General features: G+C 47.1%; 1 protein-coding gene across 2 annotated transcripts; it reads right to left on the bottom strand.

Annotated features, from left to right (window-relative positions):
• Positions 1-21,294: 21,294 nt before the first annotated feature.
• GPR20 (G protein-coupled receptor 20) lies at positions 21,295-56,364 on the bottom strand. Of its 2 annotated transcripts, none has more exons than XM_043507278.1 (2): positions 56,252-56,364; positions 21,295-23,795 (listed from the first exon to the last, which is right to left on the bottom strand). In XM_043507278.1, the coding sequence occupies exon 2, from the start codon at positions 23,775-23,777 to the stop codon at positions 22,698-22,700; it is 1,080 nt and encodes a 359-aa protein (XP_043363213.1). In that variant the 5' UTR covers positions 23,778-23,795; positions 56,252-56,364; the 3' UTR covers positions 21,295-22,697. The 2 variants fall into 2 exon arrangements, with proteins under 2 accessions (XP_043363213.1, XP_038247526.1); XM_038391598.2 differs by lacking the exon at positions 56,252-56,364 and adding an exon at positions 39,998-40,366.
• Between the last annotated feature and the right edge of the window lie 15,546 nt (positions 56,365-71,910).

Genomic DNA, 71,910 nt, shown 5'->3' with positions numbered 1-71,910 from the left:
TAGAGCCTACGAGTCCACTCAGTCCTATTTCTCGTTCAGCCAATCACTCAGACAAACAAGTCTGGTTACAATTTGCAGGAATTAATGCTGCCCGCTTCTTGTTTGCAATGTCACCTGAAAGTGAGAACAGGTGTTCGCTTGGCAATATTGTAGCCGGCGTAATGAGATATTTACGTGCCAAATGCTCTCAAGATTCATATGTCCCTTCATATTTCAACACCATTCGAGAATTCATACATCCATGTTGATGATGGGTTCAGTTCAATAATGATCCAAAGCAGTTCAGACCAACACATGTTCATTTTCATCATCTGAGTCAGATGCCACCAGCAGAAGGTTGATTTTTCTTTTTTGGTGGTTCAGGTTCTGTAGTTTCCGCATCTGAGTGCTGTTCTTTTAAGACTTCTGAAACCATGCTCCACACCTTGTCCCTCTCAGATTTTGGAAGGCACTTCAGATTCTGAAACCTTGGGTTGAGTGCTGTAGGTATTTTTAGAAATCTCACATTGGTACCTTCTTTGCGTTTATGACAAATCTGCAGTGAAAGTGTTCTTAAAATGAACATGTGCTGAATCATCATCCGAGACTGCTATAACACAAAATATATGTCAGAATGCGGGTAAAAACAAAGCAGGGGACATACAATTCTCCCCCAAGGACTCACAAATTTAATTACCGGTTTCAGAGTAGCAGCCGTGTTAGTCTGCATCTGCAAAAAGAAAAGGAGGACTTGTGGCACCTTAGAGACTCAATATAAATTTGTTAGTCTCTAAAGTGCCACAAGTCCTCCTTTTCTTTTTACAAATTTAATTAACGCATTATTTTTTTAAGGAGTATCATCAGCATGGAAGCATGTCCTCTGCAATGGTGATCAAAGCATGAAGGGGCATGTGAATGTTTAGCATAGCTGGCACATAAATACCTTGCAATGCTGGCTACAAAAGTTTTTGGTAACCTTAGCAAAGAAATCCCATGTTCTTTCCTGGGAAACTGTGAGTGTGTATGGGACCCCATCAAGGGCCATGCACTCCAGACCCTAGTACTTGCAATGCCTATAGTGCCTGCTCTTCTTTAGGTCTGGGAAACATACTCAGCATGTCACAGCTAAATACGAGGTGGAACAGATCATTTAGCACAAGTAGTTAACACATATTTCAAGGGACCATTCATTCACCTTGTCTCTCTAATATCCTGCGATTAACATTGCATACAAAAAAACCAGGAGTACTTGTGGCACTTTAGAGACTAACAAATTTATTTGAGCATAAGCTTAAGTACTCCTGTTTTTTTTGTAGATACAGACTAACACGGCTGCTACTCTGAAAACTGCATACAAAGATATCCAATCGTTTAAAGACTTCAAGTGATGGAGAATCCACTGATGCCTAGGCAGTTATTCCAATGGTTAATTCCCTCCATTGTTAAATATATGTGCCTTGGTCCAGTCTCCATCTCCTCCCCCCGCTGGAATGTAGTAATAGGGGCATGTTTATTTGAATGCAATCTAGGGGTAGTTTGGATTATACTTTGTACAGGAAATTACCTTTTGTAGTATGGTAGCCAGAACCCCTAACAGAGATTGATGTGCAAGTGAATATAAAGCCTGGCTGGTTGTTAGCAGCAAACCTCAAAGGCTGTCTCTCTCTTTGTTAAAAAAAATCCCTCCGGCCTATACTATAGTATAACATCCATTCCCTCAGCAGGGCTAGAACTCAGAAACTCTTGCTCCAGGAACACAGGACACTAATGCTTACACTGAAGGGGAGAATTATCAGCGATATCACTCCACCTACTCAGAAATAACAAGTTTTAAAGTCTGGGGATGTCCCCCCCCCGCAAGCACAGTTTAGTGTTAGCGGAAATTTTCTGACCGCTTATCCGGTGACACAAAGTTGGGCATTACTGATTCTAATTCTGTCCAGCAGGGGGAGATGGGAGATCAATATGCCTGACTCAAACCTACTGCACCTCCATTTTCTCCGAGCCTTTGAGTTATTTCCTTTCTCATAAAAATTTTGCCTTAAAGCTTTCTCTTTATTTTTAGCATAGGCTGAAATCTCTACAGTGTGTTATGCTAGTGGGCGTTAGGAGGAGACAACACAAATCTCAATTATAGTCTCATTCTCTGCAGTGGTTCAACACAGCTGCTATCCTGGGACAGCAAAGCCTCTAAAAAAATCCAACAAATGTTTCCCAAATGGCTTCTTAAATAAAAATTGCCAACGTCTGGAACAAATTATGATTGGCTGATATGGTGTAAAATGGGTGATTTACTACTGGATTTTAATAGCCCGGGTGTTTAGGTAACTGCAAGTGTTTAAATGAAGAGAAATTGAGAAACGTTAGCTGTGTTTATAAAACTGCACCAAACAATATATTTAACAAACTCTGCTCGTGTGTGTAAGCAATACTGAAGGGCATTCCATCTTCTGGGCAACCCATTACCCAGGGAAGGGAAAAGATGCTGGAAAAAAGAACCTCTAAAGGGATGAAGTGAGCTTTAGCTCACGAAAGCTTATGCTCAAATAAATTTGTTAGTCTCTAAGGTGCCACAAGTCCTCCTTTTCTAAAGGGATACTGGCTAGTCGTGTTCTTCCTGGCCTTGCATCCTGGCAGCTTTGCGCCATTCCATAAAGGTAGCATCATCAACCATACGAGGAGCACCCCAGAGTAAGGGGAGTTTGAGTTGGCTGAGAGCTGTCATGGCAGCTTCTCTGGCAATTTCCCCTCTGGCTACTGGAATTGGGAGTGTAGCCATGAGAAGCAGGGCACGGCAGGGTCTTGCCTATGTCGAACCAGACCCTGGCTGCCATATTGGCCTCTTGGGCCGATGGCACTTGGCATAACTTCTAATTACTTTAAGTACAGCTAGGGTGTGGGCCCACCCAGAGCAGCCTGAGGACTTTGAGGGGAGCCAAAATCTTTTGCAGAGGCCAAGTCTGGAGCCTCCCTCCTGAGCTGTGCTCTCCCCCAGCCCGATACTCATCTTGGGGGACACCAAGAGAACTCCGCTGACTTGAGTAGAGGCCTGTGTAAAATCAGGAGGCGAGGAGATGCTGGTCCTCCGAGGATCTGGGCCAGGGACTGCAAAATGGAGGAGCGGGGGAGGAGGCTGCTGTTCAGATGTGGTTGCCACTTACACTTAGTTTTCACCCATTTGGCCCATGTTTTAGGGCTGGATTAATATACCCTTATTCAGCTTGCCAAGTAATCTCTCTGAAGTCAAAGGGGCTACTCCTGAAGTAAGACTCTACTCAGCTTGCCCTAAATGAGTACCTAGGGTGCAAGACAGTGGAGAATCAGGCCCTTCTATCTCTGAAATAAGACTGGTAATGGGAGGAAAAAAGCAGGGGAATACAGGAGCACAGTATAGGGGCCACATGGAAGCGGAGGAGCTCCATCATGCTGTATGGAAGGTCTGCGCTGGGGAGCAGAGCACAGTGGGAGATGGGACAGGAGAAGTCAGAGCAGCTCCTTAAATGTACTCTCGTCTCTCCTTTTCCTTAAACTTGCTAATTCATTCTCCCAAGCTTTGTATAACGTCCCCCAGTGCAAGCGAAAGAGCTAGGCTGTTTTTTGTTTTAGGGTTAAAACGGCCTCCTCTGACCATGGCTTGAAAACTTATAGGCAGCTCCAGCTGCAGCTTGTGAATCTGCAGTCACAGAAATCACCCCTTGTTGCTGAGTTGTTCAGCAGATCCTGAGCATTAGAGACATGGTTTCCAGCTACCATGGTTATGAAGAACACCTTCAAATGTCACCAACACTGTCATCATGGCCTCAGGCGGTGATCTGAACTGCAGTAAATGGTGCTAGGAAAAGGGAAGGGTGGGTTGGCGGGTTGCTAGGATGTTCAAGCCCATCCCAAAGGTTTTTTTTTGAGTTAGAAATTCCCTCTTAAAAATGTGAAGAGAAGCTCAGTGTTTCTCAAACTGGGGGGTCCTGACCCAGAAGGGGGTCACAAGACTATTGTAGGGGGGTTTTGAGAGCAGCCTCTGCTGGCAGGATGCCCAGCTCTGAAGGCAGTGCCGCTGCCAGCAGCAGTACAGAAGTAAGGGTGGCCTGGTATGGGAAAGGGTGAGTCATCACAGCTTGAAATATTTTCAAAGGGAGTCCCAGCAAAAAAAGTTTGAGGACCCCTAACCTACATTGACATACCTAGCTATGCACCCCGTGCAACTCTGCTCAGTTCTGCCAGTGCACCACAGTATGGATCTGAATATGCACAGTTTCCCTCCACACCTAGCCTCTGAGCACAGGTTGCCAATCATGCTAAGCTGTAGGGTGACCAGGTATCTGGTTGTCAACCAGAACACCTGGTTGAAACGAGATCCTGGCAGCTTTGGTCAGCACCGCTGACTGGATCATTGACTGTCCGGTTGGCAGTGCCGCGCAGCATGGCTGGCAGGCTCTCTGCTAGCCTCCATGCTGCGTGGCTCCCAGGAAGCAGCTGGTATGTCCCCACTCTGGCTCCTACATGTAGGGGTAGCTAGGGGGCTCCGTACACTGCCTCTGCCCCAAGTGCTGCCCCCGCAGCTCCCATTGGCCAGAAACAGATGTCAATGGGAGCAACAGGAGCAGCGTCTGTGAACAGGGCAGCGTGTAGAGCAGCCTGGCTGTGCCTCCGTACAGGAGCCGGAGAGGGGACATGCCACTGCTTCCGGGAGCTGCTTGAGGTAAGCGCTGCCCAGAGCCTGCACCCCTGACCCCCTCCTGGGCCTCAACCCCTGACCCAGCCCTGATCCTCCTCCCACCCTCTGAAGCCCTCAGTCCCAGCCCGGAACCCCCTCCTGCACTCTGCACTCCCAAGCCCCTTAGCCCCACTCCAGAGCTCACACCACCAGCCGGAGCCCTCACCCCCTCTTGAATCCCAACCCACTGCCTCAGCCTAGAGTCCCCTCCTGTACTCTGAACTCATTTCTGGCCCCACCCCAAAGCCTGCACCCTAACCCTCTGAGCCAGCCCGGTGAAAATGAGTGAGGGTGGGGAGAGTGAGCAACAGAGGCAAGGGGATGGAGTGAGTGGGGGGCAGGGCCTCAAGAATGGGTGGGGCAGGGGATGGGGCAAGGGGGCGGTTTTGTGTGAGTAGAAAGATAGCAACCCTACTAAACTGTGGGGAGTCTGGAGCCATACGGGACATGCACTTTTTCGGCTTGTGACCCAAGGCATGATTTGAAGCTTGGGTACAAATCCAGACCTGGTGCAAGCTGAGTGCCACTGTACTCTTTGGAACTGGACCTATTCCTGGCCTGGAGAAGTCGGCCCTAGGGTCACAGAGCTGACAGCTTGATGCACTAAAATCACAGATAACTCAACTTAGCTTAGTTTTGACTGACTGTGAGAGCCGAGCCATAAAATGATAACTGTTTGAGCTATTTCTGACTCACCCAGTCCTGCCAATTGCACCAATATCGGGGGAAGAAATGTGTCTGGGCTGACAAGCTGTGTAGACAACGCTTCACTCGGGTTCAATTTGAAACAGTGGTAGCGCTCTGCAAACCGAGCCTGCTAGCCCATGGAAAGTGCCTGCCGTGGTGGGACACCATAAAACAGCAAGGGCCTGATTCCATAAGGTGCTGAGCCTTCTCAGCTCCTACTGCACTCAATGGGTGCTCAGCACCTTGCAGGATTGGGCCCTCTGTCTAAAAACAGCTGATAGGAATACTTATGCTTTCTTTATACAAGCTTCCTCTTCTCCATTTGCTCTTAGGCAGACAGTTTTCTGTGAATGTTTGCTGTAGTGGCTGGGTGGAGAGGGTTCCCGAGAGGGTCATTGAAAACAGATTTCAGCCTTTCACTGTTTGTGGAAGACAAATTGTGCCTTGCGCTGGAAGAGAGGGAAATCGCCCCACTGAGGGTGCTTGCTAGAATGGGATGATTGTTTTCTTTTAAAGGCAGCAAACACTGGTGCCATGCTTCTGATCGGCTTTGTAAATACTCTTTGCACCCAGCTGGCTTAAGCCTGTAACCACCAGCTGCCTCCTGAAGAAAGCAGACACCCCGTGGGACGCTTTGGGACAGAACCTAAATAGAGGTGTGGCATTTCTGTGCTCCTTCCTGTAGGGAACAAGGGGCCAGATTCTGACTTACAGCTAGAGAGTGTCAGCTCCTGCCTTCAGTTACATCCTGTAGCTACCTGCCATTGGGAATCAGATGTGTTGGCCTCCCATTACCATGATATCTCAGCACCCTACATGCCTCAGTGGATTTATCCTCTCCACCCCCTTGTGAGTACTATTATCCCCATTTTGCAGCTGGGGAAACTGAGGAACAGAGTGGCTAAGTGATTTAGCCATGGCCACACCAGAAGTCTGTAGTGGAGTGGATCCTGGATCTCCTGGTCCCATGTGAGTGCCCAAGCCCTGGGCCAGCCTTTTCCCAATTGTCATCCAAACCCATGTAGAATGAGTGCAAAGTGCACGTACAGCATTACCACTGGTATAAGCAGAGAGTTCTGGGTTTGCTATGCAATGTGTACAGGTGTTAAATGGTCACCCACAATGCAAGGGAGTAGAGACTCAACCCATGTGGGTCTCAGTTACACCATGATAAATCCAGGGGAGGGGCCATATTCTGATCTCAGTTATACCTGGGTAAATCTAGAGCAGCTCTATTGCCATCAGTTCTCCATGGCATATGATCTTGGTTACCGAGCGACAGCAAGCACAACACTACCAATGTGCCAGGAGTTTGCAACTGATACACCAGTATGACCAAGCTGTGCTGGGCCCAGGCAAAACTCCACGTCCATTCAGAGATACCCATTGTAAGCTGCGCAGAACAACTTGCGACCAGTTTGGCCCTTGGGAAATGGAGGTTCACAATAGTTCAAGCTAGAGGGCAGCACAGAATGCTCACAGGTGCTTGGGTAAAGCTGAGGCCTGTGATAGTGTAGAGGGCAGAGATCAATTTGTACAGCTTTGTTCTTCCCTTCCCGTAAACTGTTTAAATGATTTTAACGCTGTTTAGATTTGTGTTACTGCTCCCGGCTAATTTTTAAGCCCAGATTGTTTTGCGGGGATGGTAGCAGAGGAATGCCAGTTCAGAAACTGTGAATAGCATTACTTCAGGAGTCACTGGGGGATTTTTAAAAGAATGAGCTGGAGAGGACCATGCTTGGGAATGATCCAAGAGGCAGCACCACCTATGGGAAATTGCATAACCCAGCCTGGCACTGGTGACCCACAAGAAAATGAGAGGTTGACACAGGCAGCCCTGGAGCTGTGCCTAGGGTGTTGAAAATAATAGCCGGTACATGGTGCAAAACGTATCAGGTGCTGCCTCACTGACCTGCTACTTCAGGCTGAAACACTAGGGAAGTGTGGCCTAGTGCTTGGGACTCCAGCTGGGGAGTCAGAAAACCTGGGTTCTATTCCTGGCTCTGCTGCTGGATAACCTTGGGCAAGTCACTTCACCTCAGTTTCCTCCTCTCTAGGAAAATGCTTTGAGATCTACTGCTGAAAAGTGTTGCAGAAGAGCTAGGTATTCTTCTTCTTCTTCTTCAATTTCCATAGAGAAACTCACAAGTAACCCTCTTCCCTGGGCACACTGATGTATCAATTTTCTTCATGCAGATAGAGAAACTGAACTGACTCATTCTGGCCCCGCTCTGGAACCCAAGGATCAACCTTTAAAGTTCTCCAGTGGTTTCTTCATCCTAGATATTAAAGGTTTCCAATGAGGGAGACTATCCCCCCAGAGTAGAGGATCCCATTGCTAGGAACTTTCTCCTGATACCCAACTTGTGATGGGGTGCATCCTCGTGGAGTGCCTCCTGTCAGCTGGGTGCAAACCTGCACTCTCTCTGCTCATGGTGCCTCCTGACAGCTATTGCCCTCATCAGGCAGGACTTCAGGGGCTCAGCCCTCTGGCTGAGTCACACACACTGTCTAAACATGTGAAAGAACCCCTTCCGGGGTAAAAAGGTCCAACAAGACCTGTCCCTGTGCCCTTGTTACTATCTACAACCCTGTCTCTTGGCTTAGTCCTGAGCCTCTTCTGGGCTAGCATTAAGTCTGGGTATGCCTTGGTATAGCGCAGTGCCCCCAAGGGCTTTCTCCCTGGGGACTCATTACATTCTGCCTGTCACTTGGGCCTCTAAATAAGCCATATCCCCTTCTCGGAGCTTTGGCCACACTGCCAATGGTGGGGCCAAGCTCACCCACCACTGCAGATCCCAACCCAGGTACCCTACAAATAGCAGCCATGTGGTGCTTCCTGAAATTGCTGCTGCTGTTCCCTGGGTCACTTCCCATGTAACCCCTTGCACGTCACCCTTCCCTCGGGGCGGAAGATCTCAACTTTCCTCCTTCCTCACCTTTCTGGTCCCAGCCAGCAACTGACCTGGCCAGGCCCTGCAGCTCCTTTTAACTAGCCCAGTTGCAATCTGATTGGCTGCTTCCTTGCAGCCCTTCTAGGCAGGCCGGGAAGACCCACCTTTGCTGCTCCTTTTCTGTGGCGGGGTGTGGTAGGACTGAGGCCTCCAGCAGGGGGCCTCAGAGGGCCTGGTACACCTCATCACACAGCTCAAATTTTCCTGTACACTTACTTTCATCCTATGTCTCCTAGTAACAAGAGTCACTCTAAGGATACGTCTACACAGCAGCTGGGATATGGGATTCCCAGCGTGGATAGATGTACACACGCTAGCTCTGATTGAGCTAGCATGCTCGAAATGTAGCGCAGGTTGGCTCAGTCCTAGAGCCTTGGATAGGTTTGTATTCAGGTATCTAGCCTGAGCCAGCATCCATGCTGCTGCAGCCACATGGCTAATTTTAGCATGCTAGCTCAATCAGCAGTAGTGTGCGTATGTCTGCTCAAGCTGGGAATCACACCTCCACTCCCTCTTTGGTGTTTACACCCCTAAGATAGTTGTGTGGGGTTGTCAGATCCCCCTCTTTGGCCATTGCTAAATCATGAATAAGGCACCTGCCCAGTTGTCCCTTTGGATTCTGATTACAATTTATCCCGGTGATTATACAAATGTTTCACTTCCTTGTTTTAAGTACAGCCATTTACGTCTTCATTGCTCTGCAGGACGTGGCAGTGGCTTCCCTTTGAAGGGCTGATGTTCACACAACACTGGAATTTCTGAGGGACACAGAGTATCCAGCATGGGCCTGATGCCAAGCCCTCAGTGGAAAGACTCCCATTCACTTAATGCCTTAGATGCAAGCACACCCCATCTGCAATTTCCTTCATGTAGCAGGTTTCAGAGTAGCAGCCGTGTTAGTCTGTATTCGCAAAAAGAAAAGGATTACTTGTGGCACCTTAGAGACTAACAAATTTATTTGAGCATAAGCTTTCATGAGCTACAGCTCACTTCATCGGATGCATTCAGTGGAAAATACAATGGGGAGATTTATATACACAGAGAACATGAAACAATGGGTGTTACCATACACACTGTAAGGAGAGTGATCACTTAAGATGAACTATTACCAGCAGGAGAGCGGGGTGTGGGGGGAGGAGAAAAACCTTTTGTAGTGATAATCAAGGTGGGCCATTTCCAGCAGTTGACAAGAATGGCTGAGGAACAGTGGGGGGAGGGGGAACAAACATGGGGAAATAGTTTTACTTTGTGTAATGACCCATCCACTCCCAGTCTCTATTCAAGCCTAAGTTAATTGTATCCAGTTTGCAAATTAATTCGAATTCAGCAGTCTCTCGTTGGAGTCTGTTTTTGAAGTTTTTTTTGTTGAAGAATAGCTACTTTTAGGTCTGTAATTGAGTGATCAGAGAGATTGAAGTGTTCTGACTGGTTTTTGAATGTTTTAATTCTTGACATCTGATTTGTGTCCATTTATTCTTTTACATAGAGACTGTCCAGTTTGACCAATGTACATGGCAGAAGGGCATTGCTGGCACATGATGGCATATATCACATTGGTAGATGTGTAGGTGAATGAGCCTCTGATATTGTGGCTGATATGATTAGGCCCTATGATAGTGTCCCCTGAATAGATATGTGGGCAGAGTTGGCAACGGGCTTTGTTGCAAGGATGGGTTTCTGGGTTAGTGGTTCTGTTGTGTGGTTGCTGGTGAGTATTTGCTTCAGGTTGGAGGGCTGTCTGTAAGCAAGGACTGACCTGTCTCCCAACATCTGTGAGAGTGATGGGTCGTCCTTCAGGATAGGTTGTAGATCCTTGATGCGTTGGAGAGGTTTTAGTTGGGGGCTGAAGGTGATGGCTAGTGGCGTTCTGTTATGTTCTTTGTTGGGCCTGTCCTGTAGTAGGTGACTTCTGGGTACTCTTCTGGCTCTGTCAGTCTGTTTCTTCACTACATCAGGTGGGTATTGTAGTTTAAGAACGCACGATAGAGATCTTGTAGGTGTTTGTCTCTGTCTGAGGGGTTGGAGCAAATGCAGTTGTATCGTAGAGCTTGGCTGTAGACAATGGATCATGTGGTGTGGTCTGGATGAAAGCTGGAGGCATGTAGGTAAGCATAGCGGTCAGTAGGTTTCCGGTATAGGGTGGTGTTTATGTGACCATCGCTTATTAGCACCGTAGTGTCCAGGAAGTGGATCTCTTGTGTGGACTGGTCCAGGCTGAGGTTGATGGTGGGATGGAAATTGTTGAAATCATGGTGGAATTCCTCAAGGGCTTCTTTTCCATGAGTCCAGATGATGAAGATGTCATCAGTGTAGCACAAGTAGAGTAGGGGCATTAGGAGACGAGAGCTGAGGAAGCGTTGTTCTAAGTCAGCCATAAAAATGTTGGCATACTGTGAGGCCATGCGGGTACCCATCGCAGTGCCGCTGGTTTGAAGGTATACATTGTCCCCAAATGTGAAATAGTTATGGGTGAGGACAAAGTCACAAAGTTGAGCTACCAAGTTTGCCATGACATTATCAGGGATACTGTTCCTGACGGCTTGTAGCCCATCTTTGTGTGGAATGTTGGTGTAGAGGCTTCTACATCCATAGTGGCCAGGATGGTGTTTTCAGGAAGATCACGGATGGATTGTAGTTTTCTCAGGAAGTCAGTGGTGTCTCGAAGATAGCTGGGGGTGCTGGTAGCGTAGGGCCTGAGGAGGGAGTTTACATAGCCAGACAATCCTGCTGTAAGGGTACCAATGTCTGAGATGATGGGGCGTCCAGGATTTCCAGGTTTATGGATCTTGGGTAGCAGATAGAATACCCCTGGTTGGGGTTCCAGGGGTGTGTCTGTGCAGATTTGTTCTTGTGCTTTTTTCAGGGAGTTTGAACAAATGCTGTAGTTTCTTTTGGTATATAAATCTCCCCACTGTATTTTCCACTGAATGCATCCGATGAAATGAGCTGTAGCTCACGAAAGCTTATGCTCAAATAAATTTGTTAGTCTAAGGTGCCACAAGTATTCCTTTTCTTTTTGCGGATACAGACTAACACGGCCACTACTCTGAAATCTGTCATTTTGATGTCAGGCACTTGAACCTTGCAGATGTATTTTTGCTGATGTGATTGATTAATTTCAATCTAGGAGTGCAAGAGAGGGAGTGTCTGTGAGAGAGGGAATGAGGGGCAGAGATGGAGAGGTCTTCCCAGGAACTACCCCAGAAACAAGCAAGCTTGGGGTGAAAGCTCAGGCTGATTAATTTAAATAGTAACAAAACTATATCAACAACAAAGACAAAATCCAAGATGGAGATAAATTTGGATCATATCCAGTGTGAATATCCTTTCAGCTGAGCAGGGTGGAAATGTCACCTGCTTACAGATTTGTGAAGCATTATATATTTCAAAGGGCTGTTAAGCGATTAAAAAAAAATAATCGCAATTAACTGCATGATTAAAAAAAATTGTGATGAATTGCACTGTTAAACAATAACAGAATACTATTTAAACATTTTGGATGTTTTCTACATTCTCAAATATATTGATTTCAACTACAACACAGAATACAAAGTCTACAGTGCTCACTTTATATTTATTTTTGATTACAAATATTTGCACTGTAAAAAAAAGAAATAGTATTTTTCAAGTACTATTGTGCAATCTCTTTATCATGAAAGTTGAACTTACAAATGTAGAATTATGTACAAAAAATAACTGCATTCAAGAATAAAACAATGTAAAAACTTTAGAGCCTACACATCCACTCAGTCCTACTTCTTGTTCAGCCAATCGCTCAGATAAACAAGTTTGGTTACATTTGCAGAATATAATGCGCCCTTTTCTTGTTTACAGTGTCACCTGAAAGTGAGAATAGGTATTTGCTGGCTACAAAAGTGCTATGCATCGCAAGATATGCCAGGTGCACTAAAGATTCATATGTCCCTTTATGCTTCAACCATCATTCCAGAGGACATGCGTCCATGCTGATGACGGGTTCTGCTCAATAACCATTCAAAGCAGTGTGGACCAATGCATGTTCACTCTCATCATCTGTGTCAGATGCCACCAGCAGAAGGTTGATTTTCCTTTTTGGTGGTTCGGATTCTGTAGTTTCTGCATCGGAGTGTTGCTCTCTTAAGACTTCTGAAAGCATGCTCCACACCTCATCCCTCTCAGATTTTGGATGGCACTTCAGATTCTTAAAGCTTGGGTGCTGTAGCTATTTTTAGAAATCTCACATTGGTATCTTCTTTGCATTTTGTCAATTCTGCTGTGAAAGTGTTTTTAAAACGAACATGTGCTGGATCATCCGAGACTGCTATAACATGAAATACATGGCAGAATGCGGGTAAAACAAAACAGGAGCCATACAATGCTCCCTGGAGGAGTTCAGTCACAAATTTAATTAACACATTATTTTTTTAAGGAGTATCATCAGCATGTTGCATGTCCTCTGGAATGGCGATTGAAGCATGAAGGGGCATATGAATGTTCATCATATCTGGCATGTAAATACCTTGCAACGCCAGCTACAAAAGTGCCATGTGAACACCTGTTCTCACTTTCAGATGAGATTGTAAATAAGCAGGCAGCAGTATCTCCCGTAAATGTAAACAAGCTTGTTTGTCTTAGTGATTGGTTGAACAAGAAGTAAGACTGAGTGGACTTGTAGGCTCTAAAGCAGCGGTTCTCAAACTGAGTCTGGACTCCAAAGTGGGTCCCAACCCCATTTTAATGGGATTGCCAGGGCCGGCGTTAGACTTGTTGGGACCTGGGGCTTTGGCTTTGGGTCCCCCTGTGTGGGGTGGCAGGGCTCAGGCAGGTTCAGGCTTTGGTCCCCCTCCTGGGGTCATGTAATAATTTTTGTTTTCAGAAGGGGGTCACGGTGCAACAAAGTTTGAGAACTGCTGCTGTAAAGTTTACATTGTTTTGTTTTTGAGTGCAATTATGTAACAAAATCTACCTTTGTAAATTACACTTTCATGCTAGAGAGATTTCACTACAGTACTTGTATGAGGTGAATTGAAAAATACTATTTCTTTTATCTATCATTTTTACTGTGCAAATATTTGTAATAAAAATAATATAAATGGAGCACTGTACACTTTGTATTCTATGTTATAGAAATCAATATATTTTAAAATGTAGAAAAACATCCAAAATATTTAATAAATTTTAATTGGTAATCTATTGTTTAACAATGTGGTGAATTGTGAATAATTTTTTTGAATTAATCATGTGAGTTAACTGCGATTAATGACCAGCCCTAATATTTCTATAGTGCTGTATAAATCTCAGTTGTTACTATACACATTCCCACCCATGATCCATAGGAGGACCTAACTCTTCTTTATCATGTCCCCCTCCCCTCCAACACACAGACGCAGATACATTCAGTTCTTGGTTACAGTCACTATTGTCTTTCAAGGATCAGCTTTAAGCCGGATCCCCACAAACCTCTATTGAAACAACTCAACCTTTGTATCTTTTTTTTTTGGTTTTCATTAAAGGTTCTTAAAAGATGATTGAAATCCATCCCACCGACAAATTGCTCTGGGGTGACACGGTCCAAGGCAACAGGTTAATAGTCTTTTGGGGCCAGAATGCACCAAGCTAAGGAAAAGCTGGAGGCTGTAGCAGGCACACTGAAATCTCTTATGGCAACTCCAAGTCAGACATGTGTTAGCCTTGGTGGATGCTGCTTTTGGGGGCAGCAGGTAGAGACGCTGGGTTCTTCATTCAATTTGGATTGAAACAGAAGAATACAATGAAGAGTCTGATGTGGAAAATGTTTCCCTCACTTGGTCCCTTTGTTTCATCTCTCCTTGATGTTTTAAATGTGTTACATTTTCTGCTGGGCTGTCGCCAAGCTGGTCTTAGATTGTCAAGACAATGAAGAAAGCAGGAGACCAGAACACGCTGCCAGTTGTTTAATTTCCTGCTATTAATGGAGCATAATCTAAACAGCAATGGCAAATATTTACCTTCACATTCCTCTGGTTCAGTGTCTTGATGGGTGATAGACAGCATTCTGCCCTTCTCATTCTTGATGCTTATTAAGGCAAATCCAAAAGGAGCAACGGAGACTGAAAGAAGGATGCTTATCTTTTGTTTGCAACAGCCTGAGTCTGTATCTATCTGTCAAAGTCATTGTTAGATTAACCCTGGATTTCTCTTGGGCGTTTTCTGAGCCTGAGTTCATCTGGGTGCTTTACTTCTTGCAGAGGGTGGCGCTCAGATCTGTGTTGAGCAGCACATTTCATCGTGGCCATGGTGAATGAGAACGAGGACTGAGCCAGGAAGAAAAGGCTAAGGGAGAGGAAGACACTCGGACCCTGCTTCAAGGCAGCACTTAAGCACATGCTTAAAGTTAAGTAAAACCCCATGGGACTTAAGTTAAGCACATGTTTAAGTGCTGTCTTGAAGAGGGCTGTTTTCCTAAATTAGAACCTAGATCAGTGGTGGGCAACCCGCATAGCGCTTGCAGCCCATCAGGGTAATCTGATTGTGGGCCGCGAGACATTTTGCTGATGTTGACCGTCTGCAGGCACAGCCCCCCGTAGCTCCCAGTGGCCACGGTTTACCGTTCCCGGAAAATGGGAGCTGTGGTCTCCGGAGGAAATTAATAAATAGCAGGTTTAAAGCAAACATAAGAAAGCACCAGAAAGTACAATGCACAGTCAACCTGTGGAACTCATTGCCAGGGGTTGTTGTGAAGGCCAAAAGTATAAAATGGTTCAAAAAAGAATTAGGTGAGTTCATGGAGGATAGGTCCATCAATGGCCATTAGCCAAGATGGTCAGGGACACAACCCCATGCTGTGGGTGTCCCTATATTTCTGACTGCTAGAAGATGGGACTGGACAGTAGGGGAGGATCACTCAACAACATGCCCTGTTCTGTTCACTCCCTCTGAAGCATCTGGTGCCAGCACTGCCAGAAGGCAGGATACTGGGCTAAATGGACCATTGGTCTGACCCTGTATGGCCGTTCTTATGATCTATTACTACTAAGCAGCTACGGGAGCTCTCCTTTGGTTCTCGTGGTAAAGAGCTGCAGTATTACCAACCCCAAACTTTGAAAAAACCATAAATCAGGCCTCGCAAAATCCTGGGATTAAAAAAAACAGAATACGTTGTAGATGCTTTTTATTTACCTTCTGGTTTCTGAGGCCAGGTCTACACTAAAAAATTAGGTCGACCCTGCTACATTGCTCAGGGATTTTTCATACACCTGAGCAACGTAGTTAAGCCAGCCTAGCCCTGGTGTTGATGGAAGCACTAGGTTGATGGAAGAATTCTTATGTCAACCTAGCTACCATCTGTTAGGGAGGTGCTTAACTACAGCAATGGGAGAGCCCCTCCCATCCCACCCTGCCTGCCCTGCCAGCACATTTGGCCCCTGTCCCTGGCAGCTGGGCCCAGGCAGGGAGCGGAAGGAGCATGACCAGCCACTTCTCACGCCAGCCGCTCTGGCTGCCTGTGAGAGCCTGGCTGGGGAGGTGGCAGCAGCTGGGTTCTCTCTTAGGCAGCTGCTGAGCAGCCACGGTCAGCCAGTGTGAGAAATCGTTCTGCCACTTCCACTCCCCACCTGGGCCCGGCTCCCAGAGAGAGTGGCAGAACATGCCAGTGGGGGAGACACAGTGGGAGAAGGACAGAGCCCTCTCTGCAGATACCTCTGGTGGGGTGGGGAGAGCTCAGCAGCCCCAGGCTGGGCACATGGCCATGTGTGTGTGTGTGTGTGTGTGTGTGTGTGTGTGTGTGTGTCTCTCTCCCTGGGCAGAGGAGACACATGGGGCAGTCATGTGTCCTCCCCTGTAGATTGTTCTCCCCAGTATTAGGAGGCACAAGTCATCTATGGATCTGGAGGTCTGTGATGCAGTGGGGGGGACCCCATACAATGTGGGGTGAGCTCACTCCATCCTTCAAGCCACCCCATCTCCAGGCAGTGAGGCCTAAAAGGCTCAAGTCTGCAGAGTGACCCTTTTCCTCAGGGCTGTAAGACTTAGAGGCCATAGTCAATAGAGATATCGTGATTCACACAGCAGTGAGGCTTAGTGGCCAGAGTCAATAAGGCGCCCCTGGTTCACCAGGCAGCAAGGCCTAGTGGCAAGAGTCAATAGAGTTGCCCTGCTGGATGGCCTTGCAGCCAGTTGCAGGTATGGGCCACCACCTGGGTGGTGGCCTGGGTAGGGGGAACCTGGGCCCTCTGTACTCCACCAGGGCCCTGTCAGTGGCAAGTAAGTCCACCACTGAGTCAATAGGGGTCCATCTACAACACGCTGACTACCATCAGGACAGCAGCTAGTCCCCCCCCAGGCCATGGATACTCATGGCAGCGATCTGTGAGTCTTCTGGATTCCTTGGCAGGCACAGCTCAGGGTAGCTCAGACCTCCCTGGGACATCCACAGATAGCTGGGCATCTGCCTGTCTCAGAGCCTCGGGCTTCCATGGTCTGGGGCTTTGGCTGTTCCCAGGCTGGCACCAGCAACATGCAGCCTTCCTCTCTAGTAGTCCACCCAGACTGAGCTGGGCTGCTCCCTTTTATACAAGTACTGCATTTGGTGCATGCCCGGTAGGATAAAGGGGCGTGGCTTCCTCAGCCCACAATGAGGAGTTAACCCTTTCCCTTCCAGTGCGGGGTGAGTGTGCCCCATCACAGGATCACAGTGGGTCACAAGCTAAATATGGATCAACACTAGCCAAAAAAAAAAAAAGCTGCAAACATTTTGGGTTGAATTAGCAGGAATGTTGTAAGCAAGACATAAGACATAATTCTTCCGCTGCACTCCGCACTGATTAGGCCTCAGCTAGAGTATTGTGTTCAATTATGGGTGCTACATTTCAGGAAAGATGTGGACAAATTGGAGAAAGTCCAGAGGAGAGCAACAGTAAAAATGAAAGTTCGAAAAAACATGACCTATGAGGGAAGATTGTAAAAATTGTTTGTTTAGTTTGGAGAAGAGAAGACTGAGAAGGGACATGATAACAGTTTTCAAGTACATAAAAGTTGTTAAAAGGAGGAGGGTGAAAAATTGTTCTCCTTAACCTCTGAGGATAGGACAAGAAGCAATGGGCTTAAATTGCAGCAAGGGAGATTTAGGTTGGACATTAGGAAAAACTTCCTAGCACTGGAATAAATTGCCTATGGAATCTCCATCATCAGAGATTTTTCAGAGCAAGTTCAACAAACACCTGTCAGGGGTGGTCTAGATAAAACTTAGTCCTGCCATGACTGCAGGGGATTGGACTAGATCGGTGGTTTTCAAACTTTTTTTCTGGGGACCCAGTTGAAGAAAATTGCTGATGCTCGTGACCCAATGGAACTGGGGATGAGGGGTTTGGGGTGTGGGAGGTGCTCAGGGCTGGGACAGAGGGTTGGGGTGCGGGAGTAAGGGCTGCAGAGTGGGGCCGGGAATGAATGGCTCAGGGTGTGGGGAGGGGTCTCTGGGCTGGGGCAGGAGATTGGCGTGCAGGAGAGGGTCCGGGCTCTGGGCTGGGGGTGCAGGATCTGGGATGGGGCTGGGGATGAAAGCTTTGAGGTGCAAGAAGGTGTTCCGGGTTTGGGAGGCCTCAGGGCTGGGGCAGGGGATTGGGGCATGGGGCTGGGGTGCAGACTTACCTTCAGTGGCTCCCGGTCAGCTGTGCAGCAAGGGGGCAGAGGCAGGCTTCCCGTGTGTCCTGGCACGGTGGACCGCGCTGCACCTGAAGTGGCTGGCAGCAGTCCGGTTCCTAGACAGAGGTGCGCAAGCGGCTCTGCACAGCTCTCACCTGCAGGCTCCGCCCCCCCCAGCTCCCATTGGCCGGAGCCGGTGCTTGGGGCGGGGGCTGTGTGTGGAGCCCTGTGGGTCCCCGTGCCTAGAAGCCAGACCTGCTGCTGGCCACTTCCAGGGCACAGTGCGGTGTCAAACAGGTAGGCACTAGCCTGCCTTAGCTGAGTAGTATCACTGATGGGACTTTTAATGTCCCGGTCGATGGTGCTGACTAGAGCGACCCAGTGCCTGACATGCCACGACCCAATACTAGGTTGTAACCCGAATTTTGAAAAACACTGGACTAGATGACCTCTCGAGGTCCCTTCCAGTCCTACAATTCTATCACTCTATGATTCTATAATAATCAAATGATGTTACTAATAATATATTATTGCATGCTCCAATATAGAGGGTATGTGTGAAGATCTTCAAGTCCCATCAAAGTCCATCACATCTAAAAATCAGGCCCAGATCTGCCTTTATGTGCTAATGGGATGTCTGTGCATAAACTCTCCACATCTGAAGGGTGGCGGAGGCCAAAGAATTAAACAGCACGGAAGAAATGTCCGTTGACTATGTGGAATGGATCATTGTTCCATTTCCTTTTTGAATGAACAGGATTTAAATGCACAGAAGGAGAGGGAGTATATCTCGTTAAATGTCCAAAAGGAAGTTGGTAAGTTGGGGGAACAAATGTTTGGAGTCAAGGGGTCTCATGCTGGACATACATCTGGCATTCGACTGAAGCATTTTAACCCTGTCAGTTGGAGTGTATTTGCAAGCAAGTTAAACGCTGGTCATTATTACACGCTGTAGCTCCGCCATGCCCCAAACTGAAACATGTCTCTGTAAAGAAACATGTGGAGCCCTGGTCCATGACTAATGCTCCCAAACACGACACCAAGGCCCCTTTAACTAGTGAACATTCTTCATGAAATCAAGGTGGCCCACACAGGCATGGTAGTAAAAGACAGCTTTATTTCCTGGCCTGCATCACCTGACATATGTCAAGGTTACAAAAGGTTATACACCTCTGCCACATGACAGAAGTCAGCACCCACTGACTCCCGCAGCTACTATTACACTGAATACAGAGCTTCTTGCAATACAAATTGTTTACATCAGATATAAATACACATGACATTTTGAAGATATTCTCTTTGTTAGCCATCGACAACCAGTGGAGGAGGAGATTTCAGCAACAGTACTTGTCTTTCAGAGATTATGGATACAGTCAAAGAAACCCCAGAAACCAAAGGAAAATGGACACCATGGCGACACTGAAATGTATAGCCTTTTCACAAAGCTCTTTCTATTGAGCTTTTATTGACCTTTAGAGAATGTCTTCTGCTTTAAATTCCAGGCTTGATTATGTGGAATTTCCAGATGTCCCTATTATTATTATTTGTACTTTGGGGCTGAGATCCTGACCCTGCAAGCTGTCCATGTGCATAGCTCCCATTGACTTCACCAGAAGAATCGCGTGCAGAAGGCTTTAAGGAGCCAGCCCTACATTTTCAAACCTAGATGTCTGCAAAATATGTGCACTGTGAGGAATGCTGGAAAAGACCAATTCATGATGAAGGAAATAAAGTCCAGGCAAGCCTGACAGAAGAAATACACACATACTGCATCTACAAAAGAAGTGTTTAACCTCAGGCCAGGCCAGTGCATGCACGGGTACTGGTTTGTGTGTGAAATCTGAATGTGTACAATTACCCACTTTTCATGTGCATGCTTTCCTTAGGCACAATTCTCTGTGCTGTGCAGGTGCATTGTGGGAAGGGAGTTGGTGTAGGCAGCCATTCATCCCTGTTGCAGAAGTGTAACAGCTGGGGGGGAAACCTACCTAATGCTCAAGAGACTTTTAAGAGTGGGGCCTGGCTGGTGGTTCTCCACTACCCAATGGGGTGGGATCTGCTAGTTTGGGGGTTTGGTTAGGTGGTTAGGGAGTGTGGTTAGGTGCAGTCTGTAGTTTGCAGTGTGTGTTAGCAAGGGGTGCTGCACTGCTCCTTTTCACAGAAGTGGCAGTGTGCCCAGCACCACGCTCACCCTGCCCTGCGCCAGCAGGAGTCCTCCGGGAACAGCTGTATGGACAGCACCCAGGATGGCCAAATGTCATGCCTCGAGTGGGGCATGCACACATCTGGCAGACGGCGCACACCTTCATGCATTCATTCCCCTGGCAGTAAGTTGCAGTTCCTGTTGGCAGCTATAGGGTGGTGCAGGTTTCTTGCAGCGAGGCGGTTCTCTGCCACGACCTGCTGGCAGCAGATCCATACCCAGCCCCCCAGGAGGAAGTGGTGGTGGCAGCTGGGCGAGGGGAGGAGTGTGTATGCGTGTGTGTGTGTGTGAGCGCACAATGAAGGACGGGGCTGTAGAGGGCAGAATGGGGGGAGGCTAATGGAGTGCCACAGGTTCCCCCCAACAGTCTCCCCAGGCTCCAAACCCCTAATGCCCAGTCCCCCTTATTCCCCAACAGCCCCAATGATAGACTGCCACAGGCCCTCCCCCACCTCCTGCCAGACCCTCATTGTCCCCCAATAGCCCCAACCCCAGGTTGCCACAGGCACCCTGTTCCCACCCCTTGATATTCCATCACCTGTTGCTTAACAATCCCTCTTCCAGACTCTTCCCCCACTGCAACCCCCTGACTCCTTCCCGGACCTTGGCCTTCACTAAATCCCGCCAACCCCCCTTGCTCCTGAGGCATGCCAAGCATAGGCTCCTACCTCCCCCAGGCCTACCGCCACTTGACTGAGGTGGGGGAGCACCTTGAGGGGGAAATCCCTGACTTCTCCCCACAAGCAAGAAATGGGACACATAAAGCTGCACAAACTCCACTGCCCCATTCCTTTGCTTGGCTCCCTGTAGCAAGAGCAGGTTTTGACCCTAATTTGTAAATTTTGGCATGCAGTTCTCCTTTGTTGGCTCCTGTGCAGTTTGCTAGTGGAAATTCCAGTGGGTTCCATTAGAATCCTTTAACTAGTCTCAATTGGTTTCTACTGGTTTAAATTGCAGGACCAGTAATCCCAGAAACCAACAGACCAACAGATCCATTGCTCTGTTCCTCAAACCTAATTAGCCAGGTGGAACCCGTTGAAAATATTTCAAGTGACATTTCCACTAGGAGAATAATCACAGCAATGATCGTTTTCATTCGTGCTCTGGGACTTGCTGTTTCTCTGGGATGCTTTTTCATGCTTATGCTTTTTAAATGGTGCAACATAGAATGCAAATGATACAGCCACCAGCCAGCACTGTAATATTGAAATTGGGACTCTCATTTGCGCCGATGTTGTGAGTCAAACATTGCGATGGAATTTTTACAAAGGGTTGACTCGTTTTATGACACTGCACAATGAAAAAGGTAATTCATGCTCCAAGAAGGGTGTAAACCTACCCGCCTGCTGTGGGGTATAAACTGATTGCTGCAGGGGATCAGGAGTGAATTCAGCCCTTCCCAGGAACAGCATGACAGAATTTGAAAGAGGTAAAGTTCATCCCTGGGAAAAGGCCCTCAACATAATTTAAATCCTAAACATAGGTCTTAAATCATGCCTAGGGTTCTGCCCTGGGATGGATTTCAATCTAGATGCTTTATGGGGTTGTGGAGTTAGTTGTGGGGTTTGTTGTTGTTGTTGTTTCTTTCCTCTGAAGCCTTAAAGGAAAGGCAGATACAGATTAGTTGGACCAATGGTAGGATCTGCTATAACAAACCCTAATTTAATGCTGCATCATAAAATAAACTTAAACAAGGCTGACACATCTTCATATTTCAGTTCTGCTTTTCATCACCACTGATTTGCTGGAAGAGGGAGCAAATGTGGGAAACAGAGTTTCCAAGAAATCACATACACTTGGACAGCTTCTTTCCATGCCTGTCTGAAAGATAAGGAAACTGGTGATCCAACTGAATAATCTGAACTAAGCAATACAAATCCTTGCATGTTTATATATTATATAAAGTCATACAAATCCTCTCCTTATAGCTGAAATATTAAGGGTGTGTGTGTTGGGGGAGTTGGGGGGGGAGGATATTGTTTTGCTTTAGAGTGCCTTCCCTGAGGAAGTTCAGATATGTTTCAGAAACATCTGAATAGCTGCTAGTGACAAGTGGGTTAGATTTATTTTGTCCGGCTTCAGTTCGGTCACCTCAAACTGACAACTCTGCTTGGTGTCTTAAATCTTTGCTGTCTCTAGTAACGTGGAAAGGTCAGCAGAATCCGTGTTACTCAACAACAATATTCCTTCCCGAGACTGGAAGGCTTTCACCAACAAGAAGAGTGTTTATGGCCTTCTAAGTCCTCCTGCAGTTTGGTATCTTAATGTCACATTGCAGTGTGAAACAGTGAAAGAAAGACCACAACAGTAAGGGATTTGCTGCTAGTAAAACATCTATATTAAAATGCAAACAGAGTATTCCTGTTGTGAACTGTAATTAATGGACTTTCTTTTGTATTGGTACTAATGGCACTTTTCCAAAAAGAGCATAATGTTCTCGTGGAATAAATTCTAACACAATCGCTCCAAAGCTCGTATTAGAAAACAAGAGGCCAAGGGCAATAGTACCAGACAGCCCAGCAATATTCCACACTGGCTTACTGTAGCATGTCCCTCTAGTAGCTGGTTATATCTGTGTACTGTTTGTCGAAGGTAAGCTCAAAGGGCTGCCTATTGTGTTTGAGAAGGCAATGATCGCATTTGTACCTGAGCCCTTGGAGCTCTTGTTCATACTGATGATGTCCCCACTTGTCTGCTCAGGCTCTGACTTCCTGAAGATATTTTTCATGGTCAGCTGGAAGTTGTTGGTGACAAAGCAGTAGACAATGGGGTCCATGCAGCTGTTGAGGCTACTCAGAGTCACGGTCACATGGTAGACAATTAAGCTGACGTCACGGGGCATGTCTGGGTTGATGGAAATGGCCACCTGGCGCACATGGAAAGGTGTAAAGCAGATCATGAAGATGATGAGAACGGTGGTGAGGAGCTGAACGGCCCTCATTCGCCTCTCACGGCTCTGGTGCATGAGGCTGGGCTTGGACAGCGCACACATTATCCTGGTGGTGAAGAAGGTGATGATGATGAGCGGGAAGAAATACTCACAGACCATCACGGCAAAGATCTTGGCAAGGCAGCAGGATGCGAAGGTTATCGCCGTGGTCAGGATGGAGAAAGTGACCACAGTTGCAAAGACCCAGATGAAGACACAGATCCCCTTGGCACAGCTGGGGTTCCTCCACTTACGTGAGGCTTCTACCTGCACGATGGCCAGGTACCGGTCGATGCAGATGCATGTCAAGAAGAGAATGCTGCAGTACATGTTGACGAAGTAGCTGAAGATGTGAACAAAGGAACATTTCAGGCAATCCCCTGCAGTGTAGTACATGATGATTCGGGTGGGCAAGGAGAAGCCCACCAGTAGATCAGTAACTATCAGGTTGATGGTGTAGATGACAGAGGTGGTTTTTGTCTTGGTGCGGAAGCAGAATACGTAGAGAGCTAAGCTGTTCAGTACAACGCCCACCAGGAAAATGATGGCATTTACTGCCATCAGGGCTATCCACAGGCTGTAAAAATCTTGGTAAAGTTCTTGGTCCAGATGGATGAACTTGTTGAACAAGTTGTCCTCATCTGAGATGCTAGAGTTGGGCGCTCTCGTGGAGTTGAGAGGGTTAAGGGCCGGTACTCGTGTGGAGGAGGCGTGCATACTCAGTGCTCTGGGGACCTGGAAGAAGGAAGCAACAACAAAGAGACATTTACAGGCATGTGCAGGGGTTCACAGGATAGAACACTTGCAGCCACGTTATGAGGCATTTTGAACGCATTTACCAAGGGTTGTGGTGGATTCTCTATTAATCGCAATTTTAAAATCGAGATTGGGTGTGTTGCTAAAAGATCTGCTCTGGGAATTATCTGGGGGAAGTTCCATGGCCTGTGTTACACAGGAGGTCAGACTAGATGATCACAATGGTCCCTTCTGGCTTGGGAATCTATGGATAATTATATCTTCCCAGTGGCCTGCAGCCAGACCATCTCAGTCTGTGATCACATCACATCTCACAAGCTAAGCAGAGTCATGCTACTGCCCTGAACAGCTTATTTTAGATATGGCCCAACATGATGGGATAACAAACCACAAGGAGGAAAGATCTGTGGATGGACAAGAGGTACAGCAATAGGCAAAGCAAATGTAAGGTATGTCTACATTTGGAGCTGGGGGGAGTGGTGAATTCCAACTTGAGGAGACATACCCGGACTAAAAGAAAAGGAGTACTTGTGGCACCTTAGAGACTAACAAATTTATTAGAGCATAAGCTTTCGTGAGCTACAGCTCACTTCATCCGATGAAGTGAGCTGTAGCTCACGAAAGCTTATGCTCTAATAAATTTGTTAGTCTCTAAGGTGCCACAAGTACTCCTTTTCTTTTTGCAAATACAGACTAACACAACTGCTACTCTGATACCCGGACTAGTTGTCCTTGAGCTAGCAGACCCAAATACATGCCCATCAGAGACCCTAGGCATGTACTTGGGGCAACTATCTCCTCCTGCTGCTTGCACTGCCGGAGCTATGCTCTATTTTTAGCACACTGGCAGGATGAGAGCTAGTGCAGTTATGTCTCCTGGAGCTGGGAATCGTACCCCCAGCACCAAGTTCAGATGTACCTTTAGGCATGCACACATCTGTTCAGTTTTTAAAGAAGAGAAGATACAGATCTGTTGACTCACTTATTGCTGGGAGTCGATGAGAGGCACTACCTTTCAGCAGAGTTTCACAGGAATCATGAATAAGGACTGGGCAGACCAGAGCAGGGTGGCTTTGTTCCTTGCATACAGGTGGTATGATTGATGCCACTGGGCACAGAGATGAGCCAACCATGGTGGATAAATGGTCTCCAAATTCTTCATTCTCATTTAAAAATCTTCACTTAGCGGGCTGGAGAAAATCCTATTGCTCAGAAGCTTGGGACATGTAGAAATGCTATCTAGGCAAGAATTAGGCAGCTGGTGTGCTGACATCACAGCCTGTCATGCTGAGCAGTAGTGTCTGATTGTTTCCTTGTGCTTCCACTATTCATCTGTCTGTATTCACCTTGTGTCTCTTGTCTCATACTTACATTGCATAAGCTTTTTGGAGCAGGGACTCTTTGTTTGGTCTGTTTCAGAGTAGCAGCCCTGTTAGTTTGTATTCGCAAAAAGAAAAGGAGTACTTGTGGCACCTTAGACACTAACAAATGTATTTGAGCATAAGCTTTCATGAGCTACAGCTCACTTCATCAGGTGCATCTGATGAAGTGAGCTGTAGCTCACGAAAGCTTATGCTCAAATAAATTTGTTAGTCTCTAAGGTGCCACAAGTACTCCTTTTCTTTTTGTTTGTTCGGTGTTTGTCCAGTGCCTAAAATAATGGGGTCAATGACGGGGTACCCAGCACTATTCTCAAACAAATCCATAAGTAAATAATAATTATAATTAAAGTGCCAGACAAGCACAGCAGGTGGGCCTTGGGGCAGTGTGGAAACACTGGGCACATCAGCAGTAGTCTGGGGTAAGCTTCTAGCCCTCAAGCTTGTGAAGAAAAGATTGAAAATATGAAGTGGGCATAACCAAGACAGCAACATCTGTCTGAGTGTGCAAAGAGCCTGAAACACTTGCTCTGAGAGGTGTGAACTGTCCTATGAATTTCAATGGGGTGTTAACTACACCTGGAAGTGACAGCAACATCTGCCAGTGTGTACAAAGAAAGCAACATCTCCCTGAGCATACAAAGAGCCTACAATGGTTGCTCGGAGAGGTTTGAACTGTCCCATGGATATCAATGGGCCATTAACTACACCTGGAAGTAGCAGGGGCCCTGCCAATACTCCCCAAAGGGAGGATTGTATGTGGCAGAAGGAGAAAGTGCAGCATGCTCAGCTCATCCAGCCAGGCAGAGACAGCTCAGAGGCCAGCATGTAGATACTGGGACCCTCCCCACTGCCTGGTACCGTCTGAATGTAAGAAACCCTGTCCCTGCCTCGCTTCCTTCCTTTGCCACTCCAGATGGAGGGGTGAGGCCATGGAGAAGTGATGGTGCCACAGCCTGGGACTGAACAACAGGGAGGTTCTGTCTCTGCCTAGAGCTCTGTGTTGTCGTGGGGGTGGGTCATCTAGGGGTTAAGTGGGAGCAGAGAAGTGAGCTTTGGCAGTGATGCTGTAGGGTTGAACTATGACCAAGCTTGAATGCCCATTAAGAACATTTCACTTTCACAACGGGCCATAGGAGAAACTCATTCCACTTGGATAAGTCTTTCTGTGAACACCTTAGCACGGATATGGCCAATGGCTGCCCCTGTGAGTCAGCAAGCCATGTAAGGGCATGTGACATGCCCCTGAGACCCTGGACTCCATCTTGTGCCAGTAATTTCCCACAAACTGGGCTGTGAGCTTTGTTTGGGACTGTACATTTCCAGGCACATGACAAAGGGTATCAAAGACCCCTGAAATGACTCCATTTTTCCTTCTCTGATTCTCTGGACTGTGAATTTACAACTAAAAGGAGTATATTGGACTATGGACTGAGGAACTTCCAATCTTTTGGAAGTTACCAAAGGCTTCACAAGCCAGCAGTCTGTAACATCACTGCTACAAACCTGCTATAAGAGCATTGCCATTATTGTAGGTATATGATTCTATTAACCATTTTAACTCTCTTCCTCTTTTCTTTATTAATAAACCACTAGATTTTAGTTACTAAAGGATTGGCAGCAGTGTGGATCTTGTATATTGACCTGGCTATGTGGTCTGATCTCTTTGTCCGATGAAATTGGATTTCAGGAACCACTCATCACAAAGTCCAGGGGTGCAATAAGGGCTGGAATGCCGAAGGAGGCGGCATATTTTGCTTCTTGTTAACCAGTGTGGGGAGACCAAAATTTACTTTTATTACTGGCTTGATACAATCTAATGATTATTTAATCTGCAGAAGAGAAGAATGAGGGGGGATTTGATAGCTGCTTTCAACTACCTGAAAGGGGGTTCCAAAGAGGATGGATCTAGACTGTTCTCAGTGGTGGCAGATGACGGAACGAGGAGTAATGGTCTCAAGTTGAAGTAGGGGAGGTTTAGGTTGGGTATTAGGAAAAACTTTTTCACTAGGAGGGTGGTGAAGCACTGGAATAGGTTACCTAGGGAGGTGGTGGAATCTCCTTCCTTTGAAGTTTTTAAGATCAGGCTTGACAAAGCCCCGGCTGGGATGATTTAGTTGGGAACTGGTCTTGCTTTGAGCAGGGGATTGGACTAGACACCTCCTGAATATCCAACCCAGAGATTCTATGATTCTATGATAGAATAACCACCAGTTTGAGGTGAGCCTGCCCTGTTTCTCAGCCGTTTGTCCTGAATCTGCTATTCTCAGCTGCGACTCACTGAGGCACGGGGACAGGTGGGAACAGGGAGAAGTGCCCTGTTGAGTGTGCCTCAGGCTGAGGCTTGCTTTGAGTGTCTGCTGGTGCTCTGATCTGTGACTGGGGTGGGCAGATAGAGGCAGTGGGGAGCTGGAGCCGGTTCTCACCGGGTTCGTGCGAACTGGTTGTTAATTTTGAAGCAGGTTTCAGAGTAGCAGCCGTGTTAGTCTGTATTCGCAAAAAGGAAAGGAGTACTTGTGGCACCTTAGAGACTAACAAATGTATTAGAGCATAAGCTTTCGTGAGCTACAGCTCACTTCATCGGTCGCATCCGATGAAGTGAGCTGTAGCTCACGAAAGCTTATGCTCTAATACATTTGTTAGTCTCTAAGGTGCCACAAGTACTCCTTTTAATTTTGAAGCAGTTTTAGATCCGGTTGTTCACCCGCTGCCCTGCAGGGGGCGCTGAGGCTTTGCTGGGCTCCGGCCGGGAAGTGATGTGATTCCTCCTCCGGCCGCCGGGGGCGCTGCGCTGCGGGAGCCACGTGGGCTGCTGCCGGGCCCTGGGCACGAGCCCTGGTGCTGCTGCTGCTCCCCTGGCCCCGGGGCTCCCGCTGCTGCCTGGTGGGTCCCCGGCTGCTCCGCTGGGCCTGGGCTGCGTCCTGCTGCTGCTCTCCCCGTGAGCACCCAGCACCCTGCCCGCAGCCAGCCCCTGCCACAGCCCCTGCCTCCAGCCTCCCCTACCCTGCCTCCAGCCACCCCTGCACCCCCTGCCTGCAGCCAGCCCCTGCCTCCAGTCCCTGCCCTGCCCACAGCCACCCCCTGCCTCCAGCCAGCCCCTGTCTCAAGCCACCCCCCGCCCTGCCCACAGTCAGCCCTTGCCTCCAGCCCCTGCCCTGCCTCCAGCCACCCCCACACCCCCTGCCTGCAGCCAGCCCCTGTTGCACCCCCTGCCCTCCCCGCAGCCAGCCCCTGCCTCCAGCCACCCCCTGCCCTGCCCGCAGCCACCCCCGCACCCTCTGCCTGCAGCCAGCCCCTGCCACACCGCCTGCCCTGCCCGCAGCCAGCCCCTGCCTCCAGCCCCTTCCCTGCCTCCAGCCATCCCTGCACCCTCTGCCTGCAGCCAGCCCGTCTCCAGCCACCCTCTGCCCTGTCTCCAGCCACCCCGTAGCTCCTGCCCGCACCCAGCCCCTGCCACACCCTCTTACCTGCCCACAGCCAGCCCGTCTCCAGCCACCCCCACACCACCTGCCTGCAGCCAGCCCCTGCCGCACCCCCTGCCCTGCCCGCAGCCAGCCCCTGTCTCCAGCTACCCCCATGCTCCCTGCCTGCAGCCAGCCCCTGCCTCCAGCCACCCTCTGCCCTGCCTGCAGCAAGCCCCTGCCACACCCTCGGCACCCACTGCTCGCACCAGCCCCTGTCTCCAGCCACCCCTGCACCCCCTGCCCGCAACCAGCCCCAGCTGCATGCATCCCCTGCCTTGCCTGCAGCCAGCCCATGTCTCCAGCCACCCCTGCACACCCTACCCGCAGCCAGCCCATCTCCCGCCACCCCTGCACCACGCACCCCCTGCCCTGCCCGCATCTGCCCGCACTAGCCCCTGCTGTACCCCCTGCCCTGCCCGCAACCAGCCCGTCTCCAGCCACCCCCGCACTCCTGCCTGCAGCAGCCCCTGCTGCACCCCCTGCCTGCAGCCAGCCCATCTCCAGCCCCTGCCGCACTCACCCCCTGCCCTGCCCGCAGCCAGCCCCTGCCGCACGCACCCCCTGCCCTGTCTCCAGCCAGCCCTGCACCCCCTGCCTGCAGCCAGCCCCTGCCGCACCCCCTGCCCTATATCCAGCCAGCCCCTGCCGCATGCACCCCCTGCCCTGCCCGCAGCCAGCCCCTGCCGCATGTACCCCCTGCCCTGCCCGCAGCCTGCCCCTGTCTCCAGACAGCCCCACACCCCCTTGCCTCCAGCCAACCCCGCACCCTCCTGTCTCCAGCCAGCTCCGCGCCCCCTGCCTCCAGCTAGCCCTGCCCCACGCCCCTGTCTGCAGCTGCCCCCACGTCCACTGGTGTCCTGCAATTCCCAGGACAGTAACCCTGCACACCTGCTTCAATGAGGGGGACAGGGAGCAGCTGGGACCCACACATGTGCACACCCTAGGGTGACCAGACAGCAAGTGTGAAAAATCAGGACAGGGATTGGGGGGTAATAAGAGCCTATATAAGAAAAAGACCCCAAAATTGGGACTGTCCCTATAAAATCGGGACATCTGGTCACCCTAGCACACCCCCAGGGAGTGGTGGGGACTCACACATGTGAAACGGAGCTCATCTCTAGTTCAGGCCCATCTTTTTAAAAAAGAACTTTAGGCAGGGTTAACATACATCTGTATTTTCCCGGACAGGTCAGGCTTTTTGGTTCTTAAATCGCCGTCCAGGAGGAATTTTTAAAATTTTAATTTTAATTTTATTTTTTTTTAATTTTTAAAATTAAAATTAAAATTTTAAAAATTCCTCCTGAGAAAATACAGACATATGGTAACCCTGTTGGTACAAAAAATACATACTGGGGCACATCCCTTAAATCAGAACTTTTTATAGGGGACCGGTTGTTAAGATTTTGGCAGCTCATCACTGGATGAGGGTCTGCGTTCTTCAGATACAGTCAGATAGTTTCCAGACAGTTACCTTCGCCATAAAAGTAAGGAACAGTTTCATTTTACAGCCAAGACTCAGTCGGCTGTGTAGCAGCTTCTAGAGCTTTGTAGACATTGCAACATCAAGCTCGAGATTCCAAACCAAGCTGCTGCTGCCGGGGTCCGACAGTTTAATTTTCAAATCATTCCCGGCTTACCTACTATTTTAAACATATTGGTATAAAAACTACATACATGGAAACTTGGCTGATTGAAATAAGTGGTTTGAAAAACATCTGGAATACCTCAAATCAGCCTTTGGGACCTGCGGGTTAAACCCCCATCCTCCCTGCCCCCGAGAGCATCAGCCGAGATAATACTGAAAGCCCGGGGCCAAACGAGCTTAAAGCACATGAGATCAATGAATAAACTTAGTAATATGAGAAACTTAGATGTAAACAGAATTAACAGAACTTGAAATATCCTTGGAGTTCCTGTCAGAGAAGGTGAAACGTCCTGTGCAATCTGCAGAAAGCCTAGGAAGGTTTCTAGAAAGGCCAGTGCTCTTCTAAGTGAGCGTCGGAGCATTTGAAGAGATTCTCTACATGTGCTCAACCACTCTGCTGCTCATGAGAAATTCTTGGAAACAGAATGAGCGTCGCTTTGCCCGCAAGACGCTCCTGTTAATAGTTACCCCTGTAAAATGCAACCTAACGAGCAGAGCGGGTTGAAAATTCGCCAGGGGAACAGGTTTCCATCTGGGAATACTGATTAGCTACAGTGCTTTGCTTCAATTTCAGTAAAGCGGCGGGCTGCTGGGGATCCCAGGCTTCTAGGTTCCCAGCTCTTTGGCAGCCTATCTGGTGGTCTGATGGGGAGCTGGGAACCTGGAAGTCCTGGGGACACTGGCTCCCAAGCTCCCTGGATTGTGGTTCTGGGGCAGCATGGAATTCCTGGGCTTCTAGAGTCAGCCCCTGAGGCAGAAGACCCTTGAACTGGAGATTTCAGGGTCTGTGGCTCTGGGGTAGCCCATGAAGGGCATGGTCCTGGAGCTGGGGTTTCCAGGGGTCTCAAGGTTCGCAGCTCTGGGGAAGTCATGGAGAATTTCAAAATTGTTGGGTTTTGTTCCAAATCGCGGCAAAACCAAATCTGAAATATCAAAATGCTTCATGAAACAGAATCCCCTTTCTCTGCCCTGCCCTGATAAGGAGAGCCACAAGTTTGCTGCTTTGTCTGACCCTCCCCTCCATAATTTCCTGCCACTGTGAAAATTTAAATAATTAAAAAGATTAAAAAAAATGCTTTAAAATGAACATTGATATTATCTGTTGAAATGGTAAAAAAACGGAAATCCAATTCTGCCCCGCCTCAATCTGAGAGTTTCTACCTGAGTCTGAAATACAGAATAACACAGTCTCTATTCCACCTCTCAAGCTCGAACTGAGGGTGGCAATGGCATTTTAATTTATATTAAAGTTAGGACAGAATTAAACATATGAGACCAAAGGCCTAATCCCCCATGAAAGTCAAAGAAACACTCCCGCTGGTGTCCCCAAGTAAGAGTCAGATACAATGCAAATGAGAATAAAAATGAAAAACACACCGAAACAGTAATCCAAATCAGAGAAAGCAGAACGCTGGAGATAGACGCCTTTAGACAATCACGGCACCAAAAATATTTCATTGTAATTTACATCAGGCAGTGAGAACAAAGCCTGGGAATTGAGACAACCAAATTTGAATTGTTAGCTGCCCTTGGTCATGTGATCCAATTTGCTCTTTGTCTATCATCGTCTCTACGCATCCAGTTTAGTTTTAAATGTCCCAAGTTATGAGCTTCCACTACTTCTCCTGTGTGATTTTTCTTCTTCTGGCATAGGAATTTCCAATGTTCACCCTACATTTTCCTTTGCTCCAGTTCAGTTCAAGTTAGCAACTTGAGCAAAATATGCTGTAAACATGCCTCATTATCCCTATAATTGAGAGTGTCATAGGTATGCATGGTGCTTTACAGGCAAATAAAATGGACATGCCCCGGCCTCAAGGAATATTGTTCATATACTGTGGATACTTGAGGCAAACCATATGGCTTGTTCACCTAGCCCCAGTTTAAAGTGAAGCACGGTCTTGGCCTTTGCAGACCTAGCATCCAAAAGGTGGTAGGTAACCCTTTGTCTGTCAAACTGAATTTACAGTGTTGGATTTTTCTAAGGGAGAGGCCAAAATGGTTGGTTTAGATCTGTTCACCCTGCCTCCATGGAAAAGGGAAGGATCTGTGTCAGAGAAAATTAGATACAGGATGGCATGGAGTTGGCTTCTATTTGGTGTCCCTTGTGCCTGTACCAATGTCTCAGTAACAAAGCCCAAAAGGTTATGCTAAAGCAGGGGTGGCCAACCTGGGGCTCCGGAGCCACATGCGGCTCTTCAGAATTTAATATGTGGCTCCTTGTCTAGGCACTGACTCCAGGGCTGGAGCTACAGGCGCCAACTTTCCAATGTGCCGGGGGGTGCTCATTGCTCAACCCCTGGCTCTGCCACAGGCCCTGCCCCCACTCCACCCCTTCCCACCCCCTCCCCTGAGCCTGCCATGCCCTCACTCCTCTCCCCCACCCCCAGAGCCTCCTCCATGCCACAAAACAGCTGATCAGGAAGTGCGGGGAGGGACGGGGAGGCACTGATCGGTGGGGCTGCTGGTGGGTGGGAGACACTGGGAGCAGGGGCGGGGAGGAGCTGATGGGGGGCTGCTGACGTATTACAGTGGCTCTTTGGCAATGTACTTTGGTAAATTCTGGCTCCTTCTCCGGCTCAGGTTGGCCATCCCTACATTAAAGGTTTCCTCACTAGCGGGCAATGCAAAAGCCGCAAGTTGGGCCCCATGCAAAAGAGAGCTTGCGCCTTCTCCAGATCAGATTTGAAATCGTTACAGAAGAGTTGTAATATAAGGTGAGTGGACTTTTGTTGTTGGGTCACATTCTATTATTTTTCTACCCCTCGCTTGGTAATATGCATTAGGGATTGGGGAGCTGGTAGGGCAAAAACTAAAAACCCTCCACCCATATTTTAAAAATGAGATGGCTCTGGACCAAAATCCCAGTTAATATTACTTAGTACTTTTCAGCTGTAGAGCTCCGAGGGCTTGACAAAAGGTATATTGTCCTCTTCTGTAAAATGGGGATATGGAGGCACAGAGGGGCAAAGGCCCAGATTTCTGTAGGGGTTTAAGCATTGCTGCACTCAACTTTGTAATGCCTACCTGATTTAGGAGTCTAAGTCTAATTTTTCACAAGTGATTTAGGAACATAGGAACCTAAGTCCCATTGGTTGCCAATGGGATTTTGGCTCCTAAGTGCCTATATCCCTTTTGAAAATGAGACTTAAGCACCTAACTCAGTTGGGCACTGCAATGCTGAGTGCAGCAATCTCTAAACACCTTTAGCAATCTAGTCCAAAGTGACTTGCTGAAGGGCAAAGAGAAAGTCAGCGGCAGAGTCAAGATTCTCCAGAGGTCTCCCAGGTCTCCTTATTCCAAATCGGGTGCACTTTTCACAGGACCATGTTACCTCTCTGGCACAAGCACCCCTGACATGCTGGGACAGTTTGCAACTGGACTGCGTCAGATCTTCACTGCTCAGATCTATGTCTTTTTTTATCCAATTATTTTCATTTGCGTGTCGCAGTGACAACAGAGTGGAAGTACCATAATATCATGAAAAAGCTTCTTCTCCCCCAAAATTCCTACCCATTTCTGCAGACCTAATCATCGTCTAAGTATCTGGTTTCAGCCTAACTGTTCAGTTATCTACACCACTGTCAGATACTTTATTATCAAAGGCCAGATTCAACACCTGAGGTTGTGAGGATCTGTATCTGTTTCTTTTTGGGGTTGGGGTGGGGAGAGCGAGCTCCCCTGGTCCCAGAGCTGCAGCAGGGGCACAGAACCTGCCCCTCCAAAAACAGTGACATTTAAATTCCTGCACATACCCCTGGTTTCTTTAAATCTGTAGCAGGCAGCTAGGCGGGATGGTTGGGAAAGGGAGAAAACAAAGGCTTAGAGTTGCTATTGTTTTCCTTATTCTGATCAAGCTCCTTGTTCAGTGTTAGAAGAGCAACTCTCTTTGCGATTCTTTATCCTTGACCCATGCCATGGGCTGATTCCATCCAGGGCTGGCTGTAGGCACCAGCAAAGCAAGCACGTGCTTGGGGCGGCACATTTCCAGGGGCGGCGTTCCGGCCAGCCTTTCTTTTCGGGGCAGTTGCGCTCTCGGAGCTGCGCCACTTCGACGGGGTGAGGGAGCCACGCCCCCGGCCGCAGCGGGAAGAGGAAGCCCCACCCCAGGATGCTGAGCTGCCAGGGCCCAGCCACTACCTGGGGAAGAGAGGGCGAGTTCTGCCGGGGAGCCGGGGCTGCGCTACCTTGTGCCACCCCTTATATCGGAGCTTCTCTGCACGGCTGGGCGGGGGAGGCGGGAAAGCCCCTGCAGGCGCTGGGAGAAGGTGACATTGCTCCCTCCACTTCCAGTGCCGCCTGCGAGCCCTAGCCCCACCTGAGCTTGGGGCGGCAAATTTTTTGCTTGGGGCGGCAAAAACCCTAGAGCCGGCCCTGATTCCATGAGGATTTGTGCCAGATAGGAAACGGACGTCTGCTTTGCTGGACCAGACCCTAAAGTCTCTTTCCCTGTTGTCAACTTATTTCTCATGGGTAGCTCAGCCCTGGAACTCTTGGGCCACCCCCAGCAGGGCAGAGTTGACCACCAAGTTTTCATTCACTGCATTTTTAGTTTTGCTTCTGCAGCAAACACCGACTTCAGCCTTGGCTTTAGGGGCCTGATCCAATGCTTAGCAAAGACCAGGGAAGTCTTTTCACTTGGCCTTTGGCTCAGGCCCTGTGATGCAAAGTGGGATGCAGAAGACAGGCAGCCAGGGGGAATTAACCAAGCTCTGTTGTAGCAGCACCTGCACTGTTAACGGGTTATTTAGCGACATATGCAGATAGGATCTTGGCATGGGGGCACAGAGCGAGGGAATGAGAGATCCATATGTTGCGACAGCCAAGACCGAAAAGAACATTAACAAACAAGCCAGAGTGTAATGCAAATAAACAGTCAAAGTTAATGCTTTGGCTTTTCCCCGTCTCACAGTCCTAAATCCGAACAGCTGGGCTAATTCCCACCCCCCCCCACCTCCTGCCTTCGAACGTTACCCAGCTCTCTGGGAATGGCTTCAGCGTGTGTTTAACTTTGCAGCCACTCTGTGTTTAAATTTCCTCCAGTGATTTATCATCTTATTTATAAACGAAGGGTTAAACCTGCTCTCTTTCGATTTAAAATGGTCAGATCCGTGTGCTGGCAAGTTCCTGCTCAACTATGGCTCAAACTGGCCAAATATGGTATTTTTTGTAGACAGAGCACAGAGGACAGCTTTTATGCCATGTGTATCTCAGTGAGCTTGGAAAGGATGGCTTTGCTGCATACTGCCAGCAGAATACCCTGAGTTCAGAATTGTTCAGAAGAAAGGAAACTAGCTAAACAAATCCGGGGGAAGCTCACAGGCTTTGTGGAATGTGCTGGTTTTTCTGGGGGACAGTTGACTCCATCACAAAAAGAACCATCACTAAGAGGCACTCTCATTGACATTCTCAGCAGAAGCTAAGGTCTGAAGGTACCAGAGCGGCCGAAGGGAATTAAGCCCCTAAAGATGCAGATAGACACAGTGAAATTTTTTAAAAGTGCTTAACGCCTATTGAACCAATGGGAGTTAGGCACCACTAAGCTTTTGAAAATCTTGCCAGGAACCTAGCTGCATCTTTTGGTGCCTAAAATCTCTTTAAAAATCTGTCCCTGACTGATCACAATCACCCCTAGACTGGCCCCCATCATATCACAATTGAGACAAGTCGGCTGGAGCTGAATGGGAGAAAGTTGCCTTTACCAAGCTCAGTTTTTCAGTACTCAGAATTTCAGTACTCAGGAATGTCAGTTCAGCACTTTTCACACTTGTTCACATTTATTACCCTTTCTCATAGAAAAGACTATGTTATGCCAGCATCCGGCTTGCAGAACGAAACCCTGCAAAGCGAGGACGCTGCAGTTAAGGTCACGCACACCACATTAACTCTAGTCAGGTGTGTTCTTTCACCCAGAACACTGGTTAGGAAAAAAAAGCCTGTTTCAAGTCTTTTTTAAAAATTAGACCCTGTCTGCTACGTCTGCAGAGAAGACAATTTTCAAGCCCTCATAACTTAGTCAAATCAAACCTGCGCCCCAGCTTTTTTTTTTTTTTAACCAGATCCCTCCAATGAATTTCTTTTCTGTTAGGGCTATTTCCATGCCAAATGCAACTTTCCCCAGTTGCCAAGCTTCCCCAGTACGTTGGCATTTAGAGCTCTTCAAAAAAGTCACAAGGGTTTTATAAATGTGGAAGTATTTTGCTCAAACTTAAAGAAAAAGCAAGGCCCTGAAAGTTTCGCTCTGATGGGCGAAAAGTTTGGAAGTTGGAAAGTAACTGAAAAGGGGGTTAGAATGGAAGTACTCATGGACCTTGAATTATTATCCACTCTCTCTGCTGGCACACTGGGGTTTGAACTGCAGCCCACTAGAGCTAAAAGCATGACCTGCTAAAACTTGAGCTAAAGAGCCAAACTTCTGTAGCTTGTGGCTTTAACAGTTCACTGGCTCTGCGGATCAGCACCAACACACACTGAGCGGTGGGTTACACATGCATACAGGTGTATACAGTCCCTGCTCCTCAGAGCTTGCAGTCTAGGGCTAGGATCCTGTCATCTGACCTACAAGGATGCAGGACCCTTCATGGATCACATTGTGGGAGCGTCCCCTCAGAAAACTATACCTATGTTCCAGCAATTATATATCCTAACGTCCCATCAGTGTCATGCCAAAGACTTAAAGGGATTTTTATCAATCAAAAGAAGGCAAATTCAGTTTTTCAGAATTATTTTTTTAAAGTGTAATCGAGCCATTCAGTTGGGCATAGATGCATTCTTTCTGAAAGCAGGCTAGAAGCCGATGCTCTGGTGAAATATCAGCAATGCTAGACACTCTGGAGACTCTATTTAAAACCCGGAAAGAGCTGCACTCCTTCAGCCCTGTCATTGGTCAAGCATGGAAAATATGGACTGAAGCTTGTGAAAATACAAATCCGCATACTAGGAAATATTCAAGGGCTTGTCTATTACTATGTCTATTTTGCAGTGGTGTAACTCCACGGACTTCAACAGAGTTACTCCTGATTTACACCAGTAGACGTGAAGGAAGAAGACCTATATATATATAGAAATATGTCACTTGCCTGTCACTAAATATACACACACAATGGTCAGTGCTGTTATGAGTTTATTCTTATCATGAATCAGAAATGGTTACATTACCCTGGTCGCCTATCTCAGTGCCAATAAAGCCTTCAAGCCACCACAGACTTGTTTATGCCACATTTTAGAGAAGAGTTACTCCTGAAATGTTTAGACTTTTCAAACATCTTATTGGTGCCATAGTATTTTGTAAAAAGAAAAGGATTACTTGTGGCACCTTAGAGACTAAGACATAAGCTTTCGTGAGCTACAGCTCACTTCATCGGATGCTGTAGCTCATGAAAGCTTATGCTCAAATAAATTTGTTAGTCTCTAAGGTGCCACAAGTACTCCTTTTCTTTTTGCGAATACAGACTAACACGGCTGCTACTCTGAAACCATAGTATTTTGTATGTCCCTCTTCCTGTAAAGCCTTAAATTGAGCGGTACATTTTCATATCTGTACAAATTATCTATTAAGCTCTCCCATTTTGATTTGGAAGGTTCAATATCTCGCAATCTGCCAGAGCTAGAAACAAACGCATCTATCGCTGAGAAGCATTGGAATGACATATCTCCAGTGGACACTACTTTCATCTCTAGACCGGAGATTGTGTGGGAATACAGACCTCATGGATCCAGGACTGAGATCCATCAGTCCCGGTTGAGGGATCAGCATAACCGGGGGAAAGTCCATGTCTGTGAGGAAGACAGGCCTTTTTGTAACAGGATCTTTATTATTTTTAAAAAGGAGCCACTTTCAGAAAGAAGTTCAGAGATTTTGAATGCTACGAGGACACTGGTAGAGATGGATTAGTGAGCAGGGGCAAGAAATACATCGTATGTCGTGCTGTCCTTCATCTCTGTATCTCTATTATCTAGTAACTCCCTACAAGAGGCAAAAGACATCTGTGCAGTACCTTTTGGAAAGAGAAGGTTCTTTTATTGGAAAGACCTCTGAGCCATGAGCCATTTGTTTATTAAGTTGAAGTTCTGCTCTTTATTTTTCCTCCAGCTGCTTGTCTGCTCTTACATTTGACAACAGGCCTGAGCAGAATTGGCTGGGAATATGAATGGCAGAACCTTTCAACAGGGAGTTACATTTGGTCCCTTAACTTTCTCGCCCAGGGTTATGTGCCAAACAAAGGCAGACCTATGAGAATCACTCCATCGGCATGTCATCCAACATATGACTTCCCCACATAGGCTTCCTGTATTTTAGTCATTGCCACTAGAAAGAACACTACTGGCTACTCCAGAGTTTGGTTCAAATGCTGAGTGAAAGTGCAGAGGGCAAAGTGTATACTGCTTCTCCTGAATGCTAATCAAAATACTTCAGAATAGCAGTTTCACCCCGTGATCTCCAAGTGTTTTGCGAGTACCCTTATTCTCTTTCTACTGATGCGGAAACCGAGGGACATAGCAGGTTAGTGGCATACATGGAAAGAAACTGCACATTTTATGACTCCCAAACAACTGCCTTTTCCATTGGACAGGACTTTCTTCTATTTCTCTCCCTATAGATCGATAATAAAGGTTCCACAGGAAATAAACTTTTGTGTGGTTGAATTCTCAAATGTCTGAGTCTCAACTCTTTTTAGGTAAATTTTCACCTCTTGTTTCATAGAATTTTAGCACTAGTCACATGCCAGGCTCACTGCAGTTCCGACCAACTGTATGGGCTTTGCAAGTTTAATTTTCCCTGAGGAAAAGGTTTGAAATGAGCAACGGATCGAGTATTTTACCCCAATTTTCCACTAGTAGCAGCCATATCAAAAGGGCATGTCATGTTACCATGCTAAAGTGTTTCTTCTAATAGTGACCTAGGCACTTTATTAAAAGAAGGAAAGCTGCATTTTTCTGAAAGGTTCTCTCACTTTCTGCTGCGCCGTCAAGCTTAGACCTGCACCATTCTCCAGCCCTCAGCAAGCCTAGCTTTCTGTGCCATGTGTGAAGAGACAATGCACAGAGCAGCATGGCCTTCCTACTTTTTAATCTGTATAAGCCAACTTTAACAAGAATTCAGGTTTAACGACCAAATACAGACCCAAAGTAGTGACAGATGTTAATGGAGATGTGATGCCTTTCACATGAGCAATGCAAAACACTTTGTAAACCTTAAATAATTCTCACTGTGAATTAGGTAAATTCCCTGTGAAGTAGATAAATACAGTGATACCATTTTACAAACTCAGCTGCAGAGAAGTTCAGGGGATGTGCACAAGGCCACACAGAACAGTCAGGAACAGAGCCTGGCCAGGACTCATTCCCCCTTCACGAGCAATAAGTGACTCAACCAAAACCAGAGAGTTATTCCAATGGGAAAATCAAGTCCAGGAGAGCTTATATACCCCACTGTTTAGTGTGCACTACATCTGCACCTTTCCTCCCAATCCATGGACGATCTGAGTCAGCTACAGCTGCCTATTATTGGACTCTCAAACTGCTAGCACTGATTGCTGAGTTCAGTCCCCTGGAATGACCAAGCAGAGTTGATTCATTTACGCCAAACCTTTTCTGAAACGACTTCAGTCATTCTCCATGGCTAATAACTGATCATTGTTCATCAGAGCAATAATTATTCTGTGCTGCCTCAGAAGTGACAGGCTGACTTACCTCTGATCTGGTTTCCTCTTTTGCCCTTACAGAAGCCCTGGTTAAGAAAATTCCCTTGTGGAACTGAACATTATCCCAAAAGGAGACATCGGTTATGAGGAGCAGAGCAACTGGAGTGACTACAGAAGATGAAGAAATTCCTAATCTCTCTCTCTCTCTCTCCCCTCCCCTCTCCCCACCTCCCTAAATATAGCATTGAAACCAAGAAGAAAAAATATACTAACAAAAAATTCCACTTCTTGCCTTCAGCATTCAGAATTTCTTTGCAAGCATCTGGCTTCTTGCCCAAGTCTGTCTGAAGTTTATGAAGTGTTAGAAATGTCGGAGAGGACTTAAGACCTTCCCTATGATACTAATGCCTAAGCATCTCTATTCAATAAATCTCTGTGTCCATTGCCCTGGGGTAGCTTTCCTGTCTCGATAGGGAAGATGAGCTTCCCCTCCTTGGTACAAATCAGGAGACATATTTTTTGCTTCAGGGTGTAAGTCAAGTTTTAAATTGCCTTTGTCTAGTCTCATTGCTCTTATCAAGATCTCCAAGAGCTTCCTTCTCCGCTGGTGAATTCAGGGGACAGGCGAGAGGCTGTGTCACTCCTGCAGACCATCTTTTGCACTTTCATTAATATAGATACCATCTGACATACTGCTTTGTTCCTGCCAAGCTCTCATACAGAGCCTGAATCTCTACCATGGGTTGGGCATGGTATGAGAAGGACATATTGGGGGAGCAAAAAGGGAGGAAATTGCCTAGACAGGGACTACTGTGTCTTACAGATTTTGGGTGCTACCACATTGCAAATGATAAATAATTTTTGATCTAGTCTGTGGAATCTGCTGGCATTTTGAAGTGCCAGATGACTTGCTTGCCATGGCTTGGGAAGAAGAAACATAAATGCCTTCCCTTTTCAAAATCCTACTCATTGGAATGATGGTGTTGATAGAAGTTTAGACAGCTATCTGCCTAGTGGTAAGTAGCTCATAAGTTAGACCAGTAGAGAGTCAGGACTCCTGGTTCTGTTCCCATATGTATGAATTTAGACAAGCTACTTAATATCTCGGCACATCAGTTTACACTTCTGAATGATGAGTTTAATTACTGTTCATAAAGCAAGTTGAGATATTCGAAAGAGAGGCACTATATCAAATACTATGATTAGCATGATTGCAGAGTCTTAGCTAACCAGCTGCGAGCTTTTCAGACACTGAAAGGAGTGAGCAGATTGGCACCAATTGAAGACAGGCCACAAAGTGGTTAGAAGTTTCACCACAGAATCAGTCTCAGTAGCAGTGGTTTGATAGCTGGATTATTATGATCTGTTCTGAGTATTGGTCAGGCCTGGCTAAATAAAGAAACCCAGTTCTCAATACATGCGCATGTATTGCGAATGTCCAACTCCTCTTTGACACTGAATGCAGCAGACGAGAAGGTGTTGTTTCCCGAGGGAGTTCACCAAACAAACCATCCAACCCATTTTATTGATAATAGTAACTAAGAGCTTCTTCCTGAAACAGGGCCAACACAAGACAAGCCTCCCAAGGCAATGGTCACAGAGAGTGTCTGGAGTCACTTCATGAACACTACCGCAGTAGCCCCTTTGACTGTAATACAGCCTCTGGGCAGGGCTAGGGAATGTTGATAAAGGCAGGAGCATCTACATAGCCTTGCCCCCTTGTCCCATTCCCACCCATCCCTTGTGCATGTTGCTGTGGGGACACTAATCTCAGGAGCATGGAATGTGCATGGCACCCCTCAGACCCCCCTGCTACGGAACAGAATTTCACCCGCCATTGGGGATTTCATCCACAGCTGCAGAGGCAGGAATCACCTCAGTCATGAAAATTAACACTAACGGTAAAAGTAGTGTCAAATATAATTAATTACAAAGCCGTTTTCTTCAATGGCTGCCGAATTTCTATATAAATAGCTTAATGCAATATTTGAACACCGTGTGTAGACACACAATAGAACAAATTGGGGAAGGCTGGGATACAGCCAATCAGCATGTCACAGGATCGTTCAAGGGAGATTGAACTTTGGGTCCATAGGCCAGGCCCATAAATAGACCAATGGTAAACTCAGCCCATCAGTGTCTCACTGGAGCAGTGGTTATTAGAGAAGGTTGATTGACCCCATTTTTTGGAATATTGTCATCCTTGGAGCTTTCCCAGGGAGCTTCAGGTTGAACTTTGTGTGGTTCTGTGTTATTCTTTAATTGTCTATTTTTGGTTTTCTCCATAATCAGGAACAGGTTCTCTGTCCCTATTTCTGGAACATCCTCCCTGACCTCGGGAGCTTTCCAGTTCAGTTAGCCTTCCCATCCTGAGCTCCAGCACAGCCTTCCTTCTGGACACCCACGTCACTTGCGTGTGGCAAAATCCCAGGGACTTTAAAAGCAAGCAGCCTTGCAAGGGCTGCATGAACCATCTCTTCCCAGCTAATCAATGGACTGATGCAGGAGTTTGCATCACACTCTCCCACCATCTTCTCTATCAAGGCTCCATCTTCCATGCTGGCATGCAATGGAATGAAGAGTACGGTAGAGAAGGGGTGAACCCATGGAAACAAAGCAAATACTTCATTCTCCTCTATACAGGCTGTGATGGGAACGTAACAGAGACCTTCCAGACACGCTTTTGCCCTAGAGAGTAAATCTCAAGTTAAATGTGCTGGGAGGGCTTCTTTCCAAAGTCCTCGTCAGGGACAAGGAGGGGATTTTTCTCCCAGGGTGTTCTCTTGATATTGGTATTCTATTGATATTGGTGTTCTGTTCACCTGCTCATTGATTGGGTGGCTCCCTGCTTTGTCTCCCCTGCTGACTTTGCATGCCACACAGCCGCAGCAGTCCTATCCCTAGCACACGGGTTAAAGAGAGCTTTCCCTGCTGTCACATACTCTCCCTCGTTGCTGAATTTAGAGTTGTATTCACAGTGGCAACAGCTGGAACATTTCAAATGGCCTGTGAGACTGTGCCAGGCATGATGTGTCGAGAGGCAGGTTTCCCATGGCTGTCTGTAGGCCTAGCCAGATGCTGCAGTTAAGGTGGAGATGGTCTATGAGCCAAATGCTGGTGCAGGCACAGCTTTCATTAACTACAAGGAGGCATGAGTACAACTCAAGGGCAGCATCAGGGCCATTGTGTCCCTATTTTCAGTCATTTATAATTTTTTCAAAAAAACAAAAACAAACAAAAAAAATGCCAAGCTTGTGGGCTGGAATTTCTCATGCTTGCTCAGCTGAATATGCAATGATGTAAAGTACTGTATAGCGTGTTCAAATGTTTTAGGTGGGAAAAGGTACTAGTTAAACCCAAAACAACATATTGAAGACAGTGGGGTATTCAGGATAGGGCACAGGACTGAGAGGCAGGGGACCTGGAGTCTATAGTCACTTATCTGCTTTGTGCCTCAGTTTACCCTTCTGTAAAATAGGGATAATGCTGCTTATCCAAGTGCTATTAGACATCAGATGAGAAGTGTCATTATCTTAATTACACACGCTCACTGGAGAAACAGTATAAAATGAATGAACTTCTTTAACATAATATTCTATTAGTAGCATAGAATGTACCAGTGCCCAGAACTGCGTGGTCACATAATGAAAGATTGTATTGTAGTTAGTGATGGCCCTTGACCAAATCCCCAGATCAAATCCCCATGAACTTTGCAGGAGCCTGGATCTGGATCACAGGTTTGTGGCACTGTCTCTTTTCTCTATAATAAGCCAAGCCAAAATCCTGAATCTGACCATTTCCTGGACTTTTGACACAGTTAGATCTGGATTTCATGGGGTTTTTAGGGTTCAAGAAGGTGTTCCTCTTGCTGTCGGGCAGGGGAAGGAGTCCATATCCAGAGGACCCTCAGCTCCGGTAAAGGGCTCTCAGGCAGTAGTACAATCAGCCTTGTGGTTTAAACTGAAATGATCAGTGGGGTTTTCCTTGGAAGAATAATTGATTGAAATCGAACAGTGGGAACGATACTGATGTGTCTAATAGCAACTTCTCTATTAGTTATGTGCAAACTGGTTCAGGAAAAAATGCGCCTCTCCCCCTCCAATATGTAGCAATTCCTCAATCACCAATCCTTACAGACCAGGCCCTTGATTTTCTTGGTCAGCCAGGGTGGTAGTGCCATGAAGGGCGTTTGGCACGGGACTGAGAATCTGGAGGACTGGTGTTAGTTACGGATGTGAATCCTGACACTGATTTGCTGGAAGACTGTGGACAAGTCACCATAATGCTGCTCCACCGTGACCATCCCCGTTTATAACATGGGGATAATGCTATTTTCATCTGTAGATCTCAAAGCACTTTGCAAAGGGAGGCAAACTGCAAAGTACTGTTCTTTGTTCAACTTCATCAAACAATAGTGGGGCAAAACAGGGTCATTTTTCTTCCATTGCTCACAACTTACAAGAACTTCCTTCCTTGTGAAACATGAAGGAGGAACCTGCAGCGATAATGGAAATGTTTTCTCAAGTGTTTTGGCCCCATCATGTTTACATCAGTGTTGACGAGGGAAATGTATTTATTTCCCCACACTCCAGCAGCAGCAGTGGAGAAGGGCTCTGTGATTGGAGAGCGATCCTTGGACAGGAGTGTGGGAACATTTTCCAAAGGGCACTGAACAAACCATTGGCTTCAGTTCTAATCTGAGGGATGGAGGGTAGTGGAGACGGGGGCGAGATTCCACCAGGTGACAGCCTGATTTCCTATAGAATGTACCCTCTGCTCACAACCCCCCTAGCCTAACTCGTTTACCTGCAGCAAAGAGGGGGGATGCGAGTCAAACTGATCATGGAGCGCAGGACGCCCAGCTCCGAGAGAGCTGCTGGCTGTTATTTTGCTGTAATGGTTATCGGAGGGGACTGGGAGTCAGCAATCCTGGCTTCTCCTCCCAACTCTGACATGGGCCGTGTTCACGTGCTGGGTGAGGATTCAGAAGGGTTCTCATTTTATTCAGGCTGGTTCTCCCACCCTCTCATTTGAAGGCTCACGCTCCTTGGGAACTGGGCCTAGGTGTCTGAGGGGGAGCCTGATGCAAGAGTGGAGAAGGGCCAGATTTATGCCTCCTGTCCCTGGCTGGCTCCGGGGGAGTTATGGCAGGGAGGACGTTAGCTCAGAGTGATCGCAGCTGAGCGAAAGGGCTAAAATTCATTGCTCAGGCAGACAGCTCTTGAATGCCACGGGGTTTTGATGGCCAGTAGAGTCCCTCCAGGGGCAAATCGAGGTTTACAGGATCAAGGCGGCTGGAAGGAAGAGTCTGCATGGGGCGGGAGCTGACATTTTGGGTCCCCTGAAGTATTGTTGAGCCCAACTTACTTTCAATCCACTGCGTGACCGGAAACCAAGCTCTGCTTCCCAGCCTCCCACGCTCGATTTTGAACGACAGCCCTAACCCTAACATGCCGCAAGAAGTACAATGACTTGTACTGCTGCCAGTAGTCGGCTGTCAGATCAGACATAACCCATCAGGGCTGGTGGCTCAGACAGGGCCAAGACTTGCTCAGTCAAACTCTACCCTGGGTTACATCTCCGCCTCCTGCTCCCTTTGCATGCTGTTCTACGAGGGGACCTGTGACCGTGCACCCTGCCACACCCCAGGTGGCTGTGCTGAGGTGGCTGCCACAGGGGGAGCAGCTCTTTGGCTACATCACATCCCCCTTGTGCCAGGCTAGGGCTCACCCCTGCTTGGAGGTGGCTCAGAACTAAACCCTGGAGCCAGCCCCACAAGCTCTTGGGGTCGGGAGCGACTCCGGTTCTAAAACGAGATGCAGATTTTACACTGGTCCCCTAGCTATATCATGGGCTGAACCAACATGTTAGAGGGGGTTCAGATTCCGGATCCAGGTCTTAAATATTTGCTTCAGGCTCATTGCCAGCTATGGCGTTTGCCTCTTTGGGTTGGCCGTCCCAGATCAGATCAGTGAGCATCTTGCCTCCAGTAGGTGCCTGATAGCTGGGAATTCAGAAGGACAAAACACCCTCCTCCTTCTTCTATACAGTAACCCAGCAGGCCAACTGTGCCAGGCCATGCTGCACACTGCGGAAATATTCCTTCCTGACTCCTGCTCTGAAGCATTATCATCATCAACCATTGCTATTTGTATTGCAGTGGTGACTAAGAGCCTCCAATCAAAGATCACGATTCCATTGTGCTAGGTGCTCTACAAAAATACAGGGAAAAGGCAGACCCTGTCCCAGCGAGCTTACCACCTGGATTTATAGTTATACAGAACAGGTGGGTGGAACAGACAAATGGGTTGTGGGGGAGATGGGGGATAAGGTAACAGTAAAATGAACTGGTTTTACCCAAGAAGCAGGACTCAGCTCACCACCAGCCTACTGTTTTAAGCAGCACAAGATTCTAGCTGTGGATGAGTTGGGCTTCCTTCCTCTCTCATCTCCTGGGGATGGTGGATCCTCTGGATGAAGGAACCTAAGCTGTGAGCAACATCTGTTCTTTCTTTCCTCCCTTCTCCTATGAAAGCAGCATCCTTGCCTCCATGAACGGGCTCTAGTATTTCCTCATGTTCTAAGAGCTCTGGTTCCCAAGGGTTTGAATGGACCAGCAGGGGACAATTGCTTGTTACCCCCGTAGAACGAAAGGTGGCTTTTTGTTGAAGTCACCTTCCTGATCTTAATTCCCTCCCAAGGACAACCCACCCTTCTGGCTGAAGTGTCATGGAAGATGAAGATGGAACAGAGCTAAAAGCCCTTTTAATCCATATGTAGGGGGTCAGTTCAGGGTTCTTCCCTACAGTACAGTCTGTCCATGCCAGCTTTAAGTGATGCGGACAATCAGGATACTACTCCTTAGGGGACTGTCCTTTAGTCTAATACGTTCCCGACTGACCTCTCTTTGTGAGCTCCAAAGGGAGCTGTGTCCAACCCACCTCAGTGAGAGTGTCTCTCCTGCTCTGAAGGGACCACATTGCCTCTGAACTGCCCTGATGGTCCAGGTATGAACTCAGGTCCCTCCTCCGGCACCACTCCATGTTATATCACTATGCCATTGCTCTCACTAGCAGCTGTTTCTTTTTTTAAGCTTAAGAAGCTATCTGCCAAGAATGCTATGTCCAGTTTTGCAGTGTCACGTGGATCTTTCTTTAATTCCCAGCAAAGGATTTCCTGCTGGGCTTGTTTGTCAGGGAGATGCGGAGGGACATTTGCATTTTGAGCAGGAGGATGTGTGCGTGTGTGTGTGTGTGTGTGTGTGTGGGAGGAAGGCGATCATTCTTGCATAACAGATGCACTTGTGAATTCAGCACTGCCCCCCCCTTATAAGCTGCTCCTGCCCAGGTCCCAGCTCGTTGGCAGGTCAGCGCCCAGTGGGGTAATTCCCTCAGCTGGAGTCACTGGGAAGGTGCAGTGGCTGGAGCTGGGCTTGCCCAGGGTCTACCGGGAGAGTGGAGGGCGGCTTTATGGCGAGAGTGGGGAAACCTGGCGAATTGTGGGTTCGGCAGATGAGTTGAAGACACAGGGGTCTGCTGAAATGACTCACAGGGAAACACAGTTTCAGTCGGCAAGGCCCTTCCCTCCAGCGAACAGCAAGAAAATTACATTAATGTAACCACCTGGGTTTCAGCTGAGTCCTGTGACGGGAAGCCCACCCTTCCTAAACCCATTTGCTCCTTACACCTTCCACACATCCCCTGGGCACCCACAGGAGAGAAGAGTGCAACTGAGCTGAAGTGACCTCCTTCGTCACTGGGGACCTCTACTAGTCACAGAGGGGCCAGCCCTGAATTCCTGCCCTTGCTCCAGGGACAAGTGTCCTGCCTGACTCAAAGATGTTCACAGGATTGGGCTGTGGGTCAAATGCACAGATGGGCTTGAACTACAGAATTCGGTCAGGATCAGGGTTTGGATTTCAGACACTCCTCCCATAAAACCAGGGTTGTTTGGATCCAGAGCTTTGGATTGAGCCCATCTGTCTTTACACATAGTAGGCAGCGTTAAACTAGCAGTGCTGAATTGGCTCAGATTTCAGCAGGATGCAGTCACCGATCTCTGTGTTTTGACGGACAGGAAGAAAAACGAGAAAAAAAGAGCTACGGCACTTTCAGATTACCCATGAAGAATTTGATTGCACCTGCCCTAGAATAGGGTCACACGGTAGACATGCCTGGTCTCAAAAGGGTGTTGTCAATATAACTTCACCAATACCGGGGAGGTAATCAGATACATCCCTAGGCCCCGATTGTGCAACTTGTGTATGTGATTGTATGGTCAGTTGCAGGACAACCGCCTTAGGGCCCGAGTCAGCAAAGCACTTATGAATGTGAGTAGCCCCAGTGACGTCAGGGCCTTAGGGTTAAAGCACTGACTTAACATTCAGAAGAGGGTTGCTGGCTCTACCCCAAAATGCCTTTGGGGCCTTGTGTCATTCAGATAGTGCCTCATCTGTACAACAGGGATGCTAAGGGTTCCTTTTCCAGCAAACCCTTTGTCTTGTCAATTTAGACGGTCAGATCTCCAGAACAGGGATTGTCTCTCCTGGGGGGTGGGTACAGGACAATGGGTTCCGATCTCAGTTGGAGCGTTAGGCATGATTGGAATGGATAATAATAAATACTAGGGTGAAAGCCTATAACCAAGTACATAAAATACAGGGCCCCTGTCATCTTCAAAAATCACACTTCTCTCTGCAAATTCTGTGACTGCTATCTCCACAAGTGGTTTGTAAAATTGCAGTATATGAAAGAACCTGGTAAAATAACTGATTTTTTTCTCTCTATTAATTGCCTAGTTGTTTCCTTTGCACTGGCAGTTCCCCAGGATAGTTTTACTTTATAGTAATTTGGTTCTTCAGTCAGCCAGGCACCGATCCGACAGTGAGCTCTGGGTGAGTGGACCTCTGCTCCTGGCTCATTGCAGGGCTGGTGCCTCAGTTTCCCCGGCTGGTGCCTCAGTTTCCTCCTGGCTGAAAAAACCCTTATAAACACTAGAGGTACAGAAATACTGATATTTAAAAGGGATTTTTTTTGGGGGGGGGGAGAATTAGGAGATCTGATTTAAGGGGGCTTTATCAGAAATTGGAATTAAAACTGTTAAAAATTCAAAATATACAGTTTCTATTAAACTCTAAAAAACAGTGCGGCAGAATTCTACATGCCCTGATAATCAGATTGGAGGGTGTTGTTAGTAAGATGACAGTATATTCAATTGTTACTTCTTCAGAAATATTTCTCTCTAGAATAATACATTATTAATTAGCTTTGTCTTTCCTGTTTCCTAGGGACTGGCTGAATGGAGTGACCCTGCTGCATTCTGCTATCTCAGAGGTAGCTCTGGTTAACCAAAAGTCCAAGGGAATTTTTCCCCCCTCAGGGATGTAGCAGCAGAGAGTACCTCTTGACTGCAGATTACCAAGGAAGCCTTGAACTTGCTGAAGAGCAGGTAACTAAAGGCAATATTTGGGGAAGGGCCAGAACTAAATCAGAAGGTCATCCATAATTCATCTTCTTGGAAGACTCAGGCCCCTCAATCAACCCTCATGTATAGACACGGGACAAGTTCCTTGGCAGGGACTTAAGTACAAACTGCCTGTGTTGTAAAATCTTGATTCACTTCTGCAGATTTCTCTCATTATGTTGTTACATTATGTTTCATTATTTTGTCTTGGGCTGTGCCCTGTATCAACCCAAACCAGATCCTGTTTCTTGCCCACCTAAGTCTTGAACATGATCATGTTGGATCTCCCTAATGGAAATGATAGTCCACTTAATTCAAACAAAATCAGCTGGCCTCCCTCTATTGGGTTCCATTGGTGGCTGTTGGCTTTAGCTGGTCCCAGGAACCAGTAGACCCACAAATCTGTTACAAAACCTAGTTGGCCAAATGGACGCAATAGAGTCCAGTTTACAGTTTGCACTTGGTTTGAATATACAGCAGTTTTAACATACCTATTTTCTGTCTGTACACACCCACGTGTATCCATCATACACATAGACACACATATATTTGAGGCGTCCAAACTCGATATGACTTAATCATGAATTGGGTTTACATTTCTGTCTGAAACTGAAAGGAAGTAGCACTGAATTATCCCTTGGCATGGCTTCTGCTGTTGGTGCACGTTCTCTTTACGGTGACGTGTCGGCTTCGACAGCAGTAAAATTTGAGACATTATCAGCAGGAAAGAGAAAGAAATCAACCTTTTCAGTTTATCAAGTCGAGTCTGGCGTGGGGCCCAAATATTTTGTGCCTGAAAAGCGGAGTGTGTCCACCTTAATCTGTATGACAGGTACAGCCTGCAGAAACTACAGGTCCCAGCATGCATTGCCCCACTTTTACCTAAGCAGTTTTGCAGCTGCAATTCACTCCTTTTACTATAATGCAACTTAGGGGATGCCCTCAGGTTGACAAGTTTCTCATCTGGACAAATTTGGTTCCTCCTTTGCAAAAATCTTTCAGATCACACAAGGATTGTTAAAATAGATTGTGCTTCTTCTTGTCTTCTTTCCTTTTCCAGAACAAATAAACTACACATTTTTTATTTTAAAAATTTGCCGTCTCATCGTAGCCAAGTATATATCAGTCCCAATATTGTAAACCATCATCTACTGTTAAGCTCTCTTGGGCAAGGACCAGTGACTAAACCGTCTCAGGTACATTTAATAAAACAATGCTTTTAAAATGATCATGCATATTCTTAGGTGTGTAATCATACCAAAGAGATTTATCATGGCTGGGGCATTAGTAGCTGGCTTTTTCTCAGTACATTTAATACTCATGAAAATGAGGGACTGATAGCAGCAGTATGAACCAGACCTGACATAGACAAGGACTGTGCAAGCTTCCTCTTGCACCCGTGCTAGTGTATCTTAGTTCTGACCTCCAGTAACAACTAGTATTTCCATCCTGAGTCCCTTCTGAGAAGAGGCTGCCAATTGGGTTGGACTGAGGGGCGATTTAAGTATTAATGGAGAATAGGACGGGACACTCAACCTCTCATGTGCCTGTGACCTAAGCCAGCATTTGAACTCAAATATTCCAAAATTGAAAGCTGCTCCATTAACTCACTGATATCACTTAATTTCTCTTCCCCTCCCCTCCCCCTCCGCTCTACCCCAGCTGTGTGTCAAGGTAGTATGTGATTGATAGGGAAGGCAGTGGGCTTGGTGGCTCAGGGACAGGACCAGAGGAGTCAGTTGGAATGGGTTCTAGTTTTCAGCTCTACCATCGACTCACTGTGTGACCTTGGGCCCGTCGTTTTGCCTCTCTGAGTCTCCGTTTCCCCATCTGTAAAATGCAGATAATACCACTTTTCGTCTGTGTGTGGAAGCTGCTGGCAGATGCCAAGTAGTGCTGTATGATAAACCAAAACAGTGACACCTTCCTCTGCAGCTAACACACTTTCTACAGTCAGCACGAACCCCTCTGCTGTGTCTGTCACACGTATGCAGCCACGAGACCTTTGTCTTTATATTTGGTAAAAGGAGCCCAGATCCTTGAGTCTGACACCTGCAAAACAGCGTGTTTCATTTTTCAAAGCACATTTGCTGAGCTACTGTATCCTTCTCACTAAAGCTGATTTACAGGCATGATTGAGCACTGGAGCCTGTGTAATACCACTCAGCAGCCTGGAGCGATCTCAGATACTCATTCCGTGGCAGGTTCATGCAGTATGAATGACCAGGGAAAGTGCCAGACTGAAGTCTCTGGGAGACTGAAGTTCTCTCTGTATCCACAGAACAGGCACAGCCATGGCTAGCGATAGCAGCAGCTCTCCCCACCCAAGCAGTCGGCTTCTAGCCAGACCCCTTAGCTGGATTCAAATAGGTGATCTAGAGGCAAAGGAGTCTCTTAATCCGGATGTAGGGGATGGCACAGCCATAGCGCTCAGAGCAACAGGGCTAGGGTTTGTAGGTTTCCTAGAGCTGCAGGACTGAATCCCAGAAAGTCCAAACTGAGCTCTCTGTGTGTGTGGAGGGGTGTGGGGGGGTCAGGTCTTTTACAGAATATTTTAAATACCAAGATCCTGTCTTCTGTGCATGGCCATTAGAGAGCTGCCATACTTTTCGTATGAGAAGCTGTTTGCCCTGGTGTCTTTGGCCACAATTTGCCTCCTGCTGCATGCAGGTAACCTGCTTTAATACATCACTGTTGCGCCTTGAGTATAGTTTTGGGATGCCCTTTGAGATCTTTCTGAATGAAAGATGAATGAATAAATGCCCTCTTACCCCATGAACAGCTCCCCGAGCCACACCAACACCCACTTGGCTGCTCCATGCTTGGGCTAGGGAATCTCACAGTGAGCCGGGGTGCAGAGCTCCACTCACACAGAGTTCATGGTGAGCTTAGGGCCTGGATGACTAATGACGCACAGGAGAAACACAGCCTCGTACTTTAAGACCAGTTTGGTTCCACTGCCATTTTGCTGCTGGATAAAATGGAGATTTTCAGCAAACTTCCCACACGGTTCTTAGAATGATTCATTGACTCTTAAGATCGATGCCCATCAACGTTAGCTGGCAGATCAAAGCTTAATTCCCTCATGATGACTTAGAACTGGAACCATGCACCAAACAAAACCATTTGTTGATCTTTCACTCAGTGTATCACTTAAAATCCCTTTCTCTGTCCCTCGCAGCACATCCATTGCAGAGGCTAGCAACATCAGTGTGCAAATGGCTGGGGAACTCCCTGTCTGGCATGCTCTATGCGTGGGATTTGGCTTAGGGCACACTGCCAGAGCCCAGACCTTTTAACCTTGGGGACATGCTTCCAAGCCCACCTTGTCACCAGTCTTTATGGACAAGGCGGGCTAAGGTTTATCCTCAGGCTTTATTTTATTGCCCCCATTACGTTTGCTGGTAAATAGATATCTGTCAATGTAGGAGGAGCAGCCCTTTGGGTCACGTATTTCTAACTGATGGAATGGGCACATAGCGAGGCTTTTATAGATCTAAATAAACTAGCAGCGAATAAAAAAGAATGGATCTTGGTAGCATTCGTATACCACAGTAAACATCTCCTTGGGACTGATGCACAGATAGGAGATGGAACAGATGATATGTAGCTAAGTGGCACCACCTCATCTGGTGACATCACACCCATTGATGTCCGTGCCTCGCTAAACCTAGCCCCTTCTGGCCTATGATTCCTTGTCGTCTGGCTCCTCCCCTTCTGGCCTCACCTCTCCCACTTCTGTCTTTGGCCCCTGACCTCAACCCAATCTCTTCCATTTCTGGACCTTGTCAGATGCCATCTAGCTTCTGCCTCCATTCTCTGTGGCCAACTGGATCAGAAGTCCCTCCCCTACCTACAAGGAGAATCAATAGGATTTGCTGTGTGGCCTGGAGTCCCTAACCCATTGGCCGATTCATTGTGGCCCTGCTAGAAGGGATAAAGAGCTGCCGCTAAAACTCCAAGGAAAATTAAAGTACATGGAGGGAGAAGAGGGGGGGATGGTCTTTATAATATTTGCAAAAGGGCCTTTGGAGGAGCAATGGACATTTGTAAGAAAGGTCTGTAGAAATGTCACAGGATATTCACCCACATGGAGAATTGCGCAGTAAACTGTTAAACACCTCGGCATTTACAACAACGCCTTATAATACTCCATGGAATAAACAATGTATAAACAACGTGTCATTTCGAGTTTTGTAAGAGAGCTAAAACAATGCAGAATCACTGGCCTAAATTTTCAAAAGTGCTTAGAGATTTTGGGTGCACTACACGAGTCACCTCAGATTTTCAGGTTTCAGAGTAGCAGCCGTGTTAGTCTGTATTCGCAAAAAGAAAAGGAGTACTTGTGGCACCTTAGAGACTAACAATTAAAATCAGATTTTCAGTAAGTGCAGAGCATCCACCATCTAAAAATCAGGCCCCTTCCAGTTGGGCACCTAAACACTGAGACGCTCAGAATCGCTATTCATTTCTGCAGACTCGGGCCATGATATTTGTTCCTCCCTCTAGACAGGGGATATGGCTGCTGACTGTTAAATGGAGCTGCAGGCAGAATGATCAATATACCAGACCTGTCCTCACACCCGCCATTGACTGCAATGGGATTTTAGAGAACAGTGGTGCTGAAGTGCATGCTGCGGGGAGCGGCGTTGTCTTCCTGTCCCTTGTCTATGTGCATGTGGTATTGCAATCACATCGGGGGTATTATTGCTGGTCTGACCCACTGCAACTCCCAGGTGGAGTTTTGCTTGGAACTCCGCCTTGACACAAGGAGAGCATGCTGCAGAGGGCAGCTATGAGAGGTCTCATCCCTCTGCCGCGTCCTGCCCCCTCAGTGACTGAAGGCTTTCTGGGGGCTTTTGGTTCCATTACACTCTGCAGAATGGAAGGTAGACTATGGCTCAGTATGAGTCTGAAGAGCTTACGGACTGGTTATTTTATACAAAGCAAGTGCCCGTGTAACCCACACACACCTCCTTGGTGTGGTGTTCTGTCCCATCTAGTGGCACCGAAACCACCCAGAGAGAGAGTCTGCTCTACAGCCTTAGCTAACAACCATATAGCTTTTAGCTCATGCAGTAGAGGCTCATGCACACTAAGCTCCAGAGGTCCCAGGTTCGATCTCCCTCCCGCCAACAACTGGGGTGTGTCAGTGTTACACCTGGCTTTCCAGCTGAGATGAAGGAGGTCAAGTGGCAGAAATGGACCAAAGCAAAAGTGGGTGGAGTCAGTAGGATCTTAGACGTAGGTGAGAGGTTTATCGCAGGAGTGGGTGGGTGAGATTCCGTGGCCTGCGTTGTGCAGGAGGTCAGACTAGATGCTCATAATGGTCCCTTCGGACCTTCATATCAATGAGTCCATGAGACTCACTTGAGGGATTGGGTGTTAACGTTGTGCTGGGCTTGGGGTCAATTTGTCTCTCTGGTTTTTCTCCCGGATTGGCTGAGGGGTTTATTTTCTGTCAGAAGAAGTTTAAAACATTCTCATTTTAAAAGTTGACCAGACTATGGCCAGCGCTTCCCCTCACTTATTCCCAATGAGACCCCCCCATGTCAGTACCGTTGCACAGAGGGTAGCGTTGGAGGGGACAGATTTTTCACGTGACTGGTTGCAGACGTGATTGGCGCATGGCTGCTGTCTCGTCCTGTACAGCTATGTGTTTATTAGCGATGAGCCCAAGGCACAAAGTTTAGATCTAAACCCAGCAACCAGGGGTGTTTGCACCTGGGTTTTCAGCTGGGACTCTGCCTTTAGTATATATTTAGGGATGCCACATTTCATGTACACATTGCCATCCTGTCTTCGCTTTCTGATACAGCAGGTTTTGTTGCTTTAAGAATGTAGTTATAGCTCCAGAAAGATACCAGATTTTAGCTAAGGAAAGAAATGGGAGTCTGCCTTTAAGAAATGTTTAAAGAAAAGGTGCCTTGCATTGCTAACACCATTGTGTGAAGTGAGCCAAAAGATAACTGAGTGTTCAATTAAACACACCCACACACTAACTATACTGTGAGCTCACTGGATGTGTACCGATACCGAAAAGCCAAATCATAGACATTGCAGAGACCTATGAGGCAATTCAACCCATCCCACAACTAGACCAGGATTGGTCCCAATAGTACATTTCCCAGTGCTTTCAACAGTCCGCTTCTGAATGTCTCAGGTGATGGGGCTTCTACCCTGGGGAGGCTTTCCCATACCCTAACTGCTTCCATCATTAGGAAGTTCATTCATCCTGATAGATTTCAGATTCAGTTTTCATTATCTTAATTTAAACTCATTACTCCTAGTTCTGGATTTATACATACACACATGTATGATCTACGGGTATCTTCTAATCAAGTAAGGCTATATATATTATACCAAATGTCAACAGACATCTATCCACAGTATGTTTGTATATACACCTGTCTTGTGTGTGTGTGTAAGTATTGACACACACACACATATAGCAGACAGATATAAATAACGTGTTTATTTCTATATACAAATCAGTTCTGATATAATTGAACAACATGGAAAACACTGGATTTTTCCCTTGCTAAACTGAAGAATGACGTTCACATTTTTGAACCAGATACTTGATTGTTAAACTCCAGAATGACCCTGCTGTCTAGAAAACCATCAATGACTGAGACTTTCGGTAATTTAAGGACCATTGCTACTTGTATTTCCCTGCCTCTCCCGTACATTTAACAAATACCCTCCAACACACGTATAAACCAACCGCCAGGACCGAACATGCTTCATTTCTAAACTGCAATTGCTAAAACTCCCTGAGGGAACATCAGACCGGCTGTCTGCTCAGGGAGGTCAGTGCAGAGGAGAGCACAGTACTTACACAGTTTGACTGAGAAAGATCAGCTGCGGGTCTTGAAGGCTGCTCCCAGATCCTCAAATCGAATGACAGTGCAGTTCCTCCCCAGCGCCGAGCTCTGCAGAGTAATACAGGAACCAGACCTCTTTGGTTTACTTTTACATTGACGTCAGTGCCTTTTTCTAGCATCCCCAGCTCATTTTGGTAACAGGCCATTTTAGGCGGGTGGGGGGGGGAGAAGAAAAAGAAGTAAGTGGGATAGTTTTATAACTGTCTTTAGGAGGGAGCCAGGCAGCTGTGGGTTGGTGTGTGGGCAAGTGTAATATCGAAGTGTGTGTGTATTGAACATAGATGAACACCGCATATAGAGTAGTGCAGACTTTTATGGATGGTCATTCAAAGCCAGATTCTACTCTCACCCCAGTTCTACACTGATGTTCCACCACACAGAGGAGTTGCTCCTTATCAACACCACTACGAGTGTAAAATGCTCCCATTCCGATTTGGTTGTGTTTTACCCCCACTGCTGTAAGTGCCTATGCCTGGCAGTAGAAAAATCAGGTCTGGTGCATGCGCAAGATATATGGGCATGCACGGGCAGGCCAATTTTTTAAAAACGTGTGCCTACAGTTAGGATCCTAAGTCTATATTTAAGTACCCAAATAAGTGGCCGGATTTTCAAAAGGGTTCAGCACTCAGCCAACCTTTTTAAAGTTAGGGGGAGCAGCAGACACTACCCCAGAATATCTGGCCATGTCGTGTATATGTTTTTGCAGTATTACTGTGCGTGTGTGTATTTTGCAATATGGTATGCACATACACTATGTGTACAGGATGTGTATGTATGCACAATATAGCTGAGTGTACAATGTGCATACACTCAGTATAATGGATTAACATTTGTGGAGAGCTTTGAGATCTACATGCAGAAGCTGGGAGCACCGGGCGAGCGCTAAGAATTATGATTAAAGCTGTTAAATTGTTCAGTGTGGCGAATTTAGCACTTCTTTCTGCTTGTGAATAGATCCAGGTTGTTCTGCTTGGACAAACAATTTTCAGGGATTCAACTATATGTTATGACATTATGCCCCAAAATAATGTTAGATTTCTTTTCAGGCACGATCCTGCAAACACTAAGAGTCTGGCTACACTGCACACTAAGCCCAGGTCTGTGGCCTCCAAGCTTGTGGACTCGGTATTTCCAAACCTGTGCTTAGCAACCACACTGCATTGTGAACCTGGGTTTACAATTGCTGGACCCAGGTCTCATAACTGTGCTACCATGTCCACATTGCCCTGTGCAGACCTTCTGACTTGGGTCTGTGGCTTGACCGCTGTCCATGATGGGGCTTGGACCTGAGTCGTATCGGGACTTGGATGCTGACCCTATGCCCTGGCAGGGTCCTAGGATCTGGGTCCTGAGTGCTTGCTGACCCAAGTCAGACTGCTTTGTGTGTGGATGGAAAGGGGGCTTAGGCTCAAACCTGAGTCAGAGCCTGGGCTTAGTGTGCAGTGTAGACATACCCTTACAGACTCTGGTACGAAAAGCTCCCGTGATGAAGTTGAAATGGAATCTACAACATAACAGTAAAGTTACTAAGACTGCAAGCTCTTTGGGGCATGGGCTGTCTTTTTGTTGCATGACTGGAGCCCTTGGGCACTACCACAGTACAAATAATATGTGAAATTATCACCAGCAGCTGTGTTTGTATCCTACCTGCAGTGACCCCTGGAGCAGGAATTACAGCAATTACATTGAGTGGAGTGTGTTCATCAAAATATATGTGATGAATATGACACATTACACACCACATTGCTGTGTATTATTTTAGATCAGATGTCAATGCTGTGTAGTTATGCTACATTCTATAACTATGAATTGTGTTATGCTTTTCTCAGAATGCTGTTCACTCATGCCATCCCGTAACACTTTGCAACAGGTAAACCCGGCTCTTGGCACAGGCAATTACAAGCTTTGTCAGGAACAAGAGGGATGAATGGTTGGCCTAGAGCAGTTAGGGGTGCTTTCATGGCCCACTGGCACCTGGAATGTGATGTCCAAAGCAAAGATAAGGAAGGCACAGGACAGGAAACAAGAAGAGAAACTGGTACATAGTGGAAGGGTTGAATCTTGAGTGACGTATAGACTCCTTGTGGTCAGTGACCGGTCATGCCTAGTGGTCAGAGCAGGCATCAGTAGCCAGGAGTCAAAGCCCAGGGCCAGAAGCAGAGGCCAGATGCCAGAACCAAGCATCAGAGCTGGAGTCAGGAATCAGAGCCAAGGCTCAGAACTGGGTTACCTGGAAGAAGGCAAGGTAGGAGTTAAGCTGCAGCAAGCAGGCACAGACATGATCACAGGTAAACGCTCTGAGCAGCCACTGATCTGGTGGACTCAAGAACTGGTGTGCTCACTCTTCTAATCAAGCCAGCAGTGTAGCCAATTAGGCAGCCTACTACAAGCCAGCTGTGCTCGTTAGGGTGACTTTGCCTGACTTTGCTGAACACCCTGCTACCTGACACTCTCTACCTTGTAAACAACTGGGCTAGAAACGCAAGTAGTCTTAGATGCATATTTTCAAAGCAGACCTACTGTGTAAGGTGAAGGCAGTTAGATGGCTTCCAAAAAGGGTGACACGTATGTTTCCTTTTGTCCACTGCTTTGTCCTTGCCTCATAAACTGACTCAGCTTGGCTGCTTGATCTCCTGAATACTTTTAATATCAGAGCAAGAGTGTAGTCAAGCGATTGGCTACCCTTAATTAACCAGGGCTTACTACTGGTTGTATCCCCACTGAAAAACCTAGTAACAGGTAAGCTCAATAGTGTGGGATCATGGAAGTAGAAGACCCTTTTATTGTATTGTATCTGGAGCAGGCACCTAATTTAGTCTATATCTGTCAAGGGCCTAGCTGCTCCAGATACTGTATGACTCCACAAAGTCCACTGTGAACTTTGCTATGCTAATATAATTAGCCTGAAAGGCACTCCAGTGTCATGGTGATGGGCACTAGCACAAATCTTAAGATAGATAGCGCTTATTATAAGTATTACAGAGCTACTGAGAGGTCTCAAAAGAGATCAGGGCCTCACTCAAGAGAGATCAGTGCTGCACAAATGCATAGTGAGAAACAGTTTCTGCCCCAAAGAATTTACCATCTGAACAGACAAAGAAGACGCAGAAACATGAAACCCCAAGGTCACCTGGCAGGCAAATGGCACAGCCAGGACTTGAACCCAAATCTGTCGAGCCCCACTCCAGCATCTGAGCAAGCCAGACTTCCATCTCCGCTCTCACTCATTATAAATTATAATAAAGCTTCTAAAATGCCTGGTGTCGTTGCTCTAACCAGTGATTTCTCACCGTTGCAGGAAGGCAGGGGCTCACAGAAATGCAGACCCTGGAAAGGTCTATATTTATTCTTACAAATGCTCTTATACCATTGCAGGAGCTTTGAATAACAGTGCATGTAAAGGAAAAGGATCTATTTCCCCCCCCCCCCCCCATCTCTAAAAACTCATCCAAAGGTCACTGAAACAGGAATAAAACTGTCTTTGAAATCTAAAGCTGCTGTAATAGCATTTTTGGCAGTGAATAAGAAACTTGAATATTTGAGGTTTCTGCCATGAAACACAAAGGCATGGAATGCATCAGGAAAAGGTTAAAGCCTAAGGAAAGGATGAAGTTCGGCATATTTTCTATACAAGGAATGGCCCTGCAGTGCCCTGCTCTGTGACCAACAACAACGTTTAGAGGATTCTAATGGCAGTGGACGAAAGCCTGAGCTCAGAGGGCGGAGTTAAGGCTCTAAAGTCAGACCAGCTACATCAGAAAAAACATCTGAGCAACGTTATAGCCGTAGGATGTTTGGTAACCCACCCCTCCCAGCCCGAGTGATAGTGCCCTGAGTAGGAGTCCCAGACACAGCGCTGACACTCCATATCCCCAGCAGGAGTCCTTGCCATCCCCAAGGGCCTTTCACAGCTTTGCAGAGAGCCCACAGGATTGTCCTGGGAGAACTCACAATTGGAGGATATGAAAGTGCCCAGACTCCAAGATGCATCTGAGCTGTGCTTGGCTGCAGTGTCTGGGGCTTTTTTCTGTCTCTCTTTGAAGCTGAATGCTACCTTTGTAGACCCCAGATTCTAGGGTATTCTGGGGACTAGTTGGGTCCCTGCCTTCAGGCTTCATTGACTTTTGTCCCATGGCCCAAAGGAACAATTCTGGCAGTTGCGAATAGCCGGAATGCAGTGGCACTCTGACTAGGCCCTTTTTTGCTCCAAGCATGCCTCCATGCTCTGGGAGCTGAGGGGATATCATGTGGCTACACTGGCTTTATGCTACCAGGGGACCTTCTTGTGAAAGAGGAATTGTAGGTAGCTGGTTAAGCTGGATTTCCAGCTGCCTTGCACTGCAGCGTGGCACAAAGCAGAGGGAGTCAGGGGTCACACATCTCCCAAGATCCCCATGAAGAAAGGAGTCTCATCTCTGTTATGATCTCCGTACACAAGCAGCAAAATGGGGCACTTTCACTCCACTAGTCTGACTTTAGATTAAAGAAACAACAGTGAAGAGTGAGAGCAGAGCATGTCCCTCTAAGAACCTCAGTCCATCTTCACCCCAGATCCCCTCACAGCCAGGCAAGCAAACTTCAATGTCAGCGAACGGAGCCATTTACCACCTGAGGGTGCTGAAATCAGACAAAAACACTGAGTCTCCTACAAGGTCTGCACTTACACTGGGTGAAAGCACCTCTAAGGAAGGGCACTGGGATGTGATCTTCCGCTGATTCTTCCTGAGCACCCAAGGTGGCATCCTCTGCAGTAGAATTTTCATTTACATCACCTTCCTTTCCAGGAGTTACGCTGATATTGTCATCAGGCACTAAGGTACCACGGTGGTGGATGAACCTAGGCAGAGATAGAAAGAGACAGTTTAGATCTATCTAGATTGTTAACATACTCCTAAGGCCCCTATAGCAAGGTGGTCACCAGCTCTGGCCTTAAAGGGCTTAAAACAGCCCAGGAGAGGGCTGTGGCTGGGGGGTAGGTAGCTCCCAGGCTGATTGGGGAAGCAGGCTCAGCTGTGGCCACACCCCAGTCAGGGCTCAGCTGGCCCTTATAAGAGGGCAGTGGGCCAGGAGCAGAAAGAGTTTCCTCTAGCTGTAGAGAGAGATAGGTCTGCTGCTGGGAAGCATACCTGGGTACCTAAGGTGAAGCAGGGCTGGGGAAGGCCAGAGGAGCTGGGAGGCTCCAGACTGGAAAAGACCCAGGCTGCAGGCCTGGCAGATGGCCTAAGATAGGTACTGAGGTTGCAGGGAGCAGCCCATGGATAGGCAGACGTAGCAGGTCCAAATCCCCCTTGCCTATGATGAGTGGTGCTTACGCTGCAGTTGGCCCCAGGGAATGGGGGCTAGGTGATGACTGGCAGTGGCCATAGACTGAGGTGAGGTAGTGGTAGATGGTTGGGGGTTCCCCAGGGAGGGGAGACCCAGATCTGTATGGGGTACTACAGGTGGCAGCACCCTGGTGTGAAAGGGGGCACTGGTGTGCAGGAGGGACTTGGGGCCCAGTGGCAAGCAGGACACTGGCCTGCAGAGGGCGCTCCAGAGGCTGGAATGCTAATTCCCTGGATGACCAGCATGAGGCGCTCCAGGGGTGAGTCCCGCACTGCTACAGCCTCCTATTATCTGAGTACTATCTATCTAGATTATTCTGAGTATTATCTATCTAGCTTACTAACATACTATTAAGGCCCCCTGAAGTATCTGAGCACCTCAAAATCTTTAATGTATTTGTCCTCACAACACCCCTGTCAGGTAGGGAAGTGCTATTTTCCCCATCTTACAGATGGGTAATGAAGGCACTCGGTGATGTGCCCAAGGCACATAGGAAATTGAACCCAGGTCGCCCAACGCAGGGCCCTAACCATTAGACCATCTTTCCTCTCTGATGGGAGATCAGCTCCTATTTCATGCCTTTAACCTTATTAAAAATTGGAAAAGCAGCTTGTTTGTGTCACAGATGCTACAAGAGAGAAGGAGAGTTTGAGTAACTGGTGGTTACTGTGGTTCTTTAGCTACGGGGACCTCAAGATTCTCAGTGAAAAAGAATGAAACTCTTACAAGTGTGGAGGAATCAAACTGAGGAAATCTGCTTGTGAAGACATTTTGACACTATCCACCCAGCTGTACTAGGTGAAGAGCAGATGGACTCCCTGAACATACTCATGGTGTAATTACTACACCTCCCTTTATTTCTTTGTTGTTTAATATGTTTTTTCCCTTTACTTTATAAAAGCAGTTTGTTAAATTAAGGACATATCAGATATTAAACTGATAAGAACAGATATAACTTAGAATGTTTGTACTTCATGGTCCAAGAGATACAGACAAGGTTTTCATTTCGGGGCCAAAAGACCAAAAACATCAAGACACTTGATCCTATCCTTTGATAGGCTGAGAGACTACTTACACTTGATCTTAGATCTTGGAGCCTGGATCTATCTGTAAGGTAAGCAGTGGATTGTAGATCTCATAATGGATGGAAATTATGCATAATGCTTTTTTGGCCCTAGTGAGTTGTCCTGGGATTATCCTTGCTTCCAGTTTATATGAACTTGAAACTAATATTATGTTTTCAGCATTTGTATGGCTTTCCCTAGGTGGCCACATCTACCTAATGGATTTGATTCCCTGATGCTTTGCCCCTAATGGAACCAATCCTGTGCAAAGGCAGTGAGGAGTAGGTGTAAAAGGCTACCAAGTCAGATATTGGCACTTAGGTACACCGACAGTAATAGTATGCACCCATTTTCCATAGGTATAACTTGTGACAGACTAACAATATCCTGGACAAACCTTACGGAGTTAAAATAAATGTAAACCTTATTGAATGAGGTTGAATACCGTTTGGGTCCATTGTTTTTAAAATGCAATTGGGTACGTGTCGCTGGGCAATTGTATGTAAAACTTCTGTGAGGAGGGGGATGCTTCCTCCACTATCAGCCTTTTGAAACCACACCCCTGGAGAGGTTTGCATATACTAGTTCAAGCTACATTTTCCAGTGACCAACAGGCAAAGACAAGAGTTTTGGATAAATAGACTGGACCTACTGAGGCCCCACAAGACTGTGTACTTGTTCTCAGTTGAAGCTGTGATGCCCTTGAAACCACAAGGAAACCCTTGGCTAGGGTGTTGAAGGACTGTTCCTGCCAGAGCCCAAGACAGGGTTGGGGGTGATCTCAGGGATGCTTAGTAGCATGCATGTAGGTTCTTGGGGTGGTTTTCATATGTTTTCTCTGTGGTGCTTTCACCTTCCAAATAAAATGGGCTTGAGTCAAGAGAGGCATGTGGCAACTCTGTAACTGCTGGCTGTCACGTTGTTAACCAACTCTCATGCCAACGCAAGCAGGCCAGTTGCGCAGCCTGTCTCGGCTGGGAATAACACAGTGAAGGCAGCAGATGGTGGAGCCTGGAAATACCCCGGTCAGAAGTAGGGTGACCAGACAGCAAATGTGAAAAATCAGGACAGGGGGTGGAGGGTAATAGGAGCCTAAAATCAGGACTGTCCCTCAAAAATCGGGACATCTGGTCACCCTAGTCAGAAGTGAGTGAGATGCAGGGCTCCACCCAAGAAAGGCAATGGCCAGGGGAGATGGAAACCTGAGAGTGGGTGGCCCTTGCTGAACCACTGAGGGGGAAATATTGGTACAATTCCCTGAACTGTGACCTATTTCCAGAGGTGTAAGTGACAACACAAGGTACAGGGCAGTGGAGAATCAAGCCCTAACAGTCTGCCTACAAAATTAAGGGAAGTCAGCAGCCATCCTTAATATCTTTAGTGTGAATAAGCAATAGCCCTCTCTTGTCCAAATTTGGCAACTAATTCAAGGCCAGATCCAAAGACCACTGAGCCTGTTTTAAGGCAGGCTTTTTATCCAGTGGAAGTCAATTATAATCTATAAGTACCTCCCTGGGGAACAAATATATGATAAATGGCTCTTTAATCAAGCAGAGAAAAGTATAATACGATCTAATGGCTGGAAGTCAAAGCTAGACAAATTCAGACTGTAAATAAGGCATACATTTTTAACTGTGAGGGTAATTAACCATTGGAAGAACTGATGGCGGATTCTCCAACACTGGCAATTTTAAAATCAAGATTGGATGTTTTTCTAAATGATCTGCCATAAGAATTGTTTTGGGGAAGTTCTATGGCCTCTGTGATACAGGAGGTCAGACTAGATCATCACATTGGTCCCTTCTGGCCTTGGAAATATGACTGGTCTTTAGACCTGTGCACTAAAATATAGTTGGACTACATGCACCTTTAGTCATAGGTATGTAAGGTCAAGCAGTGACAGTACACTTCATGGATTGCTGGGCCAGGTCTAATCAAGCATCATGCATCTCTCCATATTTCCATCTCTAGTTCTCTCACACTTTCTCTTCTTTGCTTGTCTTGGCAAACAGAACCCTGTGACATCACCTTAATTACACCAATAAAGCACTTTTTATTTATTTATTTTATTTTTAAAAAGGATCCCATTTTGGAGCTATTTCTGGGAGCTCTGTGCTATAAAACCTCAGGCCCATTTCTAGTATATTTGCTACATTTCCCCCATCCCTTCACCTCTTTCATGCCAGCTACAATTTTAAAAAAATTCCCCCACATTTGTACTGCACCAAAGCCAAGCAGTTTTAAGGGGTCTCTATTATTCTCCATTAGTCCATGGGCCAGCTCACATGGGCCCCAGTTCAACAAGGCAATTAAGCTCATGCTTAATTTATGTATGTGAATAGCCCCTTCGAAGTCAATGGGATTGAATTACTTTGCTCAAGCTGGGGCTGTAAACAAGGACTGTTCAGATGAGTAAGGGCTGGAGAGGCGCAAGTCTAAGGTTCACACTACTGCTGCTTGTAAACATGAGCTTGTCCCTACTTTACTTCCATGACCTTTCGGCTCAGAGCTTCTTTGCCTTTTCTACCTTCTCCTCCTTTTCTCAACCCAAGGTGGGAATTCACAGTACTCTCAGCCTGGTACAGTACTAAAACAGCAGAAAACAAGTTCCCAGATATTTCCATTAACTCAGGCCTAAGGCCTCTCCAATGTTATACTCATAAAAAGGTATCTTGCTGTCACTCACCTAACTAAATAGCTTTCAGGGTGACCTGAATGCTGTTGCTTTGCAGCTGGAAGGAGATGCATTGTTTGAAAAGAAAAGAGCATGCTTGTTTCATGTGAAGTGATGGAGTCCTCAGAGAGGTAGGTGGGGCTTTATTCACTCAAACTGAGTGAGGTAAGGGTCCATTGCTTTGTGGCAGAGCGCGGCCAGTGTAAATCTCACCTTCCTGAGGAGCAGGAATGTAAACACTGTCAATGTGAATGATGTAACTGGAGAAGTTAATTTTTCAGGCCTAATCTTGCAATCATTGATGTCGGTGGTAGTTTTGCCATTGACTTCCATGGCTGTTAGACAGGGGCTTTAATGTCACGCATAGAAGGCATTCTATATCATATTGAGACCTGGTTATGGGAGCCATCATGAGACTTTCCGTGGGTTTGCGTAAGAGGGAATGGCTTTTCCTTGGCTAGCATAGTACAGCCTCCTTGGGTAAAATATAGCCTATAAAGCACCTTGTGTTATCAGACCTAAAAACTAGAACCAAAACTATTTCCATCTACTTGTCTTCCAGTAGATCCCCATGAACTGTGAATTCACACCCACCACTCCTCTTCGGACTGCTTTTTTCTGACTCAGCCTGAGGTTGTCAAGGGAAAACTAGTAATTACAAGGAAGCGTGGACCATCTCCGACTAAACCAGACAGTCTCAATGAGAAAGACCTGCTCCATTATAGCAAGAATTATTGTCTTCAGCACCTGAGCAGATATGAGGGTATATAAGAGGCTGCATCATATAGGTCCCCTGAGTGATCAAAGTGGGGAAGAGAAGCTTCCTGGGGAACAAATATATGATAGGTAGGTACTAAGCTCGCCACAGAACCAAAATAACGTGTGTAATTCTGACCTTTCAGGGTGTGCCCATACTTGAGGAATGAGATGGTGTCCCTCCTGGCCATCCCACAACTGGGGTGGAAATGGTTTACCATCTAGCATAGACAGACCCAAAACGTTTTTGAAACCTGTTACAGAAAGCATAATATATATCTTGGGTCAAAGCCACCACTGGGGCCTGAGTCCACTGCCATTCCATTATTCTAAGTCCACTTTTCACTGCTTCGGTGCCTCAAGGTAGGTGCAAATGTAATTTGTGTTCACCCTACGGCCTCACAGTATGAAGTGGCCTGAGTGTAACTGGGAATTAGTGTTACTCTACTAAAGGTCAGTGTCCAATAAAAAAGTCACCCCTCCCTCTCCCTCATAGGGTTCTGGCCAATATGCTCTGGAAGACCATTCCTTTATGACTCCAGATCTGTCAACTACCTTAACCCTACCCAATGAGCAACACCAACACCTAAAACAGCTAGTCAGAGTAAAAGAGCTGCTGCATGCACTGGATAGGGAAAGCCAAAGAGCAGGAGAGGGAGTTCAAATCATTCCACCAGCCTTGTTTAATCAGTAAAGGGGCAGGCCATCAATGGGACATGCTTTGCCAGTCTGTACCGAAGCACTTGTAATTCCAGCAGCAGGGAAGAAGCCCTTTGAAAGGAAGATGCTGAGAATGCCTCATTGTATATCAGTGATTCCCAGCATCTATCTTCACCCCCAGCCTATAAAGCAGATCTATGAACTCACAGGGAGGCAGTAAATCACCTACGAAATAGCCGTTTTGTTGATATATTTTATATCTTGTACATTTATACTCTATAAGGCTTTTCTCTGTGCTTCAACCGCTTGGCCAGCATGTTCTCTAGGAGTTTACTAGAAATGGACACATATCGTTCCAGGAAGAGACTACAGACCTGCTGTTGGCTCATTCCTATTGATCACTGGGAGAACTGTTTTGTAAATTACATTGGACCCAAAAAAACAACCACCAAACCCATGGCACTTTGTTGCTTTGCTTCCATGTACGCTGATATCTACACAAGCTGCTGCCTAACTGGAGCGTGATGTTGTAATTAGTTATCTTCGGCTGGCAGCATCTCTCTAAGGCAAAGGCATATCGAGCCGTGATGGGCAAACATCCAACCGTTTGGTGGTTTGCTGCAGTCCTGATAAGCAACCAGCAGTTCTGAGGCTTATCCAAGGTCATTCCCAATCTCTTTGGTCTGGAAAAATATATAAGCATGGACCAGCTTCTCTCCTCTACTTCCTAGTTCAGACAAGGTTTTTCCCACTGTAAGAATAGCCTGATTGCATCCCATGTAGATTAATTTCCCCTGTGCTCATTTTTATGTCTCCCACAATCCAGTCAGTCAGTTGTATCTTACAGCTAGAGTGGCTCAGAACAGTGCCACCTTCCCCACCACCATGAGGTTAGTAGAGCATGGAGGACCACTATTTGCAAGCGACATTCAGCCCCGCATCATTTTTTGATGCAGACTTTAACTTCAAATTCCAAATGCAACTGCTTCTAACTCCTAAATTGGCATCTAGCATGTTCCAGGTCTTTTGCTGTTGCAAAAAAGCGGGTGTTGAGAGCCATTGGACATTATTGTAAACCCTGTATAAGATGGGAAACCACTTCAAGCCAGGGGGTACTGTTGCACTCCCATGTATGTTAAGGGCTGTTATAAAGAGGAGTGGGTCAATTGTTCTTCATGTCCACCGAAGGTAGCACAGGAAGTAATTGGCTCAGGATATGCTTACAATACAGGGCCTATATATATATATATATATATATATATACACACACACACACAGAGAACATGAAACAATGGGTGTTATACACACTATAACGAGAGTGATCAGTTAAGGTGAGTTATTATCAGCAGGAGAGAAAAAAACAAAACCTTTTGTAGTGATAATCAAGATGGGCCATTTCCAGCAGTTGACAAGAACGTGTGAGGAACAGTAAGGGGGAAAAATAAACAAGGGGAAAATAGTTTTACTTTGTGTAATGACACATCCACTCCCAGTCTTTATTCAAGCCTAATTTAATGGCGTCCAGTTTGCAAATTAATTCCAATTCAGCAGTCTCTCACTGGAGTCTGTGAAACAATCCCCACGGTTGTCTGTCTACAATATCTCTAATGCATCTGTCAGGAAAACTTTCAAGCGCCATTCCCAGATGAACAGAGTGGTTCTTTGGTATGGTCGCTGTGAATGACTGATGTGAAATCAGATCATGTCTCTCTCCTTACCAACCATGCCAGCTTCAAAAACAGGCAGCTGGCCTTTGGGCTCCTGAAAGAAGTTTAGCTTCAGGTCCGGGAGCTGTGTGTGTGTGGAGGGAAAGGAAACTAGGGTGCATGAGCCCCTGACAGAGTGAGCTACTTCTCAGCGTGCTCTGCAGAGTGACAGCCCTCACTTGAGCTTCCCAAAGGGAAGGCAGGTTTCCTCCTGGTTATGTCTCTGGCTGGAAAGAAATGCAGATGATGCTAAAATGCACCTGCTCAGCTCTTTGTTGTACATAGAAGCTACAAAGGCTATTTTTAAGCTACTCTGATTTCTGCAAAATCAACTTGTTTTCTACATACATGAGAGTGAGGAAGATGGAGAGCAATGATGAGGAAGATGAAGCGAGTCGGGGCAGAGCGTGGGAAGAGAGACACACAGAAAACAAGAGATTGGACTCAGTCAGTTACACCAGTGTAAATCCGGAATAACTCCATAAGTTCCAGTAGAGTCATTCCGTACGACTCAGCTGAGCGATGATGGGTCAGTCAGCAGGACGCCTGTGATGAATCTGCTTTGGGAGAATCAGCTGCTAACCCTTTCTGTCCAGCTCAGGAGGGGTATTGCTCTCCAGGTGGCTGGGGACAGAGGGAGGGTGTCTGGGTTACTGTGGAAGGAGTGTGGTGGTGGTAGGCAGGGAGACTAATTGGGACCTACCAGGTGCTAGAGACAATGTGGATGAAATGCCTACAGTGCTTGCCTAGGAGTGGTGCCACTGGTACACTAGTGAGGATTGGTGCAACATGGTGCTCCAGGGCCCCAGATTCATAGGCTCATAGATCCCAAGGCCAGAAGGGACCATTCATAATCATCTGGCCTTGGAATCTTGGGTTCTGAGCTCTCAAACAATGGGAGGTCATTAAAGATGGACCTAAGGACACTTCATCATCCCATTCAATACAAAGATGAATCGGAAAACATTCACCCCCCCCCCCCCAGAGTGGAAATTACCATTCCCCTCCCCAGTGCTGGAGTGGGCTGGGGAGTTAGCAGAGGGCACCAGGTCACTCCACAGGATGCAAAAATGACAGCCCTAAACCCATGAAGAGTGCCAGGTCCTGGTAGCAACAGCAATGGCCTTCCCAGAGCAGTTGGGATAGAACCATGGGGAGCCAGGAACATGGCACAGCACATAGGCTCCCTCGCAGGTGACAAAGTGACCATGATGGAGAAGGGACCACAGTTGGAAAGTAAAGCCAACCCAGCTCAGCCACTTGGAACATGAATTACAAACGCATGGGTGAAGCACGCCCCTTGTGCAGAGAGGGGCTCCAGGGCAGGAAGCTGCATTGCTATGCCATGGCCAGGCCCCGTAGGCTCCTGTAGGCACTGTGCAACGTACGGAGATGTACACAGATTTCTGCATTCAGTCTGTGCTGCTATCATTTTCTGGGATTTCTCTCAGTGCCCTGTCCCAGCCTAGATGTGAAATGAAAACAAGATGCTTCTTCTCAGCATTATAGGCCCCCCCGAGCATAATATTTTATAGGGTTCATGTAAATGGTTTGTATACTCTCGCTGATAGGTCCTGGAATACATCGTCCCGGGCCTGGGCTGGAATGGTAACGACCAAGCACTTGATGGAGAACTGTTGAAAAAGCTGCTTAAACCATTTCAGAACAGTGGCAGCCGAGAAGAAAGGGAATGATTCAGACTTCTCCGGGCTCCAGTAGCTCAGGCAAGGGCTCAGCTAACAAAGTGAGCCTGATACGGCCAGCCTCCAGGGAGCAGTATCAGTGGAGCCTACAAGTTGCCAATAACCTACCGAGTTGCAACACAGTGGGGAGGGGAGGAGAGAGACAGGTCACATTGGGTCACTGATTGTTGCATCAATGGATTGATTTCTTCCCTTCCTCATTTTAAGCAATCACACTTGGCCCCTACACATGTGCCAAGAGCTGGCTGGGCCACTGTATTATTCCAGTTTTATGCCAATATCCAAATGCCTTCATGTCATAGAACCATAGAAGATGAGGGCTGGAAGAGCTCTCAGGAGGTCATCCAGTTCAACCGCCTGCTCAAAGCAGGACCAACCCCAACTAATCATCCCAGCCAGGGCTTTGTCAAGCCGGGCCTTAAAAACCTCTAAGGATGGAGATTCCACCACCTCCCTAGGTAACCCATTCCAGTGCTTCACCACCCTCCTAGTAAAATAGTGTTTCCTAATATCCAACCTAGACCTCCCCTACTGTAACTTGAAACCATTACTCCTTGTTCTGTCATCTGCCACCACTGAGAGCAGCCAAGCTCCATCCTCTTTGGAACCCCCCCCTTCAGGTAGTTGAAGGCTGCTATCAAATCCCCCCTCACTCTTCTCTTCTGCAGACTAAATAACCCCAGTTCCCTCAGCCTCTCCTCGTAAGTCATGTGCCCCAGCCCCCTAATCATTTTTGTTGCCCTCCGCTGGACTCTCTCCAATTTGTTCACATCCCTCCTGTAGTGGGGGGACCAAAACTGGACACAATACTCCAGGTGTGGCCTCACCAGTGCCGAATAGAGGGGAATAATCACTTCCCTTGATCTGCTGGCAATGCTCCTGCTAGCATGTTACATTAGCTAAAACTGGAACAATGCACTAGTGGGTAGGGGTCTAGCTTACGACTCAGGAGAGCCAGGTTGATTCCCTGTTCTGCCACTGACTTTCTGTGTGAGACCTTAGGCGAATCACATAGCCTCACTGGGTATATCATTTATACAGCAACAAGACACCCTCCCACCCTGCAGGGTCCTAGAGCCTGGGCTGCAGCCTGAAAATCTATACTACAATGAAACAGCCCCATAGCCAGAGCCCTAATCAGATGGCACAAGCCAGCCATGGGTTTTACTTTATTGTGTAGCCTGTTACAGGGTTACCTGTGAAGTGGGGACAATAGCATGTCTCTATCTTACAAGGCTGTTGTGTGTACGTTAAGACTGGGAGGTGCTTCAGATGCTGTGCTAACGGGAGCTATACAGCACTGAAGGTAGTGGTGAATCAGACCATAGGTAATTCATCTGCACGGCGGCCCTGTTCAGCACACGAATCAGCCATGATCTTGATGTTATCAAAGGGGAAACCAAAGCAGAGGGAGGGGAGTTGACTTGCCCATGGTCACACAGCATATGAGGGGCAGGAACTGGGATTAGAGTGCAGAGATCTGCCATCTCCCACCCTGAGCATGCTCTCCCAGCCCGGGCTGCTTTTCAGTACTTTGTCATGGCTTTAAAATAGAGGTCATGGCCTGTGAATTTGTTGTACGTGAAAATACATCTCAGGGCTGGCCCCTCTCCGCACCTGCGGCAACAGCTAATAGTGAAGGGATAATTCAGGTGATAGACTTCCAGGGTAGAGCTAGCAAGATCCCAGGGCAGAGCCATTTTTCTGGAGGGCACATTTCACTCC

The sequence above is a fragment of the Dermochelys coriacea genome, chromosome 2 (genome assembly GCF_009764565.3).
Source record: "Dermochelys coriacea isolate rDerCor1 chromosome 2, rDerCor1.pri.v4, whole genome shotgun sequence".
Taxonomy (NCBI): domain Eukaryota; kingdom Metazoa; phylum Chordata; order Testudines; family Dermochelyidae; genus Dermochelys; species Dermochelys coriacea.
The sequence above is the reverse complement of the archived record's forward strand: the minus strand, read 5'-3'. Positions and strand labels throughout refer to the sequence as shown.

Excerpts from the sequence above, each read along its gene's own strand:
- GPR20 (XM_043507278.1), bottom strand. The coding sequence starts at position 23,777 with ATGCACGCCTCCTCCACACGAGTACCGGCCCTTAACCCTCTCAACTCC.